Raw genomic sequence first — 72,089 nt, forward strand, 5'->3', positions numbered from 1 at the left:
TTTGATTTCTTATTATGAATAATGAATTTTCGCGATGTCATAAAGAAATCATTCACAATGTTACTACTTAGGTTTGTGGTTGTTGAAATGGCCATTGTAATAAACTTGATGGAATAGCTAGTGTCAGTTACTGCAATAGTAGAGTTGACCGAAGAAGCGAGTGTTTCTGATGCGAATGGTAAAGCGGTGTAGAAGATTAGACTTATCTCCCGTTGAGCAGACCCAGAGGGCGCTTTAGCATTAAAACGACTTCTTGTTTTGATTAGGAGGTCGTTTCACGTTTTCCATACATACGGACCCATTATTGAGGTATCGCAGGCGACAAAATGGAAAAACACGCAGAAGGTATATCATTTTATCAAATTACAGTATTCTGTTTACGCGTCAACCTAAAATCGGGTAAATAATTGTCACTGTTGCCAAAGCAGATTGATCAACAACGAAGCATATGACATCAAAATATTTTTTCACAACAGAGATGCGTTGATTTTGTAGTCTATGGCAAATGAAAAGGGTTAGGCCAAATTTTCTTACGACAAATTAAACAAAGCACTACACGTGTCGACGACTACATTCATCTAGAGAACATTTGATTCGAAGGAGGTCGAAGTAAATTATATATTTATTTGCCAACACTGAGAGTGTTTTTCCCCCAATCAAACAGAATTGTGTTACGGGGTTTTGTCCACGATTCCAAACTTAGAACCCTTGACAAGACAACTGGGGGGAAAGTGTTACTTTATTCATCGTTGGTTTTTTTTTTCAAGTTGCCAGCAATAGAAACTAACATTTTGGGTCCACTAGTCCTTATAATGATAATATATATAGCAAAACCCTTAAAAATATCTACGAGTCGTTTATGATACCTTAACTATTGGGCAGCGTGGCAAGGACTGTCGGGGGAGTGCCAATTTCTAACCCTGGTTGCCATTTTCTTCAATTCAGAGGTCTTTTAACATTGTGTTTTTAAATCTATTAACATTACATTAAATAATGTAAAACCACCCCTCAAAAACTATTCCACTTTACTGGTCTTGATGTCACTAAAATACCAATTGACGCGAATAAGCCATCACAATATTTACTGACGTTTCCTGGCTTGGGACCAAATACTAACCTCTGAGAAGGTCCAGATTAATCCCTGTGTTATGAATGTATTAATTAGCTTTTTATGTATGAACCAGGTATATTAGCAAATAAAATCTTAGTTTCAATTCAGGCTGGGACAAGTACAAATTTGCTACCCAGGTACCCACACACCTATTTTCCGACCTTAGCCGGTACCCGCAGTAGGTCTCAATTAAGAGATAGGTACAAAATGTCTGATTGGAATAGTTTGACTGAATGTATTTAGATGCACATGTCTTAATTAAACGATCTTGTCATGCATACACTGAGGTTGACAGAAGTTTTATCTTTATTCCACTTTACTGTCAAATTAAATTAAGACTAAGAGTGTTGTCTGGGCCTGTGAAGATCCGGCGTAGAATAGATCTTCAGCAACCCATGCTTGCCGTAAGAGGCGACTTACGGGATCGGGTGGTGGTCAGGCTCGGTGACCTAGTTGATGCATGTCATCGTATCCCAATTGTGTGGATCGATGCTCATGTTGTCAATCACTGGATTGTCTGGTCTAGACTGGATTATTTACAGACCACCGTCATATAGCTGGAATATTGCTGAGTGGAGTGTTAAACAACAAACAAACAAACTTGGAAGAAATCTGTGTGTATAATATGTTCTTATGGATATTTTTAGGGACAGGGTATGTAAATACACATGACTGCATATTTATCAATATTCGACTCTAGTGGCAACAAATTCAATTCATGAATGGATACAGTTCGATTCATCGGAACCATGAGTGAATCGTAACAGTCATGTATATAAGGAGCTCCCTAACCTACAATAGTCAGTCTGATGAGAGCGATCAGGCTCCAAACCAGTAGCTGATTTACAAAAGATAACTCTTGGGTGTTAGTCTAATACCATATCATACACAGAACATTACACTGAGCTCTTTGGCATGCATTTATCATATACGCGGTGGAACAAGCTGATTAAGCTCTGAATGTTTTACAAGTTGCAATCTTCGTTGACAATATTGTCCTTTAGCAGTGCAGTGTTCTTTTTGTGCACTGACTTTTTTTAGTACACTTTGTTCCTTCTTTACGGGGGGCATGGGTGGCCCAGTCATCTAAGGCGCCGCAATTCGCTGTGCAGAGTTGCGTCCCTTGGGCACGACAGAAACCTATGATTGTGGGTTCGAATCCTGGTTAACCCCGATTATGTTTCTAGGTTTGTCAGCACCATACCCGTGCTCGTGGGTTTCACCGAAGTGGTAAACGTCTAAGACGTGCATCACAGCGTTAAACAAAACTCCCTCACTCCTTCTTTACGTGTGACGTCTTTTGTTTGCGAGTTGTTTCATTGGTATTGTTTGTATTTTGAATTCATAATTTGCATGTAAATAATTACCTTTATTTGTAACATTCATTCTTTATTCATAATTTTTTACTATTATTGCATACTTTTGTCCTTTGTTTCAACTTTTTATTTTTTTACTGAATGACTGCCCATACTATTCACTCTCTGTTGCTCTTCTCATCCTCAACATGCTGAATGTGATTTTCTTTACAGCTCAGAACCACCCTCCCACCTACACCGAGGCGATGGTAGATGTGCCACCCCAGTACCCCATGAACCCCGGCTACCCACCCCAGGGGCAGCCTGTCCAAGGCTACGCTCAGTACCCTGTTTACCAGCAAGGATATGGGAACCCCCCTGTCATGCAGTATGGCAACAGTGTCACAGCAGTTGTAAGTTGTTTATTGGTCTAGATCCTCACAATCTCATTTAAGTCAGATCTTTTACTTCTACACAATACCTCTCTGTGAAAATAGGGGCGGTCGGGTAGCCTAGTGGTCACTCGTCACGCCGAAGACCTGGGTTTGATTCCCGACATTGGTACAATGTGTGAAGTCATTTCTGGTGTCCCCCGCCGTGATATTGCTGGAATATTGCTAAACTCAGCGTAAAACAATACTCGCTCACTCACTCTGTGGGAATATCGTATGCCAACGATAGAAACTAACATATTTAGTCCACTAGTCCTCATAATGATAACATATAGCAAAACCCTTAAAAATGGCAAATTTCTACTGGTCCTTATGATACCTTAACTTTTTGGCAGTTTGGCAAGGACTCAGGCTAGTGCCAATTCCTATCACTGTCATATGCCACTTTATAGAGGGTCCCATAACAGGAATCTGTGTGACCTGTGAGTGCCCAGTCAGAATGGAGAATGCATGGATTCTTTAGCCAATCAGATGTGAGCTTTTGAAAACCAATTGAAGAGTGAAAGGTCTGATTTTATTATCCCCCAACCAACAAAGTTGGCGGGGGATATAGAAACGGGCTCCGTCTGTCACGTTTCGTTTCCGGAGCATAACTCAGAAACCGTTCAATATTTTTTCATGAACTTTGCAGGTCTGTACATGCTGAACTGGTGCCTTTTGCTATTTAGACACTTTAGAAATTTAATTTTTTTACGTTTCCATGGCAACAAGATGGACTTAGGTTCCAAACAATTTCCATGACAAGTTCCACCTCGGTTAAAAAAGGTTAGGGTTTGTTTAGATATAATTATGTCATAAATTCTGCAACAGGGGCGGGGGATATAGCCACGTTAGTGGCAAACTCTTGTTGAGATTAATTTCGGATATCATTTCAGACACTGGTGCCCAGTAACCTATGCTTGTTGTATGGTGCGCAGTGAGTGTCCATCATGACATGTGCTGACTGCCACCCTTATGCTTCAGATCCAGACCCAGCCCATGATCCAGGGTGGCCAGAATGCCACCCCGCCCCCCGACCACATGTGTGGGGCCATCTTCGTCACCCTGTGCTGTTTCTGGCCCACTGGAATCATCGCCATCATGAAAGCTAACGATGTGAGTATTATAATGGACACTTGAGTTGCAGTGCCAATGTCCGACTTATGCTGGCCCAAGAGTAATGATTTATTCCAGATAGACCAACTGGCTTGTGGAAGAAACACTAAGTGTGTCTATGCCTCCTAAGAGGCCAATATTCAACGCCAAGTCTGCAGCCAAAAAAAATTGCTATTGTCTCACTTGTTATGGGGCGGTCGGGTAGCCTAGTGGTTAAAGCATTCGCTCGTTACGCCGAAGACCCGGGTTTGATTCCCGACATGGGTACAATGTGTGAAGCCCATTTCTGGTGTCCCCCGCCGTGATATTGCTGGAATATTGCTAAAAGCGGCGTAAAACCATACTCACTCACTCACTTGTTATCATTCTCTTTGGGTATTTAATGTATTTTTTCTCCTTTGGGTCCTGACTATTGGGTGTTTTCACACCAATGAGTAGACATTTTTTTTAAATAATTCTGCTTGAAATGCTGATTGAAATATTATTATTCAAAGAAAGCAACTGTGAATATTTGCTACCTGAAAGAGTGAACTGTTTTATTTTGCAGTCATATTTTCTGTGGAACCGTAGATTTTTGGTGGCTATTATCCTTGGTCCCATGCTTCAGAATAATCTTAGCCCTATGTCTGTCTTAAGTCAGTGTTATCTTGTGTTACCTGAAAACATACATTGTCCAACCCTTGATATCGATGGTGACACAGGTGGCCCAGTCGTCTAAGATGCCGCTGTTGCAGAGTTACATCCCTTTGTCGCCAGACATCCGTGATCCTGGTTTCACCAGAGTGGTAAATGTCTTAGGCCTGCATCACTTCGGGCTTTTCTTCAACAACAAGGTGACAAGCAGTTATACAACTGGAAAACTGTGCAACTGAGAACTAAACCTCGCATCTCTTGTTTACAGGCTCGATGTTCGATGGCTCGCGGTGACGTGGTGTCTGCAAACCTTGCTGCAAGGTCATCCAAACAGATGATCAACATCAGCATCATCGTGGGGATCATTGTCCTCATCGTGTGTGGCCTCATCTTAGGCCTCTACATCGGACTGGTCCTCACCCATCTGTACTAGAGGGACATCAACACTTGTCCCTAAACAATATTTTGTGGTTATGATTACCTGAGCGACTTATCATTCAGTGCCATCAACTTTCAAGGATGCTCAAACATGATTATTTTTTTTGCCTCTACCCAAACTCTAGCTGGATTTAAGTTTCAAGATTTAGTTAAATCACTCATGCTCTTATTTTAAAAGTCATGTAATTAGAACCACAAAATCTTGATTTGTTACCTTTATTGTTACCTTGGAAACTGATATATTTTGTTAGGATCATTGTATGGTTACAAGATACAAGCAAGACCTCATGGGAGCTGTATCTCATCGAACAAGGGAAATTCATGCCATAACTGCAAGTCTCGGCAGGTTCTTTTAAACTTCTTTTAAATTTTCTCTGGTTGGGGGTCCCTTTTCTCTAAATTTTATGGACTTTCTGTGTTTTTTTCTAGTCTGCAAGATCTGAATAGTCCCCCATATCTCAGAATTGGAACTAAGTACACGTCCATTATCAAGGTTACTCCAAGATGATTTTTCTAATGATAATGGTGTCCCAGAGGCTATCGGAAACTTTCTGAGTATGTTCTTACGTGTGATAATTATTTGGGGCTAGAAGACTTCCAGGTTAATCTCTATCATTGCCTAGCAGTTGGACATAGATTGTCCTAGCTGCTGCATTTTGCTATGCAGAGTTGCATCCCTTGGCCATCCAATGATCCACTGCTATGTTCAAATCCAGCAATCAGATCATGTTTGTGCTTGGTTTACCAAGCTCATGGATTTGAACAAAAGTACAATCTGCATCATGATGGGTTTGTGTGTAGTTGAAATAAAGTTAAAAGCTGTGTCAGAACCAACTATGGGACTGGTGGGACTGGTTACTGTTTGGGCGGGGGGGGGGGCGGCATGAAAAAATGACACGGCAAAAGATGAAAAGAGGAAGGTTACCAAAATTTATCACAACTATATGGAGGGCCATGAAAGAATTATGAAATATGAAATGGACCATTTTATAGGGACTTGTCATTTATTATTGGAAGGGGGAGGTGGGGGGGGGTGTCCATGAAAACATGTTACATGTATTTAGGAAACCTTAAAAAATGGGGGGAAGGGGAATATGATAAAACTCATTTTGTGTTCATCTACTGTCAAGATCTGATTTATACACTTCTGTTGTACATTTTGATAAGTATACTTTAAATGTGTAATGAGAGTAACATAATGATTTTGTGCATCTGTTAAATGCCTGTAAGTCATATATGATATTGAACTGTGATGGAAATCTTACAACTGTGAATTATTTGGTTCTGGTGATGCTGTGATACATATTATTTGGGCACCTTGTAGTACCAGTGCATAATAGTTCTTGTATTGTATGGTGTATAATATCCATAACGTGACATGTTGTATCCCAGTAAATGTCATGTATCTGTCAGTCTGACGAAGATATTGTATTGTTGAAGGTTTTTGTATATAGTTATGTACTTATCTATACTCCAGACATGTAATCTTGAAACTGCATTTAAATATTGTTGCTGTGAAACGTGCTACAAAAGCAGTCGGTCAATTTTAATTGCAATTTTCATGAACTTTATTTCTGTGGTTGAGTCCACTGTTACTACCCTGTCAAACCCCTTAAGTCTTAATGGACTAGTCTTTTGATACACTTTTTAAAGTTGACTGTTAAATGTATTTTTATATTGTCAGTATTTACAGTATATGCATTTTCTGTAAAGTTTAGTCAGCGGCCTAAAAAGAATAAATCTATCTGGATAACCTAATTTAAACGGCTTTAAAATATCAGGTGTACAATTCTGTTAAAAAATAGTTATGTCCTTCTGATGTGCCATGAACCTATTAAAACATTAAAAACTAAAGTGAAAGTGTATTCAAGTTTCTCCCGTATGACAAATATGTTGTTTTGCTTTACATATAAGTTTACATTTGTATATATAGTACCATTCCTGTTACATCGTCATGGAGTTACATCAGAGATAGCAGAGCTCCATATAACTTTTTGAGCAATTGAGTTTTTACTCTAGGGTTTCCAATATTTTTTCACTCATCTATTCATCACTCTATTGGGTTTTTCTCAAAATTAGCGAAATTTTAAGATTTGAAAAAAATGAAATAATTGTTTTAGATGTATATAACTGTTCTAAATATATAGGCTCTACTTCTAAAGTAAATTAGCTCGTAATTTAGTTTAGGAAATTAGCTCCTTTGTATGCATGCTGAAAAAGCTTCATTGGGTATTTACGTGTGCTGTTTTTATACATTTGAGTTTTTCATATAATGCATGCGTTTTTGTAGGCAAGTTAATTTTAAGTAATTGGGTTTTGAATAAAAAATTATTATTTTTGGGAGGGGGGGTTATGCAAATACTCTGCTTATCTTTAGCTCTGTGGATATGTAACTTTGTTTTTCCTGCATTTAAGAAAATCTCCTATGACAAGACATGATATCAAACTATTGGTTTTTGTGCAATAACTTTAAAACAATTCATCAAGGCATAAATGTTTAGGTTGTCGGGGACAAAGCAGAAGATGAATAGTGTCATATTTTTCATTTAGAACTTTTGCTGACTCATCAATTCCAGGGAACCAAGACTTATGTCCACTTCTTTCTGCTATTATAGGCACTAGTATATCACAGGTCATGACACAATACATGAAGACATGACAATTGTCATGAAAATAACCAATATTCCATCTCCCAAAAGATTACTGGAAACATACTGTATTCCACTTAATAAGCGCCCAGCTCTAATAAGCCTATAGTGATATTTGCTAATATATTGGCTATTGAACAATCCCAATTAGCACCCCTTCCGATTGATCAATGTACACAAGACTTATTTATTCGTGTATAATACGCACTCGTGTGTTATATGCACCCTTAATAATGGGCAATTAAATTCTGGAAAAAAATATCTGTCGTATATAAACATTTCAGGGTGTCAGCGTAAACCACGAAATTTGCAATCTTTCAACTGTTATTTTCACCAAAATAAAATTCTAACAAGAGCCACCTATTTCTAATTTTGAGAGCGCCCTGTGCTCTTATTACGTCGAATGCGGTATCGTAAACCTACTTACATCAACTGATTTTTAAGAATTTGTCCGAAAATAATTTTTACAATTCATTTTCTTAATATATAAAATTTGTATATTTGTATCTATACGATATTCATGTGTGACTTCAGTAAACCCGTTACTGCACAGATAGTGATAACAACCAGTACTTGTTTTGTCTAAAATAAAATAGTAATTTGTCTTGTTTGTGCACATCGCTAACCAACAGTGAATTAACTTTCAATATTCAGTCTATGTTCAATACATTTTAACCAGATATTCTATTCGAAAGTGTTTCAAGAACACCGATTTGTTTTCATAAGATTATAGGCCCGTAAAGATCCAGGGTAGAATAGGTCTTCAGCAACCCATCCTTGCCGTAAAAGGCGACTATGCTTGTCTTAAAAGGCGACTAACGGGATCGGGTGGTCAGGCTCGGTGACTTGGTTGATGCATGTCATCGGTCCCAATTGCGTGGATCAATGCTCATGTCAATCACTGGATTGTCTGGTCCAGATTCAATTATTTACAAACCGCCGTCATATAGCTGGAATATTGCTGAGTGCGGCGTTAAACAATAAACCAAACCAAAACCAAAAAAAATCATAAGATTATAGTTGATCTGGCAATGACAGATTACTATAGTCACATAACAAAATAGAGTGTTCATATGACTATAGAGAATCTGTCATGGATGGAGGGTATGCCATCACACAGCCTTACAACCGTGGATGTTTGACTTGTTTTGAGTAGTATATATATATAATAATTTGTTAATCTGGAAGTTAATTATTACAATCAAACTGTATTGTTTCATGGTTTCACTGTACACTAACACAGGGTTTGGAAATGATGATGTTGGTAACAGTTAAAAATATTGTAAAATTCTGGTTATAAATTACTGAAGTATGTGCCTTGACATGGTATAAATCACTGCAGGTGTTCATTGTATACTTTCGCCACACCCCATCCACTGATGGAGAGCTTTGTAAATTGTAATCTTCATCACTTTCAGTCTTGATTATCAAGTGTGTTATGTTTCCTTGTATAAGGGGGTGGTCGGGTAGCCTAGTGGTTAAAGCGTTTGCTCGTCACACCGAATACCCGAGTTCCATTCGTGACATGGGTACAATGTGTGAAGCCCATGTCTTGTGCCCCCCGCCGTGATATTGCTGGAATATTGCTAAAAGCGGCGTAAAAACTCACTCACTTATTATTTGTATAACTGGAATACTGTATAAAGGGGGCCACAGGTGGCCCAGTCGTCTAAGGCGCCGCGATTTGCTGTGCAGATTTGCGTCCCTTGGGCATGCCAGAAACCTATGATTGTGGGTTCGAATCCCGGTTCGCCCCAATTATGTTTCTAGGTTTGTCAGCACCATACCCATGCTCGTGGGTTTCACCGAAGTGGTAAACATCTGAGACCTGCATCACTTCGGACTTTCCTCCCACATCAAGCTGACACGATATAACTGGAATACTATTAAAAGCGGCGTTAAACCCAACTCACTCTCACTGTATAAAGACGAGTTGAACCCAACTTACTCACTCACTCACTCTGCTTACCAATCACATCTTCGTTTCGGAAGTGAGGCCACTATCTCACCTATCAGCAGTTTAGCACAGAACATCTCTCGCTTGTGGGAACTATTTGATTGGATGGTTATTTTCAGCGTTGTGCCATTCGTATTGTGCTCAGTACAAGGCCGTTGTAGCGAATGGGTTAGGGTATTTATCAACAAACATTGGGCCACAGTGGATAAACTTGTAATATTAACGACTTTTGTCAAATTCTAGTCACTCACTCATATATTCACTCAGATCTGTCTCCAAATAAACTGTAGACCTGAACTTTTTTTTAAAGTAAATTCGTACTCGTATCACTAAGATTCCATTGTGCAACTTTGATATATCTAGACATGGTATTTTGACTTGCCTTTGCATGTTTTTGTGACAACTGCCACCGGTGGGCAGGATACGCTCACCTTTTCGCGAACACCTGGTATCATTACTATTTGATAGTGATTCATAAACACATGCTCATGATATAGTCGGAATCGTACTACCAACTCTATTTTATTGAATAGGGAAAGGGTTTTGTGGCTTTATCCCCATTGATAGGTTGTCGAGTATGTGGATGGTCTGTGTATGGCTGCAAGGCCTGAAAATGATCCCGAGGTTTGGTTAAAACGTTAATTCGTGCTTTAACCACACAATTTGGAGCAAAGAGATCTGTCCATAGAATTAAAGGGGCGGTCGGGTAGCCTAGTGGTTAAAGCGTTCGCTCGTCACGCCGAAGACCCGGGTTCGATTCCCGTCATGGATCCAATGTGTGAAGCCCATTTCTGGGGTCCCCCGCCATGATATTGCTGGAATATTGCTAAAAGCGGCGTAAAACCATACTCACTCACTCACTCACCATAGAATTAAAAAGGTTGGTTTTGCTTGATTGATATTGTTTTATGATTGTGTATAGAAACCAATTCCATCCATATCTGTTGTGAATGTGTATTATGTGGAACACATTTTTGTTTTACTCATTGTAGTGACAGCTGATGTAATAAAGTAATTGTTCACAGTGCTGTTACTTCTGGTATTTTAATAAAAGTAGTTATATTCTATAGAGCGATCTTCACGCTTAGACGAACGTGACGCCAATCCTGTAACTAACCTGACGATAGTCTTAGCACTAACATCGCTTTGTGAAACGCAAAGTTATTAGCCGGGTGCTATTGTAGCCTAGTTGTCAACCTGTTCGCTCATCACGCTGAAAGTCCAGGTTCGAATTTTCCACGTGGGTACAATGTGTGAAGACCATTTCTGGAAATATTGCTGGAATATTGTTTAAAGCAGCGTAAACCAATACATACTCACTCACTCGTACTAACTCTCTTATTTGATCAGAATGTCAGGTGGGTTTTCAAATTTAGACCAACTTTATGTCAGATTCAGTTCACCATGTCGGCGTCATATACCCGTGTTTTTTCAGGTGAACACTTGACTGTGTGTGTTAGTGACCGGCGAGGCAGCATGTGATAAAAACCCGTATCATCACTAATTCACATATTTCCCCTATTCAAAACAGAGCGTACTTTCGAGACAACCTTTAAGCAGACAGACACACTTTGATTTGGTTTGTTTATCGTTTTATTACACAATGCCATTGACAGGACAGCTTCACACTCGAAAGTTATTAAGCACCCGTGAATATACTTATAGCTGAACAATAACCGGCAATAAATCACCATCTCAAAGAGTAATTGTATTCACAAAAGTTCAAATCACACATTTCCAACAACGACCGGTGGGGTTGTGCTACATCTTGACAATGGATTACATATATATTATGTCTTGAACATTTTTACATTTGAACGACTGATTATTCACAAAAGCGTAGAACCTTTATATACGATCGATGTATATGAAAGTTAACAGACACAAGTGATATTCCCCACAAACAATATCTACACACATTAACTGTAACATCGAATTCTATATAAATATTATCCGTAACTGTACATAATAACTTAATGTCAGTTACCCAAGATCAAGGCAAATAGACGATTTGTACTGGCAAAAATAGTAAAGTAAAAAACAACAAAGCATCAAAAACTCAGTCACGTGGCATCCCCGAATTCCCCGAATTAAAGTGCACCCCCTGTGTCCCCGAAACACGCATGTCAAGCAGCACGTCAGTGTCTTGGCCAGGGCTTGACCCAAGGGTGTCATTTTTATATTTATATCCTGTGTCTGGACCTTTGTCTTCTTATATCCAGAATCTAGACCTTTCTCTTTGTATAACCTGTATCTGTATCGTTGTCTTCCTATATCCTGTGTCTGGACCTTTGTCTTCCTATATTCTGTGTCTGGACCTTTGTCTTCCTATATCCTGTGTTTGGACCTTTGTCTTCCTATAACCCGTGTCTGTATCGTTGTCTTCCTATATCCTGTGTCTGGACCTTTGTCTTCCGATGTTCTGTGTCCGGACCTTTGTCTCCCTATAACCGGGTCGGTCGGGTAGCCTAGTGGTTAAAGCGTTCGCTCGTCATGCCGAAGACCCGGGAAGCTTCCCGACATGGGTACATTGTGTGAAGCCCATTTCTGGTGTCCCCCGCCGTGATATTGCATGAATATTGCTAAAAGCGGCGTAAAACCATACTCACTCACTCACTCACTCACTCACTCACTCACTCACTCACTCACACACTCTTCCTATAACCTGTGTCTGGATCTTGTCTTCACATATTCTGTGTCTGGACCTTTGTCTTCCTATATTATGTGTCTGGACCTTTGTCTTCCTATATTCTGTGTCTGGACCTTTGTCTTCCTATATCCTGTGTCCGGACCTTTGTCTTCCTATATCCTGTGTCTGGACCTTTGTCTTCCAATATTATGTGTCTGGGCCTTTGTCTTCCTATATCCTGTGTCTGGACCTTTGTCTTCCTATATTATGTGTCTGGACCTTTGTCTACCTATATCCTGTGTCTGGACCTTTGTCTACCTATATCCTGTGTCTGGACCTTTGTCTTCCTATATTATGTGTCTGGGCCTTTGTCTTCGTATATCCTGTGTCTGGACCTTTGTCTTCGTATAACCTGTATCTGGACCTTTGTCTTCCTATATCCTGTGTCTGGACCTTTGTCTTCCTATATCCTGTGTCTGGACCTTTGTCTTCCTATATTATGTGTCTGGACCTTTGTCTACCTATATCCTGTGTCTGGACCTTTGTCTACCTATATCCTGTGTCTGGACCTTTGTCTGCATATATTTTGTGTCTGGGCCTTTGTCTTCCTATATCCTGGGTCTGGACCTTTGTCTTCCTATATTATGTGTCTGGACCTTTGTCTTCCTATATCCTGTGTCTGGACCTTTGTGTTCCTATGTTCTATGTCCGGACCTTTGTCTTCCTATATCCTGTGTCTGGACCTTTGTCTTCCTATGTCCTGTGTCTGGACCTTTGTCTTCCTATATTCTGTGTCTGAACCTTTGTCTTCCTATATTATGTGTCTGGACCTTTGTCTACCTATATCCTGTGTCTGGACCTTTGTCTACCTATATCCTGTGTCTGGACCTTTGTCTTCCTATATTATGTGTCTGGGCCTTTGTCTTCGTATAACCTTTGTCTGGACCTTTGTCCACCTATAACCTGTGTCAGGACCTTTGTCTTCCTTCACCCTGTCTCCGGACCTTTATCTTCATATAACCTTTGTCATGACCTTTGTCCACCTATAACCTGTATCTGGACCTTTGTCTTATTATATCCTATGTCTGGACCTTTATCTTCCTATAACCTGTGTCTGGACCTTTGTCTTCCTTCACCCTGTGTCTGGACCGTTGTCCAATATCCTGTGTCTGGACCTTTGTCTTCCTTTAACCTGTGTCTGGACCATTGTCTTCCTAACAACTGATTGCCCGTCCTCGGCGTTCTTCCACAGGGGGCAAACGTTCGGTACCACGATGGTGGCCGCGATGGGGAGAAGGTCTTGACACTGAATGGCAAATAATCTGGAGACCGTATCTGATGTAGAGGTCATAGGGTGGTGAATGAAACTGAGGAAGAGCTGTGAGAGCTCTTCAAGAAAGACAGGATGCACTCTGTTCACGAGGAGGAACAATGACGTCCTGCAGGAAACTTGGGATGCAATTCTTTGTTTAATTGAACAGGATGGTATGTTGAAAGTCTTTCGTTCTCCATTCGTGTCCACAACTTCAAAGGTTGGTTAAACGATAGTAGGGTGCTGGAATGTGTGCATTCCTACAGCTGTTAAATAACAAGTATGGATATCAAATGGATATTCGGAGTACATTGATCTGATATTGTTCTCTTCCGCTGATTTACCCACCTGAAGTAGAAATAAAGGAGAGAAGTGAGACCGCCTCTACTGTTTCATATTTCCCCACGGGACTGTATGACAAGAGGGATGACTTCAACTTTCCAATAGTCATCTTACTCTTGATGTGGAGCAATAAATATTCCAGGAGCTCCAGCTTTTGGTGTTCACATTTCACAGCTTTTGAGATACAGTCGAGCATGCTCTTTCTACCAAGATTTCCAAGAGCGTTATACGACTCTTGACATGTTGAGAACAATTCCAAATTTGACGCATCAGTGACAAAAATTATGTCCGATTGAATTCCCTGTTTTGACTTGTACCATGTGTTCCCGTGTTTTTTTCAGGTGAGTAATTGACTTTCCTTTGCATGTGTTTGTGACGGGTGCCATCGGTTGGGCAAGGTACGCTCACCTTTTCGCGAACACCTGGTATCATTACTATTTAACAGTGATTCATAAACACATGCTCGTGATGTAGTCGGAATCGTACAATCGACTCTGCTTTATGCAGAGATTTCTATTGAATTAGGAAAGGGTTTTGTCGCTTTATTTTCATGTAATAATGTGCATAATTATAATGCGCTAACACTACACCCCAAAGCATGCTCAAAGTGCTACATTATTACCTTCAATGTCATTCTCAGCTCCCTGGGGGGTATACAAACCATGCCTGTGAGGCCTTACAAGCATAATAGTCATAATCATCGCATCCTTTCGGATACCCATTCACTGCTGGGTGAACAGAGGCATATTTCGAACAAAGCCACTCAACTTCACCTGATTTGTGAAGTGCACGGGTTCACCACATGTCAATGAAAACGTCATTGTGTTCTGCCAAGTCAGAGAGTACATGTTCATCCCTGTAGTTAATGGACGCCAATTTCTCTGTTGCGTCTGTGTTGGAGAAGTTCGATGCATTCCGGGCGAGATGTATCTTTCTATGTCATCATGACAGAGGTCCTGCCTGTGAGGATTTGGGTAGCATCATCAAGATGCTATGTTCAATCGATTAGTGTATAGTTACCAACATACCACGTCAATTCCAGAGAATAACCAGTCTGGATTATCCGACAAAACAGATTCCATTGAGCTAAAAAGGGAAATTGAGCTTAAAAGGCAAAATGGCAAAACTATCTTCATCCCTAACACTCATGTCACACTGAACAATCTGGCATTTTTCTAAAAGCAAAATTTCTGACTAAACCATCTACAGGCACAGGGGCGGTCGGGGAGCCTAGTGGTTAAAGCGTTCGATCGTCACGCCGAAGACCCGGACTCGATTCCCGACATGGGTACACTGTGTGAAGCCCATTTCTGGTGTCCCCTGCCGTGATATTGCTGGAATATTGCTAAAAGCGGCGTAAAACCATACTCACTCACTCACAGGCAAATAAAGTATCTGATGCGGTTATTAGGTACCTATTGACAAATGGGACATTTTTCTTGATATAAGAACTTAACACCCTGCAGCCACAAAGTACTACATACAAACCATTACAGGTTGCAAATGGAATATAAACACAAATGCCGATAGGTGAAAGGTGTGGCTGTGTGTGATTTCGGTCGACATGGTAGTGCTTTGAGAAAGTGATATTGACATTTCATGAACAAAATCTAAAAGCTCAGTTTGGCCAGCCGATGAATCTGGAAACAAATATAGTCAGACCTTTGCCACTGTTGATTATCTATTGTACAATTAAACGACTACAAAGTGGAAACTGTTGTGTGAAAGCAAGTACGTTGATGGATTGGTTGTGTGTTGTGTGACGAAACCAAAGAAATGACAACTGCAAATATCAGAAACTACAATCAGAGTTTCAGAGACCGCCTCCGTGGTCTAGTGGTAGAGCGTCCGCCCGGAGAGCGGAAGGTCCGGGGTTCGATCCCCAGCCGCGTCATACCAAAAGACGTTAAAAGAAGGTACTTGTTGTTCCCATGTCTGGCGCTCGGCATTAAGGGGCTAAAACAAGGACTGGTCAGCTCAGATAAAGTATACTGTGTCTGAGTGGGGTATTCATGTTAAACTGCGGCATGGTATCTCAGTGTGCTAGCACTATAAATCGGCATTAGTCCGGACTAGTACAAGCAGCCACACACACACGTGCATGCACGTCGCTATATAAGTGCAATAATCTTGGATGCGACGTTAAACCCCATTTCACCTCACCTCACCTCAGAGATCAAATTTAGAATCTAGGGCCAGTGAACACTATACATTTGTAAAGCCCGGCAACGTTAATTCTTTGCTGTATTATCTGGAACAAGGTATCTGTTTATGACGACAGTGACTACGTTGTCAACATTATACACACTACAGCAATACCCCGGGGGACAAATATGTTTGTACCTACTTGTTCTATAGAAACCAGATCACCAGCAAATGAAAGTTGTGCTCTCGGCTAGCCAAACAGTAGACGCCCAAAATAACAATACAAAGAGATTGACATGATATCGAGTGCAATATAACATTTGAGATTGTTTGATTCTTACGACCGCCTCCGTGGTCTAATGGTAGAGCGTCCGCCCGGAGAGCGGAAGGTCCGGGGTTCGATCCAAAAAAAACGTTAAAAGATAGTACTTGTTGTTACCCTGTCTGGCGCTCGGCATTAAGGGGCTAAAACAAGGACTGGTCGGCTCGGAGTCAGTATATACTCTGTGTGAGTCGGGTATTCATGTTAAACTGCGGCAAGGTATCTCAGTGTGCTAGCACTATAAATCGGCATCAGTCCGGACTAGTACAAGCAGCCACACACAAACACGTACATGCACGTCGCTATATAAGTGCAATAATCCTGGACGCGACGTTAAACCCCATTTCACCTTCACCTTGATTATTGACAAACAGCCATCATGGATCTGGTTCATTGCTAAGTGCGGCGTTAAACAACAAACAAACAAACACATATTACATTGTGCGTGACTGATATATGTCGACCAATATCTAGCATCTTCTTTTTAATGATTTAATGGTTTCACATTTACTGGAGTACAATATAGGACTAGTTCACTACATATGCCTAATGTTTATATATAGGAATCGTATTTATGTTGTCTGGTTTTACACGGGTCTCTCTTACATAACGGGCAGCGATATATCACCGTGGCTTACTTGCATGTGTCACCCCTACCAGACCAATGTCTCATGACGTTATATTTCAAAACGAAACTCATAATTGTTAGGGAATCTTTAAGTTTTCATACGAGGAAAAGTGTGCAATCATCTAAAGTACCAATAATTCCCAATTTTAAATTCTTGATTTAAAATTGACAATATAAACACAATCGACAACCCGCTCTCAAGAAGTAAACGGATTTTCAACATAGAAAAACCTCGAAATGGTCCGTTTTCCAGGTACGTTCCTTCTTCATGGCGTGCATTTATAGAATATTAGCATCTACGTGCAACAGACAGTTGTACCTAACAGTGATATCTAATTATGGCTTTACCTCATTATCTACCCTTAAAACAGTAAGCCTACAATGGCGAAAACACAAACATACAACTGGCAAAGAATACACAATATAGAATTGGCAATCGTCCAGACTTGTTGGTCAGCGGATGTCCTCCTCAGATGACGCCATGTCTGACCACGAAAATCCACATTACTGTTAAGCCTATCTGTACTAGATATTGTCAGGACTGTCACGAGGCACGAGATTTGTCTTCTTTAGACATCAATGACCAATATATCTGTCTCTCTGTCTGTCAGTCTGTCTATCCAAGAATGAGAAACAGTATTCCTGCAATGGTGAAAGTAGAGAAACATACAAAGAAAACACCATCCAGATATCTGTCCAGTGGAGCTGTTCTGTTTTTAAAGCAATGGATTTTCTTCCAGAGTTTGCGATCCGTTTGCACGGCAGGGGTTTCGGATGCGGTAGGCCTGGTAATGGTATTCTGAAGACAATCCTGTGGAACAACCTGTGTCATCTTGGCACCGCTCTCCTTCCTGCTCATCTGGCGGTAGTACATGTTCTGTACCACGATGGTGGCTGCAATGGCGAGAAAGCCCTGGATTTGGATAGCGACGAGGTAGACAGAGAGATAAGAAATAGTATCGGACGTTGAAGGCATGGAATCGTGGATCAGATTCAGGAACAGTGCGTTGGACACAAACACGGCCATGAGGAAGCCCATCTTCTCCCCCGAGCTAGCCGGTACCAGGAACACAAGGCAGTTGAGGAAAGACAGTAGACACATTGGGAAAACCAGGTTCAAGACGTGGAACAAGTACTTTCTGGACAGATGAACGTGGAATACTGCACCTTGGGATGAAGACTCATTAATAATAATTAATGAGGACGTGACGTTGACGGTCTGCCACTCTCCATTAGCGTCCAGCTGCATACCATAGGTGGAAAAATCGACGGCTGGATGAAGAAGGATGTCATATTCATTCAGTGGCATCAAATTCATGGGACAAACCTGGCTATCAAATGGATAACGTGAGAGGAAGGTCTTGCATATCACTGAAATTGTCATAGTGTTCTTCCAATTCAGATAGCCGTCACTTTTTAAATGAATTGGCGTCATTGTCGCCAAAGCGCCATCTCCAAAAGCCTTGTTTGACAGATGCACATTAGGCTGCCATACACTGTTTAAAGGTATCTCTACTTGACTGATGTTAGAAAAGTCAGATGTATTCCAAGCTAGAGATTTATCCCTCCACCTCATATTCACCAAGGATCCCAATGTGAGAACCTGGGTGGAATCCACAAGGTCGTGCACCTGCAGAGGCCCAAGTCTGACAGACACATGGATACTGTTTGTCTGTGGATCCAGTGGTGGTATTTCAGGATTAAGACGTGTCTCAAGATACGATTTCAATCTCTTCATACTCTGAATCGGAGCAGGTGGAACGTCGGAGGCAGTAAGTGACGGTAAAGATGTACCCACGATTAGGAGCGCGAGACTAAGACAGCCCATCTTGAACACCAACAACAATGGGGTGACCTCACCGTGTGCTGTGAGTTTGTTAACACGTTTAAGCTATCTGTATGCAGTGACGTTCGTCGATTGGTCTTGATGCCATCAGTTGCTATGTACAAAGTACTTGAATTTACCTCATCCAAATGCATCACTTACGGTAAAATCCATATTACTCGTGCAAATCACTTACCGAACATGTAGGGAAAGTCTATTACCGTTTTCATAATGCATGCATTGGAGAATATACAGTGTCATTGCAAGGGTCCTTTTAAGGTATTGTCCTACATTGTGTCGTTGAAGAAATAAAATAAAACACAGTATAATTCCAACCGTAACAATATTTCAGCTTTTATGACGGCGGTCTGTAAATAATCAAGTGAGTGAGTGAGTGAGTATGGTTTTACGCCGCTTTTAGCAATATTCCAGCAATATCACGGCGGGGGACACCAGAAATGGGCTTCACACATTGTACCAATGTCGGGAATCGAACCCGGATCTTCGGCGTGACGATCGAACGCTTTAACCACTAGGCTACCCTACAACCCGAAGACGCATATGAAGTCTGGGATGGGTGCAAATAAATAAGTTTGGACAGATTCAACTAGAAGCAGCAAGGCTAGTTCTGGGTTTACCGCAATATCTTTACTATGGGTGGGTGAGTGAGAGTTGGGTTTAACGCCGCTTAACACTATTCCAGTTATATCGCGGCGTGTCAGCTTAATGTGGGAGAAAAGCCCGAAGTGATGCATGTCTCAGACGTTTACCACTTCGGTGAAACCCTCGAGCATGGGTATGGTGCTGACAAACCCAGAAACATAATCGGGGCAAACCGGATTTCGAACCCACAATCATAGGTTTCTGGCGTGCACAAGGGACGCAACTCTGCACAACGAATCGCGGCGCCTTAGACGACTGGGCCACCCGTGCCCCCACCAAGAAGTGTTGTTAATCCTTTTCCATTTGTGAATAAAATATGTTAAAATTGACGCACGCGTGTTTTGAGAAGCGGTCGGATTTAAAACTTCGCAAGATACATTTAACCTAGCAAAATACTTTCATTATACACTTCAAAGTCAATACGAAGTTTTGACCTGTTTGGACTGCCATCACGCCAGGGAGCGTTTCAAAGGTCGTGGGTCAGATTTTGTCACTCAAATGTTGCGTGTTGAGTGCAGGTGTTTACAGAAGAGTACCGCCCCGAGTGCTGTAATGGCAGGTGTAGGATCGAGATCAAAGGGCCAGCACCGCTACCATCAGACAGACGTGCTATGGCCTTTGAACTTTAATACTGCTACATGTGCATATCAAGGTCACGTGTATATTTAACTGTCTTGCTTTTAAAGTTGGCTGCTATTCCGCATGAACCTCGTGGGAATTCCGGGTTAGAGTTGGGCCCACTTGCACAAAGCGATCTTAGCGCTAAGATGATCGTAACTTCCATATTTTCACATCGACTTACAATATTCGTAGCGCTAAGATCGCTTTGTGCAATTGGGCCACGGAACCTATGCTTGTAGTAAGGGTCGAATGAATGGATGAGTTGGTCAGGCTTGGTGACTTGGTCGATTGAGTGGATCGTTGCTCCTAATATCAGTCTCTGGTTTGTCTGGTCCACATATATTCCCTGCTTTAATAAGTGCACAAAATATGATATCAGGCAACGCCCATGTTGATATAAACTGGGTTTTTTCAGTGTTCGAAATACCTGCCTGTCCGACCGTCCGAGACGGGTTGATTTCAACTCGGGCTGCCAGATTTTCAAATCCCCCTGCCCGACGGTCGGGTTATATTTCATATGTGAAAATATTCAAAATATTTCCCGATGATAAGCATTAATTCACATGTAAAGATGAATGATAAAATGTAACCAAAAAGAAACCCCGTTAGCTTATCCTGAGAAACATATGATTATAGTGGGCAGGCAGGTTTTGGTCAGGGCTGGCAAGTATTTCAGCTAGCCAGTCCTGTGGTCTGGCTGAATTTTTTGGGAGTTTCATACCCTGTTTTTTTTTAAATTTAAATAATAGTGTTCGATCATTGATCGTGTAAGAAGCTTTCGTCCCCTATGAAAGCAACCAAGTCTCCGTCCGTGGTGATCAGGGTTAGTTATAACTGATCTTCAGCAACCAAGGCTTGTCTCCGTCCGTGGTGATCAGGGCTAGTTATAACTGATCTTCAGCAACCAAGGCTTGTCTCCGTCCGTGGTGATCAGGGTTAGTTATAACTGATCTTCAGCAACCAAGGCTTGTCTACGTCCGTGGTGATCAGGGTTAGTTATAACTGATCTTCAGCAACCAAGGCTTGTCTCCGTCCGTGGTGATCAGGGTTCGTTATAACTGATCTTCAGCAACCAAGGCTTGTCTACGTCCGTGGTGATCAGGGTTAGTTATAACTGATCTTCAGCAACCAAGGCTTGTCTACGTCCGTGGTGATCAGGGTTAGTTATAACTGATCTTCAGCAACCAAGGCTTGTCTACGTCCGTGGTGATCAGGGTTAGTTATAACTGATCTTCAGCAACCAAGGCTTGTCTACGTCCGTGGTGATCAGGGTTAGTTATAACTGATCTTCAGCAACCAAGGCTTGTCTACGTCCGTGGTGATCAGGGTTCGTTATAACTGATCTTCAGCAACCAAGGCTTGTCTACGTCCGTGGTGATCAGGGTTAGTTATAACTGATCTTCAGCAACCAAGGCTTGTCTACGTCCGTGGTGATCAGGGTTCGTTATAACTGATCTTCAGCAACCAAGGCTTGTCTACGTCCGTGGTGATCAGGGTTAGTTATAACTGATCTTCAGCAACCAAGGCTTGTCTCCGTCCGTGGTGATCAGGGTTAGTTATAACTGATCTTCAGCAACCAAGGCTTGTCTACGTCCGTGGTGATCAGGGTTAGTTATAACTGATCTTCAGCAACCAAGGCTTGTCTACGTCCGTGGTGATCAGGGTTAGTTATAACTGATCTTCAGCAACCAAGGCTTGTCTCCGCCCGTGGTGATCAGGGTTAGTTATAACTGATCTTCAGCAACCAAGGCTTGTCTCCGTCCGTGGTGATCAGGGTTAGGAATTGATCTTCAGCAACCAAGGCTTGTCTCCGCCCGTGGTGATCAGGGTTAGGAATTGGTCTTCAGCAACCAAGACTTGCCTCCCCCTTAGAAGATCCGGGTAGGAATTGGTCTTCAGCAACCAAGACTTGCCTCCCCCTTAGAAGATCCGGGTAGGAATTGGTCTTCAGCAACCACGGCTTGCCTCCCCTCGCGAAGATCCGGGTAGGAATTGGTCTTCAGCAACCAAGGCTTGCCTCCCCCTTAGAAGATCCGGGTAGGAATTGGTCTTCAGCAACCAAGACTTGCCTCCCCCTTAGAAGATCCGGGTAGGAATTGGTCTTCAGCAACCAAGGCTTGCCTCCCCTCGCGAAGATCCGGGTAGGAATTGGTCTTCAGCAACCAAGGCTTGCCTCCCCCTTAGAAGATTCGGGTAGGAATTGGTCTTCAGCAACCAAGGCTTGCCTCCCCCTTAGAAGATCCGGGTAGGAATTGGTCTTCAGCAACCCATTGGTCGCAATTATTTACAGGCCGCTGTATATAGCTGGAATTATTGCAGAAAACATACAAAAATATTTACAATATATTATAAAAACCGAAGAAGCGTTCGTAGAATCATCGATAGACGAGTAATGTGTGTTCTGAAAAGACTGATTGTTTGATTTGTGTTTCTCGCCGCACTGACCAATATTCCGACCACAGAGGGCGATCTATAAATAGTCTAGTCTGGCCCAGACAATCCAGTGATTGATATCATGAGGATCGATCTACGCAATTGGGATACGATGACAGGGAAACAACCAAGTCAGCGAGCCTGACCACCCGATCCCGTTAGTCGCTTCTTAGGACAAACATGGGTTCCTGAAGGCCAATTCTATACATGGTCCTAACGAGGGGAGACAAGCATGGGTTGTTGAAGACCAATTCTACACGTTTCTAACGAGGGGAGACAAGCATGGGTTGTTGAAGACCAATTCTACACGTTTCTAACGGGGGGAGACAAGCATGGGTTCCTGAAGATCAATTCTAAACATGGTCTTAACGGGGGGAGACAAGCATGGGTTGCTGAAGGCCATTTCTATACATGGTCCTAACGGGGGGAGACAAGCATGGGTTCCTGAAGATCAATTCTAAACATGGTCTTAACGGGGGGAGACAAGCATGGGTTGCTGATGGCCGATTCTATACATTATCCAAATTATTTACTTCGGTGTCAATCGCTGGATTGTCTGGTCCAGACTTGATTATTTACACACCGCCGTCGTTTTGCTGGAATGTTGCTGAGTGCGGCGTTAAACAAAAATTTAAAACTAAAACATGCTTAAAACATAAACATACAATACACATCGCCATCAACCAGCGCTGTTGGTGTTTTTTATTAATTTTTTTTTTTTTGGTTTAACGCCTCACTCAGCAGTATTCCAGCTATATGACGGCGGTCTGTAAAAAATTGGGATATGATGACATGTATCAACCAAGTCACCGAGCCTGACCACCCGATCCCGTTAGTCGCCTCTTACGACAAGCATAGTCGCCTTTTACGGTAAGCATGGGTTGCTGAGGACCCATTCTACCCCGGATCTTCACGGGTCGCTCTGTTGGTACCAAAGGTGTCTGCTGACTTTGACAGAAATATTACGTCAGATACAATCCGTAAATACTGGCAAAACAAGCACCTGTCTCTATAAACGCACATATTTATTTCAGTTTGGCAAGAATAACTAAACATGTTGCATAACTAGTTACATTAACGAGGGAATGCATGGATGGATGAATGATGATTTGCGCCATGGCATAATGCAACTGCAAACCGCATATGATTTGTTTGAAACACACAATCATTAAAGTGAGCTGAATGGGTTTAACGTCGCGTTCAAGATTATTACAACAATGTGTTTGTGACGTCTATTCACGCGCGTACGTGAGCGTGTCAGTGTGTGTATTTCGTACAAGTCTCGGCTCATGTCGGTTTAATAGTGCTAACCACCTGAGATACCATGCCGCAGTTTAACATGGATATCCCGCTCAGACACAGTACACTGACTCCGAGCCGACCAGTCCTTGTTTTTCCAACGTATGCCGGGTGCCAGGCAGGGTAACAACAAGTATACAATCTGGTAACGTCTTCCGGTATGACGTGGCCCTGAATACCGTCTAATTTTTCACTTTAAGTCTCATTTGTTCACCTCTGAACCCCGAAAACAAATAACACATGTATAAAACACATGTCAGAATACATCCTCCAAAGGCAAAACGTCAATCACAGATGTGATTGGGTCATAAAAGGGTGCGATTATAAGTTAAATTACTGCCCAAAAACATTAAAATATACAAAGGATTGTTTTACGCACACCAATATCTTTGTTCAAAATGTTGATTCTGCGTACCAAATACCCTCTAAACAGACCCCCGAATCCTACGTACCTGAAGGGTGGGGTGGGGGTGGGGAGGGGGGTCTATAGCCTCATTGTTTGTCACCGTACCCTCACAGCGTGGATTGTTTCTCAATTTGGGTGGCCTAGTGGTTAAAGTGTTCGCTCGTCACGACGAAGAACCGGGTTCGATTCCCCTAATGGGTACAATGTGTGAAGCTCATATTTGTTGACCCTCGCCGTGATAATGCTGGAATATTGCTAAAGCCGTCGTGAAACCATAGTCACCAACTCATATTATCAGATACTGTTATCTTGCCCAGACTCAATAAGACACACGGATATCTTGTCCATAACATAGCTGTTATATTGGTGTGAAAGGACATATATTCATTCACCCCTCAAATGCATCATGTAATGTATCAAGTTTCAGTTACGTTTCTACGAAAGCCTATTAGGGCCAAATTCATTGATAACATTTTTTATTTAAAAGTTGTAATTACAAGTTGTAAAGTTGTAATTACAAGTTGTAAAGTTGTAATTACAAGTTGTAAAGGTGTAATTACGACTTATTAAAAGTTGTAGTTACCTGTTTTTAAGGTGTAATTTCAAGTTTAAAAGATGAAAATACAAGTTTTTAAAGGTGTAATAACTAGATTTAAAGGCGTGATTACAAGTTTAGGAATGGAAATAACAAGTTTTGAAAGGTGTAATTACAGGTTTGAAAAGGTGTAATTATGAGATAGAAATGTGGAATTTCACTGAATGATCGAAACATTTGAAGTTCCAATACAAGTTGTAATTACACCTTTAGAAACTTGTAATAACACCTTTACAAGATTTTATTACACCTTGAGAAACTTGTAATTACACCTTTACAACTTGTAATGACAACTTTACAACTTGTAATTACAACTTTTAAATAAAAAAAATGGCCCTAATAGGCTTTCATACGTTTCAACGGCATTCTTTTTATTTGACATCATTGTGATATTATTCAGTCGATGTTTTTAAAGACAATAGAAAATCGTTTTCCTTGTTTCCCCATTTACGTCATGCATAGGGAACTATAAAGACCTGCACCATGAGCGTGGAATATATTTATTTTATGAAAAAAAATATATCTAGAAACGCATACAAAAGCAAGTCTAACCAGCTCTTGCTAGCTCTATTCCACATCAGCAAAGGGAAATATTTATTTTTTATTTTTAGAGTCAAGAAGGATATTGTGTAATATAAGATTTCAGAGGCTAAATGTTAGGCTAGAAACTATGCACCATTCCATTTTTGGCTCACTGCTTCAAAACATGTAAAGGAAGATCCGAAATATTTTATGTTTTTTTCCAGACAACATGCCCAGCAAAAATCTGCTGTGGTGGTGTAAAGACTGAGGACAAATTGGGTCTTGTTCCACGTTTTTCTGCGTCAAATTATTATTATTTTTTATCCCCAGTCCATTAAATGGTCGGTCTCCATAAATTAGCATGGTGTTCAAAGTCGACTTGCACCTATGGCGTACGTGACCCACGCCTCGCCCGGCACGTTCACCTGTCAATCATCGGTAGTGTCGGCACAGCTATCGAGGCCCATCCCAGGATCAAAGCCCGGCCGCAGCTCCCCCTAGCCTTCATCCCCACCCCTTTTTAACTGTTATCTGCTTTGTAGACACCGACATAATTGTTTTTGAAGTTCGGTATTCCCACGCAAAAAACATGATTGTTGAGCCTCAGGAGCATCTGATGCTACACAAAATCCTATGTTTTTCAAAAATCAAAATGCTACAACCAAAATGCATTGTTTGTTAGTCTCCTATGGAATTGTTTTGTTAAGATAACATGTAGACAGAAATAATATAATAATAAGTCATCTAAGAGTCTTTAAATTGTGAGTGGGTAAAATGACAGTAAATCAATAATACGAATTTCAGGTTGCATATCTTGTGTAGCCAGCTCACCCTCACCCTCAACACCATCCATCCTCATCCACAGGCGCCTCAAAGATCATCCATCCTCACCCACAGGCGCCACCTCAAAGATAATCCTTCCTCACCCACAGGCGCCACCTCTGCCTCAACACATCCATCCTCACCCACAGGCGCCACCTCAAACATCATCCATCCCACCCACAGGCGCCACCTCAAAGATCATCCATCCTCACCCACAGGCGCCACCTCACCCTCAACACATCCATCCTCACCCACAGGCGCCACCTCAAACATCATCCATCCCACCCACAGGCGCCACCTCAAACATCATCCATCCCACCCACAGGCGCCACCTCAAACATCATCCCATCCCACCTCACCCTCAACACCAACCATCCTCACCCACAGGCGCCACCTCAAACATCATCCATCCCACCCACAGGCGCCACCTCAAAGATCATCCATCCTCACCCACAGGCGCCACCTCAAAGATCATCCATCCTCACCCACAGGCGCCACCTCAAAGATCATCCATCCTCACCCACAGGCGCCACCTCAAAGATCATCCATCCCACCCACAGGCGCCACCTCAAAGATCATCCATCCTCACCCACAGGCGCCACCTCAAACATCATCCATCCTCACCCAGAGGCGCCACCTCGACCTCAACACATCCATCCTCACCCACAGGCGCCACCTCAAACACCATCCATCCTCACCCACAGGCGCCACCTCAAAGATCATCCATCCTCACCCACAGGCGCCACCTCAAACATCATCCATCCTCACCCACAGGCGCCACCTCAAAGATCATCCATCCTCACCCACTGTCGCCACCTCAAAGATCATCCATCCTCACCCACAGGCGCCACCTCAAAGATCATCCATCCCACCCACAGGCGCCACCTCAAACATCATCCCATCCCACCTCACCCTCAACACCAACCATCCTCACCCACAGGCGCCACCTCACCCTCAACACCAACCATCCTCACCCACAGGCGCCACCTCACCCTCAACACCAACCATCCTCACCCACAGGCGCCACCTCACCCTCAACACCATCCATCCTCACCCACAGGCGCCACCTCACCCTCAACACCATCCATCCTCACCCACAGGCGCCACCTCACCCTCAACACCATCCATCCTCACCCACAGGCGCCAACTCAAAGATCATCCATCCTCACCCACAGGCGCCACCTCACCCTCAACACCAACCATCCTCACCCACAGGCGCCACCTCACCCTCAACACCATCCATCCTCACCCACAGGCGCCACCTCAAGGATCATCCCATCCCACCTCACCCTCAACACCATCCATCCTCACCCACAGGCGCGACCTCAAACATTATCCCATCCCACCTCACCTTCAACACCAACCATCCTCACCCAGGATGTCAAAGAGTCACACACACACACACACACACACACACACACACACACACACTTAATCTTCCGTTATTACTACGTAAAACACAAACTGGGGGTCAGTAATACAAGGCAATGTCGACATGGTTCTACTTTTCGTCAAAAAAATTTATTTCCACAAGATTACATGATCAATACCTACAAGTATGTGGAGAAATAAAATAGAAGATATTGCAAAATGCGCTTAATTTCAAATCATCGACTTTCAATTGAAAAGGGAAGATGGAACAAAACACCGTCAGCAAATAGATCACGTCCATTCTATGATACGAGACACATCGGTGTTGAGTATCAGTTTGTAATATTGTGTCCATTTTTTAAAGAAAAGAGATATATTTGTCTCCCATTATATTATCGTAAATATCCAAACATTGCGAATTTTGACCTCCAATTGTCCGCTACAAAATAGGATTGTTAAAGCAATTAAGTAACTTTTGTAAAGTTATTATGCAAAAAATTAGATAACATGTTGCATGGCTTACAATTTGTACCAACTATTATGTGTTATGTTGCAACACTGACTGTCCTCTTGATACCATCGCAATTTGTACTTGCACAGACCACGGGCTGAAAGTATCAAGTTCAGTTCAATATGTCCCTGGTATATTACTTGTGTTTGTTGGTTGTTTTTTTTAACGCCGCAATCAGCAATATTTCAGCTATATGACGCCGGTCTGTAAATAATTTGAGTTTGGACCAGATAATCCAGTGATTGACATCATGAGCATCGATCCACGCAATTGGGATACGATGACATGCATCAACCAAGTCAGCGAGCCTGACCATCCGATCCCGTTAGTCGCCTCGTACGACAAGAATAGTCGCCTTTTACGGCAAGCATTATTTGTAAGAATCTCTGAGATGACTGACTGCTTCCCTACATACATATCAGTTAATCAAAGCAGATATTGAGGCCGTAGTGCCCGAAAACAATTGATATAGGTTTTGTGTGCATTTAGAACTGATAAAAAATAGCAGTACTCATTAAAGGACAACAAACATCCTTCCGTCGACATTGTGTCGAAATTGATAAAGAGTCCAAAGGTCTTAGAGTACAGACACAAACATGCTACACGTCCTTCCCGTGACAATACTCTTAAATATCACCGGACAATGATTTACAACCGACCAATGGTCAAGTCGTCAAACAAACGTATCAAAGGGGACACAGTCAGTCTGTGTACGTACCAGATATACAAACACAACGGTGATCTAACGTCCGTTTAATTACCCCTTTTACACAGCGTATTGCTTGGCATGTGCAGGTGTGATGGGGAAATCCCCCGGCAATTAACAATGATTGCGGTGATATGAACAACGTCTTGTGACGTAATGAACAAGGTCCGCCGCTAATTATATATGTATATCTCTTACGAGTACTCCGCATATTCAACGAGTCTATGAGATATACATGCACTCAACGGGTATATTCCTGATTGCAAACTGACAAAATCCGGTGAAAAATGTATGAGAGTACAGGAATTTCCAAAGGAAATATTCTACTTAAAGGCTTACATGAATGCATGTTGGTGGCGGTGGGGAGGGGATGTGTATTTTATTTCACTATTTAACTACAGTGCAGCCTTGCTTGACAACGGTATAATGATCTATACAAAAACGTCACCTTTACAGTAAATAAAGAAGTTATCCATAAATTGTGTCTACTTTGCCATCCGTCAACTTCTAAGTAATGCAGGGTTGTCAGGTAGCCTAGTGGTTAAAACGTTCGCTCGTCACGCTGAAGACCCAGATTCGATTCCAGTCATGGGTACAATGTGTGAAGCCCATATCTGGTGTCCCCCGCCTTGACGTTGCTGGAATATTGCTCAAAGCGGCGTAAAACCATACTCACTCACTCTCTAAGTAATGTCTATCACACAATTATAGTGCAAGGTGCATGGTGTTTATATGTTTATTTTATAATTAGCTATGATGTGTATTTCATTTCGTTATTTAACAATAGTGCTTATGGTGTATTAGATCATTTATGTGAAATGTGTTTTTTAAGATTTTGATGTCTCGTAGGCCAATGGTGGCCGACCGCTGTGCATTTAACACTCTCATTTTATGTATTTGCAGTCTATACAGCGGGTGAAATTCTGATAAAACATTCTTCTTCGTTAGAATGCGTTTATATTCACCAGGAATAAATGAATCAATCAACATCCGGACTTAATATACAGTAAACCAAATATATACAATCCAGTATACAACACAAACAATATAACTAATACTATACCACTACAAGACTAGAACCCTTGACATATAGCGGGACAGGCGACCACTCTATCACCAGTGGACTACCTACCCACTGTAGACTCTTATTCAAAAACATTATTTATAAAGCACTTACTACTTATAGTTTGGGTTACAGAACATCTGACATCTTCATCAAGTGTTACCATGGTGACATAATACCTTGACATCAATGACGAAGCATTATTAGGTCGTGACTAAAGGTTGAGTAGGCCGCTCGCGCATGAATGTCAAGGACAAACGGCTTGACCCAATACTTGCCTAAGTTCGATCCTTCCGACCACGATCCACCCTCCTCCTCCTATTCCCCTCCCCTCCCGGCATACGCATACGACATCTCGGTAACCTACCACTGCATATTGAGACCGGCCGATACACCGAGCCTCGCCCACCTTTGTCTGAAAGAATATGTAAATATTGTTTATACTCTAACGAACAAAATGCTCCCCCCACTTATGTTCTAGATGAATGTCATTTCTTAATCGATTGTAACTTTTATGATGATTTACGCTTTGATCTTTTACAAGAACTTTTTGCTATTATTAGAGATTTTTTAAATTTCGGTAGCTTAGATAAATTGATTTTTATCATGCAAGAGGAATCACCGCGTCACATTTTAGCTAAATGTCTGTATCATATGTTTAAAAGAAGGCAAAACTATAAAAGTTTAATATAATTGTTGTTGTTATAATTGTTATCATTATCATATTTAAAAATTAAAGCATCCATTTAACTTTTATTATTATTTGTACATCTATTTTCTGTTTCTTTTCACAAATGATACGTGTGTATTTTAATGTCTCATAAGCCTCCCCCCCCCCCCCCCCCCCCCTCTCTCTCTCTCTCTCTCTCTCTCTCTCTTTCTCTCTTGTTAACACGTGTTCACTAGACGCACCTCTCGGTTTCAAACAGGTACATGATACTATTTCGTCATTCAAATCACCCCTACCCTGCCTTCCAATATACAACCCCCAGCTCTCCACTCCGCCCCAGACCTTAAGATACCCCCACCAGACATCATTCATCCCCCGTCACCCTCAAATGTGCCACACAGTCCCCCTCCCCCACCCCCAAAGCACTTTAACCCCTCCCAACCATGTCAACGCATAACACATACTATCCTTTGTCTTTAACCAACCCCCCATGTACTTGTCGCGTCACGAAATCGTCGTCTTGAGATAAGACTGTGGACCAGGAAGGCGCGGCTGGCCACCTACATACCTGTGTTTGTACCTGAGCCAGCGTTTTGTCATTGCCGTGCCGGCAGTATATAAACCCAGCGAGTCAAGGGCGTGAGTCGGCACATATGTGTCTGTTCCGCGTGACGGGGACAGTGACACGTGCTACGCTACGGTGGAATTGGTCTGCGGCCACCAATATCAATGTGGAAATGCCCGTCCTTCTCTACATCACGTATATAATATTTGGTTTAATTTATCAAGGTCGTAAAGACCCCCTTGTAGGATATAACAGTGCCAAAACGTGGGAAGCCGTCTTATAAAAAAAGATCTTCGCATCTATTTAAACTTTTGTATGTTAGTCAATATATATATATATCCTTTAAACACATGCACTATATATTACGTTACGTATATATATATATATTTATTTATATTAAAACGAACAAAATCGTGTTTCTTTGCACCGATTTCAACCTTTCAGGTGTGTTTGTCGGATTCAAAATTTTAGAAATTGAGGTTTCTGGAAACATATTTCTTCGTAATGTATGGCTACAGGGAGAGGTATGTCATGTCACGATGACCCATGATTTAAGATACATCATATACATATATACCGCTAGCCCTGGTAACAATAAACTGTGTTTGGATACCTGCATGTACTGTATCGTATACTAATACCGTCATATCATCCGTGAAGATCCGGGTTAGAATTGGTCTTCAGCAACACTGCTCGTCGAAGGAGGCTGTACTAACGGGATCGGGTGGTTAGGCTCGCTGACTTTGTTGATGCATGTCATCGTATCGCGATGCTCATTATGTCAATCACTGGATTGTCGGTTCAAACTTGATTATTTACAGACCGCCGTCATATAGCTGGAATATTGCTGAGTGTGGCGTTAAACAACAAACAAACAAACAAACAAACAAAACATAACCAAACCATCAAATCTTCAGGTCAGCAACAGACCTTCATGGGTCCATCCATTCCAAGTGCATGTGTCCCCAGATCCCAAGACCATCCATTCCAAGTGCATGTGTCCCCAGATCCCAAGACCATCCATTCTAAGTGCATGTGTCCCCAGGTCCCCAGACCATCCATTCCAAGTGCATGTGTCCCCAGGTCCCCAGACCATCCATTCCAAGTGCATGTGTCCCCAGGTCCCCAGACCATCCATTCCAAGTGCATGTGTCCCCAGATCCCCAGGCCATCCATTCCAAGTGCATGTGTCCCCAGATCCCCAGACCATCCATTCCAAGTGCATGTGTCCCCAGGTCCCCAGACCTTCCATTCCAAGTGCATGTGTCCCCAGGTCCCCAGACCATCCATTCCAAGTGCATGTGTTTAAAGGAAAATCCCCAGACCGCCGTTAAATTAACTTTGCTTGCGAGGTCCGGAAGCTCTTAAACATTGGGGATGCGTATATAGAATAGAGTAAGACCATCCATGCCCTAACACTATCCACACAAAGATAATGCAAGGTGTTTAAAGTATACCTTAACATGCATGTGCAGTTGTTTCTTCATATTTATACCAGAATACCAGCAAGAGACTTCCATTTTGTTAAAATCCACATACACCTAAAACACACACACACACACACACACACACACACACACACACACACATATACATGTATGTACGTACTCTTCCGAACTCGATTATTTAAAGACCGTCGTCATATAACTGGAATATTGCTGAGTGCGGTGTTAAACAAACAAACAAACGTTATATGAATATATAAATACAAGGCGACCTGGACCACACAAACCAGTGACTGAAAGCATGAGCACGTGACCACCTAATCCCCATGCTCGACTCTGGTCAACGTGAGACACCAGCACCTGTATTCTGACGCGGATTCCCTGAATGACGTGCACCTTGAAGACGCTTTGACCTGTTCACGCAAATATTCACGGTACTTGTTAAACGTGTGAAGATTATATCTGTCTATATTTTCGGCTATCAAAAATGTAGTAGCAGAAAGTGCAGGTAGAATGTGCCGTGCATTAGCCATTGTTTTTATTGATGTCTCGTTACGTGCGTCTTATCACGTATCACGAGTGCTTGGCGCAAGTTGCATATACAAGTCTATACGACAAGGAGATTTGTTTGCATACAGTTTCATACTGTGACTATAGTCAGTCGAGCGTTAGGTTTGCACTCATAGAAAGAGATATACAAAGCTTACACACAAAAAAACAATTAAATAACTTGTCAATTTCTTATACTTTCAAAACACATATAATATACGGCTATAGCCACGTGGCCTAGAAAGTCTCATATACTCATGCATGATATTTACGCAACTCGGCAAATTCCTGGTGGGTTAGACAGGCAAGCACTTTGACCGATAACTATGAATTGTGATAAATCTGATTACCCGTCTAACGCTAAATATCACGTGACATTATGACTGCCCCTTGATCCCTATCCAGTGTCACGTGACACTGCACTTTTTGAAAGTGTTAAAAATCTAAAAAAAATTAAGGATATATATTTCAGTGCTCCAAATACATACCCACCCTCTGCGCGAGGGAAAGGTGAAGTGATCTAGTATTTGACGTGTTGAATTAAACACGATCAGCACTGGTTTCTCGTGTTTTAGAGAATATTGAGGTTTTAACCCAAAGTGTCAATGAAGAATTTACTGTAAGCTGAAAGCAGGAATATGTCAAGTCTTTCTTGTACAAATGTGTTTAAACTTTTCCACTGAATCAATACTAGATCACTTAAAACCTTCTTGATATTACACACAAAGCTCCATTGGAAATGCTTGCGTATTTACATTATAAATTTAAAAAGGGTTTCACGTTGTAAGAAAATATTTTTAAAGTAGTTAAGACGGTTTACGTTAAGCGTAGACGAAGTCAATCACACCTAATTGCCACCTACTTTTATGTTGGGGCACGCCTCCATGAATGAATAGCGATAGATTTGAGATGGTTTCGGGGTTGAACAATCTGATCCCCCCCACTTGCCAGTGAAAGTCACAACATACATGTCAATGACCCGCCGGAGCCGGTCAATGCAAATATGCTCGAACGAAAAGGAGAGAATACATTCAGTTTATCAACACAGTCTGATATACATTACTGAATAAACAAACAGGGACAAGCTGACGACAAACACGGACCTGAACACAGTGACTTGGGTACCCTGACTGGCGGGGCTCGGGGATGGTGTTGGGCGGAGAACAGGCGTGATATGAAAGTGGGGGTGGGGGTGGGGGGTGATCAGGGGGTAGTGTGGTCACATTATACTGTAGAAGTTGTCGCTTGATAAGTATTATCACAACGTGTGAATATTTGGCGGCTCTGGTATATAATACACATTTCTCGACTATATAACGTCTGACAGATTTCTTGACAGGGTTGTGCGTTAGATTATTTTGCTTGCCTTATCTTCCATGTTTTTAACAAAAATGGGTTCTGAATGTCTTATATAATTAGAACTGAAACGTTGTAATATTCGTCCCAGTTTTGTCTTGAAAAGTAACCTTGAAGCCGATTATCACCACGTGTTTATCGTAAACGGTGTTGTAAATTTCAATACCCGTTATCTCTTTGCCACGCCCCCTAGCTTCAGAACAAAGGGGCGTGTCCACTGATGATTTGCATATCTATCAGACACGTCACAAAACGCATGCGCGAAGAAGAACTAGTAGCAGAAGATATCTTTACGTTGAGTTCAGAGCTGCAATGACTCGGGGGTGTCAGCCTTTCAACATGGATCTCAGAGACGACAAGGAACTGCCACAGGGAGTTGCTGGCGCCCCTAATGAAGAAGCGCTTCTTGCTTTGATGGAGAAATCAGGATATACAATGTTGCAAGAGAACGGGCAGAGAAAGTACGGTGGGCCTCCCCCTGAATGGGACGGGCCGTCTCCACCAAGGGGTTGTGAAATTTTCATAGGCAAGATACCTAGGGATTGCTATGAGGATGAACTTGTGCCGGTTTTTGAAAAGATTGGTAAACTGTATGAGTTTAGACTAATGATGGACTTTTCTGGATCGAATAGGGGCTACGCTTTTGCCATGTATACCAGAAAGCAAGATGCCCAACGCGCTGTCAAGGAACTGAACAACTTCGAAATCAGGAAAGGTCGTCTGCTTGGAGTATGTTCGAGTGTAGACAATTGCAGACTGTTTGTAGGAGGAATACCAAAAACAAAACAGAGGGAAGAAATTCTCCAGGAAATGAGGAAAGTGACTGAAGGTGTTGTGGATGTGATAGTGTACCCCAGTGCTATGGATAAAACGAAGAACAGGGGCTTTGCCTTCGTAGAATACGAGAGCCACAGAGCTGCTGCTATGGCTCGACGAAAGTTGATTCCTGGAAGGATACAATTATGGGGACACCAAATAGCTGTTGATTGGGCCGAACCAGAACAAGAAGTCGACGAGGATATTATGTCCACAGTAAGTTTAAGTTAACATTGTATTTGGAGCATGGTATCTTGAGAATGGCGGAGTGTTCGTCCAGAATCTGTTACACCTTTGGTTCGTAGGTCATTGTGACCCTGATATTTCTTGCAAGTCTGCAGTACTAGACTGCTGCTGGTGTCTTAAACGCTGTCTTTTACATGTTACATCTAAGCTAAAATAAGAAAAATCAGCTAACGAATGGTCAATCCCGATACGTTCTATATTTTTCAAGTGTTTGACATTTTCGTTTTCATTTAAGATTAATTAAGATAAATTTACAAAAAGACCTAGGCCTGTTGGTGAATGAAAGATGCCGAAAAATTAAAAAATCAATTAGAGTCTACCAACTAACAGTAGACCTATACATAATATTTTGTTAGGCCAATGTGGTTTATTTTAATCTTAATGACAGTCTCAGTTAGCTTAGCCATTTTAAAATGTGAAAAGCTGTAAAAAATTAAGAGTTACTATTGGTCTGAAACACTTCTAAATTCAAGCAATAGTGGCTCAGTATGCCTTGGTCTGTCATAATCGTCTTCAATACAATCACTTTCAGTTTCAAGGTAGGCAGATACCTAGGTCATTTCAGTGATGTTTGAGACAAGTGTTGTAATATACATATTACATAATGATCTGTGACAACAGATTGCAACACTGCAATACTTAAATCACTGGAAATAATTCCAAATTATTTCAGATATGAATGATTCTGTTTGAAGTTCCCCTTATGAAATGGAATGCATTATTTAGGTAGTGGTAGTCTAGGCAGAGTTTAAAATAAAGCACTAAAGTAAGGACTATTACCATAAGGTTAATAGTGAAAACTTCAGGGTGTCCCTAGATTCAAGTACAGTGAATTTGCTAGTGACACATTCAATGACATCCAGTGACTATGTCCTAAAAAATAAACCGATCTGACAGGGACAGAAATTAACCAAGAAAGTCTACAAGCCCAAATAGTGATAACATTTAGCAATACCCCCAAAATGTTAGAAATTCTATAAGCCCTTTGGATACATGTACATTCCTTTAAACCTAACATTAACAAAGCTGTTCCAGGCTATCACTAGTATCAGGCTTCCGTCTAATTTCTATCTGCCTGAAACCCTGAAGTATCTCTGACACTTAGAGACAGAATACTTTTCCTTGACTGCATCAAAACACACATTTTATTTCTCTGTGAAAGTAGGAGCAAATTAATTTTGTTTTGTAACACAAAATTATTTTATTATTTTCTTCCAGTACTTTCTGGAAAAAGTAATGTTTCACACACATACCAGGCCACCACAGAGTATTAAATGATCGATAAAAGAAAAAATACCATATTTGAGGTCACAAGACATTCATATTTTTTTTGTTGAAATATTCAGTTGATGACATGGCGATGACAATGTTTCATGTAGGGCTTTGTTACACGAGTCATAATATTGGACCTTGTAGAAATCATAAGGCACTGGGACAGTCGCAGCAACTAGTCTAATAAGACTATTGGTCTGAGACTAGTGAAAATCTAGAGGAACTAGTTATTACCTTCCTAAAGCTAGTTAAACCACTTGTCCGAAATGAGCTGTGGACAGGTTGAATATTACAGTAGGTGTCTACCCCCGTACAAGTTTCCTACATTTGCCATTTTAAGGGGTTTTTGCTATATGTTATCATTATAAGGACTAAAGGACTAAAACAGTTAGTTTCAATCGCTGTAACTTAATACCATCATGTCAATATGTGACAAGCAACATGGTATCAAGCCTCTTGTATATCTGATCAGATATCATGTTTGTACTTTGGCCTCTATTTGTTGTCACTTTGGTTTTCTCTCTCTCTCTCTCTCTCTCTCTCTCTCTCTCTCTCTCTCTCTCTCTCTCTCTCTCTCTCTCTCTCCATCATTTTTGTGAAATTAGAAAGGGAATTATTCTGTATCATTACCAAAATTGAAAATGTAATAGTAAATTAATACAACCATATTAGACGTAATAAGCGCCCAGGGCACCCTCAAAATTAGAAATAGTGGGCCTTTATTAGACATGTTAGAATATAATTTGGGTGATAAGAAAACAGAGTTGAAAGATTGTAAATTTTGTGGTTTATGCTAACAGCCTGAAATGATACAAAAGAAAAGCCTGTGAATATTATACACGACAGATATTTTTTCCAGAACTTAATTGCCCATGGTCAAGGGTGCATATAACACATGAGTGCGTATAATACACGAATAAATAAGTCTTGTGTACATTGATCAATCGGAAGGGGTGCCAATTGGGATTGTTCACTAGCTATTCAATGTATTAGCAAATATTGCCATGGGCGCTTATTAGAGCGGGGCGCCTATAATGTCGAAAACGGTAATAACTTCAGGGGTAGAAACTAACATATTTAGTCCACTAGTCCTTATAATGATAACATATAGCAAAACCCTTAAAATGGCAAATTTCTACTAGTCCTTATGATACCTTAACTATTGGGCAGATTGGCAAGGACTACAGGACTAGTGCCAATTTCTAACGCTGAACTTACAATGCATTCATTGAATTCAATATTGTCTCCTGAGAAATGTATCAGATGGGGACAAATATTCTATATGGAGAAGAAACATGTTTTAAGCCCTTTGGTAATCTTGAAATTTGTATTACAGGGTTTCAGATCTGTTCATTGCGTCATTGACCTAATTGTCCTAAATATTATTTCAAATTTTGTTATAATATGGATGAATGACCTACAAAACTTTAATAAAAGTATGAAATGCCCTTATGCTATTTGTCCCAACAGAATCGCCAAATGTCAATCTCTCTACTATTCTAGGAGGGACAACTTGAAATCAACATTTGATCTTCAATAATATCAATATCTGCATGCCATTCATGATTGAGAAAGAAAAGCTGTCTAAATGAATATTTCAAACAATACTGCTGTTGTTTCAGTCAAAAGCATGTTTAGGTGATTTGAAACCTCTGAATGATCATTAAAATCAGAGCTTTAAGGATATATTATCCTATGAAAACTTGAGAATTGAAGTAAGTATGATCACCCAGGGACCTCAGCTGTATATTTCAGTGTTATTTTTAACCACCATTGATTATTTACAGTGTTTGAAATTTAAGTGATTCCTGGGTTTGCTTTTACCCTAAATGCATGCACCGTTTTTACTCACATATGTAAATTTAATTACACAAGTAATATACACTTATGAATAGTAATTTCGACCTATTTTGCACTATGTAAATTGGTCATATGTACTTTATTTGACCATCCAGTAGATAGCAATAGCCATTCATTTTCGTACTTCCAGTGGCACACATGCCGAATCTTCACTTGGCTTTAAATGCATTTCTGTTCATTCGGAAATTGTTATGCCAGTCACTTTTATGATCATGTCCACTTTTAAAATCATCCCACAACACTATTTCTAATTTTGAGAGCGCCCTGGGCGCTTATTACGTGAAATATGGTAGTTGTAATATTGCGGAGTGGGGAGTTAGACAACAAACAAACAAACAAACAAAGGTATGCCACATAACTTCCAACATTGCTTGTAAAATCACAATCTTTCCATCCTGAGATCTAGATTGAAACTAGAAGATTTACAAACACAGTTGCCTATGTATACCATATAACAATTCTACTTTTACTTACATAAATTTACTCATGAGCAAATTTACTCATCAGAGCAATTTTAGTGCATGCATGAATATTGATGTTTGCACTAACTTACAGTCCAGGGACTCCCCTCAGTCTCTAATATTCACAATTAGGGTTACGACAAGGACGCCTTGTTTTTCATGCTTAATTCAAACGCTAATTTACAAAATGTATTTATGTCTGCATTTGGTGCAAAAAAAACACTTTCTGTAATTCACCTGACAAACACATGTCAAAGGCCAAGCAGTTCGCTCATCAAAGGTTGACAAATTGATTCTTGGAGTTTGGGCAATAGACACATGTTGAGAAAATTCATACATGATCCAGTGTGCAACATTTACGGTAGACTGACAGCAGGATTCTATAGCAGTCTGTGCAAAACACTAGTATCGCAGGAATATTTATCTAGGATTCCAAACGTAAGTTCCCTGGGCAGGAAAATTGGAAAATTTACCGAACATCCAAAATGTCCAAGGTATTTTTTGCAGCGGTAGAAACTAACATTTTTAGTCCACTAGTCCTTATAATGATAACATATAGCAAAACCCTTAAAAATGGCAAATTTCTACTAGTCCTCATGATGCCTTACTATTGGGCAGTTTGGCAAGGACTTAACGACTAGTGCCAATTTCTAACTCTGTATTGTAGCCTATAGTGAACTTAAAATCAAGGCCTCTTCCACTATATTGGTCCTGTTTTCAGTAAATACATGTCACCTCTACAAGTACAACATGTACAAAGCCATAACATTAGTTATAATTATGACAACATGGTTTGGGAAAAAAATTCAGCAGTACAAACTAACATTAGTCCACTCGTCCTTATGATGATAACATATAGCAAAAACCTTACAAGTGGTAAATTTCTACTAGTCCTTGTGATACCTCCTTAACTGTTGGGCAGTTTGGCAATGACTACCATGACTACAGGACCAGTGCAAATTTCTAACGCTGGAACTCCAATTTGGTAGTTATTATATATAGCCTATATCATCCTCTAAGCAGCAGGTGTAGATAATAGATCCCTGTATCAGCTGGATTTACTAGACACATACAAATTTAACTGTAGTTTCCCAGACTGCTACAATAAATGGGAGTTTCAACTGACAGATTATTATAGATTGAAGTGTGTAAGACCAATTTCATTGCCAGTTTTCCTTGTTATAAATTTTTTTTTGTAGCCAGCAGGGCTTGCTCCTTTTAAATTAAAAAGTAACTGGCCCTTCTCTAAACTAGCTGGTGGAGGCCGCGAATTGGCCGAGGTGGGCTTTGAAAATTTTAGAACTCCTCAAGCAGTATTGACTAGCGTGGGGTGGCATTGTACCTCAAACGTCTGTACTACTCCCCACCCCTCAACATTTTTGCCTGCACTCTGAGATTGAATCTTGGCTTCATTTGACTAATTTCATGGCAATTTATGAGCAAATAAAGAAGTTGCACACAACATTAAGAAATGGCGGTCGGTTGTCTTTCTACTGAGATGATTCAATTGAAAGAATTAAACGTACATTCAGAAGGGGTGAAATTTTGACTGTTCAGATGGGCTAAATACTTCACATTTCAGCAAGCCCTTTGTAAATTTAACTGGCCATGGGCCAACAGGCCAGCAGTTAAACTGTTATAACTTCCATAATGTCACAAATAATAACAGTTTATGCATTTTGTCTGAACGTGTTTCGACATTACCAAAGCCAGTCAGTTCAGTTATCATTTGAGTGGATCTGTCACGCCTGAAATGGCCAAATAAAGTACTAAAATGTCACACACTGATCAATTATCTCTGTTTGTTTATGAAGATGGTTGACAATGATCTGTTCCACTGTATAAGTAAGAGTACATGTATGATCAGATGTACAGATGTGCAGGCTAAAACTCACTTTTATTTACTTTTCAGTAGGTTTTGGTCTATGGATTGATTAGTACATATTTACTAATTCAGACAGAAAAAAATTACATTACACTAAGACTTTTGACGAGGGCTAAAGTCACAAACTCAGTCTCACTGCATGTATGATTTAACATTGTGATTACATGATGTGAAATATGTTTTCTTGATCATTCCAGGTAAGAATCCTGTATGTAAGAAATCTGATGCTGAACACTTCTGAAGAATCCATAAAGGAGTCCTTTGAGAAGGTGCTGGGAAAGGAAAACATCATTGAGAGAGTAAAGAAGCTCAGGGATTATGCATTTGTGCACTTCAAGATGAGGGAAGATGCCTTACAGGCAATGAATATTCTCAATGGTTTGTGAAATGTTTATGGTATCATGCAACTACTTTCCTGAAACATTGGTTATGTTCTCAATCTGTGGCAAACATATTTGAGTTGACTACCCCAAATGTGTCACTGGATGTCATGTCCAGTAGACTTTAGTGTTGAAATATGAACTTTTATTAGCTGTGCTAGGACCCAGGCTTCATGCTAGTGGCAGAATGTTCTCCTCTCTCATCAATTCATTAATTAGAAATGATTCACCAAATATAGAACAAGATTCCATATTTTGAAATGCAGAGCTGTAATCCAGATTGGTACATTTTCTAATGCCTATAGATGTTATACGAAAGTTTAGGTACCAACACAATCAAGACAGTTCTTGCCTTGACCATGGCAATTGCGACCTACATTAACCCCATTAATCAAGGAACACCACCTTCTACAGCTAGAGACATTGCCACTGGTCCATTTGTCTGATGCTAAACCATTGTAAACTTGGGTTATTTTACATGGCCACTAGGCTGAAATGATCTGCAGACTGATATGATTGGATATAACCGATTGCATCTACCCCAGTTCCAGATGGTTACTGAAGCAGATACTTTTTGAGTTGCAGTTATAGAAATTAATAAATCTAGGCCATTGCTGTGGGAATATTACCATCAGCATACAGGAGCTTTCAATGTGTGTAGTTTTGTGATAACTGTTGATGTTTTATGTATTGCAGGGAGCACTTTGGAAGGATCTAAGATTGAGGTGGTACTAGCCAAACCTGTAGACAAAAATGATTACTCAAGGATGATCAGATCTGGCAAACCTGGATATCAACAGGTAATACACTCAAGACACTGATACAATAAGGCTATGTGTATGGGTAGACTTAGCATAGCAACCTGTCATGAGAATGGCTCATTAATGAAAGGTACCACTTACCTGGCAGATTTCATAATCTTCACTTTAATGCCAAAGATGTTCTGCCTTTTGTTGTTTATGCATTAGTATTGTAAAAATGGTCAAAGAAACATACCGTATTCGACGTAATAAGCGCCAACGGTGATATTTGCTAATATATTGGCCAGTGAACAACCTCAATTAGCACCCCTTCCGATAGATCAGTGTACACAACACTTATTTATTCGCGTATAATACGAACTCGTTTGTTATATGCACCCTTTATTATGGGCAATTAAATTCGAAAATATGTATCTCTTGTATATTAACATTTCAGGCTGTCAGTATAAACCACGAAAATTCGACTCTGTTTTTTTCACCAAAATAATATTCTAATAAGAGCCCCTATTTCTAATTTTGAGAGCGCCCTGGGCGCTTATTACGTCGAATACGGTACCTCATTTTTAACTTCTGAGAGTTTGGGTTAGTAACGTGAGAGTTATTAATATTAGGAGCTGCAGTTAAAATTATGTTTTATTTCCACTAGTCGGGGAAAAATTATTTGCTACAGAGTTACCATTTACCTTTGATAAAGTGGAAGACTACAAGCCTTGAAGGAAATGTCACTGGTCTTTCCAGAATTTTACTCGTCGGCAGTAGAAACTAACATTTTTGGCCCAGTAGTCCTTATAATGATAATATATAGCAAAAGCCTTTAAAATGGCAAATATCTACTAGTCCTCATGATACCATAACTATTTGGCAGTTTGGCAAGGACTCAGGACTAGTGCCAATTTCTAAACCTGCTCGTGTTGAACCCAATATCATGGCACATAAATAGATTTCATTATGTTGTTAGTCAGTCTCAGAAAGGTTCAACAAGTCAATGGTCAAAATGTAAACTGTAAATTGAAAGTACATGATCAGTTTGTAACAGCCTCCATCAGTGAAAAGATCAACAATCAGTGTAGTTGTAAAAGTGTCATGAGTAATGTTGGATAGTGTACCAGCTAGAATAAGATCCACTATCCAAAGGAGCCAACATGAGTGCCAGGGCCAGATACACTAGTGATCGATGGTATGAGCATTGATTCATGAAGCTTGATTTTAGGTTCACAAAAACAGCAAGGTGTAACAAGTACTAACAACCCAACTGCCTGCTTTAGTTGATCCTCAATGGGTGGATGTACATCTCAAAAGTTAAGGAATTGAACAGTAACCTTTACACAGATGGTGCCAAAACCTTTGCGTCTACTATCCCAAACATGGCTCCTAGCATTAGTAGAATTTTATTTTATAGTTGTAAAAAAAGCTATTATTAGGTGAGCATACTAGACCAAACAGAATTTTACTAGACATGGGCTTCAGACTTCAGGCACAGACTGTTTACACATGTGAAACTACATTGGGCAGCTTTTGAACCCAGAAAGCCTTGTTGGCCAAGTTATACAACACAAAAACATCAAATTTTCAAAGATTAAAGATAGTTAATGTCATTGACATGATGTCCATTGTTTTCTGACCATTTGTAAGAAGTTAGAAGTTTTGCATAAAAAAAAATATTGTGTTATTGATCCAATGTGGTCTGGAGAATATTTTCTATCATTATGCCCTTTCAGGACAGTGAAGTGACAGAGAGTTCAACTTCACAGGTAGTCTTATTATTGGTTACAAACTTTAGCTTGTGGCATTGTGTTCTATTCAGCATGCACTTTAGTTTGTTTTGTAATTGCATGCTTGTATTTCATTGGTAAAATAAATTGATACCAATCTCCCTACTGAGGAAGAATGAGTGAGTTAAGGTTGTTTTATTCCAATGTCAGCATTCAGCAATGTTCCAGCTACATGATGACGGACTGAGGAATGGGAAAACCTTTATTTTCATTTTGTTCTGTCAGTTCCATTTGGAAAATGTAAATGTTCTTATACACTTGTTTATAAAACTCAATAGATGTGGTGTTTTAATTTAAGAAACAAACATCCACAGTATAATTAAGTTCAGTTTTTCTCAATGTGCATTCTATTGCCACCAACACCTTTTCAGTTTTCAGTGCTTTTCAGAGCTAATACCTATAATGGTTTTGTTTCTTTGGTATATATGTTACCTTATTATCTCACCTTACATTCAAAAACTTGTTTCTGATTGGTTAAGGAGCAGGCAGTTATTTTCCATGTATCGTAACGCACCTTAGGTAACTTGCTGCTTATTTCACATAAGTATTGTTGAGCTGAAATGAACCAATGTTTATCTGAATGGATTGGGTAAAGAGAAGTAACTCAGTTCATTTGCATCATCAGCTAGGTGTCAAAATGGCTAAATCAAAGTGTTTGATTCCATGAAACTTTGGATAAATATTCCAGGTCTGTATAAATAAATGTCAGTGAGATAAATTTGTTGTCAACCGATCCCTCGGGGCATTTTGTGTGATGTACCCTGTGTGTGAGCCTATGTACGACTCATGGTACATAAGCTCACACACAGGGTACATCACAGCATATGCCCCTTGAGATCAGTTGACATTGTAACTGGAGTAAGTGCTGTATAATTTCTTGTCTTGTGATATTGTTCCAGGCGTATGGTTATTCAACATACGAGTCACCTTTGGTTGCTCCAGCCTTCTATGGCCAGTTTGTACAACAAGCAGGAGCAGGAAGGTAAGTATCCAACTTTTAAGAAAACTGTTGTCAAAAGAACCCTGTGTGGATTCTGGGTTAGAATTGGTCCACACCAACCTATACTTGTTGTAAGAGTTGACTTAATGGATCGGGTGATCATTCTGATGAGATACGCTGGTTGATTACATGTCATATATCCTGACTCCATGGATTGTTGCTCATGATATCAATCACTGGATTGTTTAACCCGTGAAGATCCGGGGTATAATAGGTCTTCAGCAACCCATGCTTGCCGTACAAGGCGACTATGCTTGTCATAAGAGGTGACTAACGGGATCAGGTGGTCCGGTTCGCTGACTTGGTTGATGCATGTCATCATATCCCAATTGCGTGGATCAAAGCTAATGATGTCAATCACTGGATTGTCTGGTCCAGTCTCGATTATATACAGAATGCTGTCATTATAGCTGGAAAATTGCTGAGTGCGGCGTTAAACAACAAGCAAACAAACACTGGATTGTTTTACTGTGTTAACATGTTTAAGTATGTCTTCAAAATGTTCTTTGAAATGTTGTTTCTTAATACAATAATAGATATTTTGATTTTAAGCATAAAACAAAACTTTTTTGTGATTTGGGGAGAACATTTACAAATCAAGTGTGAAAAATATTTCTGCTTAGATTATAGTAAAATTAGAATCAAGTGTTTTGACAATTGATATATTTTGAAAATACAGTAAACAATGTTTATACGGAAATGACGAACTATTTTGGGGTCCCATCCATTTGCTGTATATAGGCTGTATATGTGCCTATAGTGAACTACAGTTATAACGAAGTAAAATTAGTGGTCCCTATTAGTTAGTTATAACCGTAGTTTACTGACATATCTCCTGTTTTGACAGAGGTATGCAGAGAGCAGCTGTTGGTGTGAGGGGACAGGTTCGGGGGCGTGGTCGTGGTGCAGCAGGATCCCGGGGGGCAGGTGGATCCAGGGCCTATGTGCAAGGATATGTGCGTGGAGGAATGAGAAGGCACCCAGCAGAGGTATGACACACCTTCATCACTCTCCCAGTGTTTGCATGGTCGTTGTAATTGTGTTGGCATGTTACAGGTTTAAGTCATTTTTGTTGCGGATCTATCAAACAGACAATTGCAACTTTTATGTTTTAAGGGACAGTTTCTTGTAGTTTGGAACCAGGCAGTGTACTACTTTGTACATTAATTACCTCTTACATAGCAAAATTTATAAGACTTTGTCCTTTTCTTCTACTTTTCCAAGCTATGTTTGAAAAGGTCCCTTTTGATGATAGTAATTTGAACAAACAGACCCCCAATTCCTATATTTTAAACATTAGTATGAGAGGGCCCCATGTCTTTCATCCTTACTTTCTGACACTGGTTTCATCATTACTATTTTTACACCAGTTTTAATTACTAATTATTTTATATTCTGTTTATTCAGAGGCTGTGATTAGACTTTATATGAATGTGCTGTAGCTAGGGCTGTAGCAGTTCAAGTGTCAAGTTTAGATGTCAAGTGGGACAAATCATGATCTTGCATTCAAGATAATATTGTGTCATGACAAAGTGTTTCGTTACAGCCCAAGCTGGTTTTCAAATATGCATGAGAATGCATGCATGCATGTTCCCATTGCTCATTGCATGTTAATGTTGATAGCTACCAAGCCTAAATTTCTAAAGGATAGCTTACAATAGTGTATTCTAAAGTTTTTTTTGCATCATGATCTAATCAAGTATCAGCTGACTGAAGTTGAATGAAATCTGCTCTTCATTCACTTCAGGAAAATATACGGCCTGCTACAAAACATTCAGCCATTTCTTAAATATTTGTTTCTTACTCAGTTGCATTCATAATCTGTCAATCGTGATTGAATGACCAAATTATCAAGGTACTCGCTCATACAAAGTACACACAGATGTCCGAGTCTCAGGGACAACATTTGTGGTCAGTGCCATTGTTAAAACCTGTTTTTGCTGTAGGGTCGCCTTTTTGACATCTTGCCTGGCATGGAATTGACTCCCACTAACCCTGTTACACTCAAACCACAATCAGTGAAAACTACAGTTCAGGTATAGTGTTTTCTGATGCTAATGGTTTGAGCCTAGCCTGCAAGCTTTAACTGAAACTCCTGTCTCTGGCCTGCCTATGGATATAACGCTGCTTGCTTCTACAGTTCGGAAAGAATTTGATGGCACACTGTTAGGGAAGGGACTTCTCTCCTTACTCTGTTGTATGAAGTGTGGCATCACATTTTTGCCCTAACTGTATTCAGTTCTATCCTTTGCTTTGTAGTGCTTGTGTGAGGTGTATGGCAGAGTTTGACACTGAACACAATTTGTCGGTGGTCCAAAGGACCAGTGCATAGAAAATCTACTGGTCCTATTGGATCTCTATTTGACACAATGGTCCTGACCAAAAGATGGTTTTAAAGGGTATTACTTCATTGCGCAATTAGAATGAAAAAACTGCCAAAAAGGTAACCTATGTACCATGCAGGGTTGTTTAGGTTGCTGGTTTTGCTTAGAGTTTAGAGTCAATCTGTCACTGATTTCAAAAGCCGTACAACTGAAATAACTTTGTCCTGAAAATAACACTAGACGAGACAAGCATTTATTTAATTTTACTGGTACTTGAGAAAATATGCTGGACTCGAACCAGCAGACCAATGTGAGTGTCGAACACTGTATAGGATTGCGATGAAAATAGATTCAGTAGGATTAGAGTTTTACTACCATCTAACATGTGTGGTGTGGTTTTCAAAATGTGCTAACCATTTTACCTTCAATAATTTCAGTACATCTTCTAATGATTACTTAGAAGTAGTATTTGTCTAGATATGGCTTCAAATGTTGATTCAGAATCTGTTCCACTCAGCAATTTGGAATGTCAACATTTCAGAGAAAGTATCATTAAGTAATACTGCAATATCTATACATCTTGGTGTAACCTGGATAAAGAAAAGAAATACATGCAGTTTGAAGTAGAATTTGTTACATTCGGTGTTGGTGTGCATTAGTATTAACAAAGTTTGTTGTCACCTTGGACAAATGCAGAATCCTTGGAGCAACAGTCAGTGCTTCAAAATTGCAACAAAATTCTTCCTTTTCAAAAAGTGCTTAAAAACTCTTATAATAGACAGATTTTGGTCAAAATGTCAAGTAGACCTAAAAATTGTTAGAATTAAGATACTGTTGTAACTGTTGTCAATAATTGTGGGAGGGGGGTGGGTGGAGTTTATATTTAGAAAACAAATTATGTTAAGATCAGAAGTAGGCAGTCTCAATATAACAAACACTGGAATAAATGTGGGGAAGTTGATGGGAGTCTTATATCCTGTTTGGCAAGATGTTGAAAGCAGTTATGTATGATGTTATCTGACTATTTTGGTATGAAATGATTTCTAAGATGAAACATTGAGTTTTTTAGAAAGATAATACCGTATTTGTTATTTTCTAATGTATATATATTAATGATATTTATAATAAGCATCTTCTCTGGTCTTTTGTCTCAAATCCTGTTGCTTCAATTTCCATTTTCTTGGCACAGTAATACAGAAAGTAGACTTGGTCTTTTCTTGTAGGTGTTGGTACAACATTCATGTCGTCTTGGTAATGTTTTTGTAATAAGTATACATAACAGGTTATTTTCACATGTTAAGCATTAAGTATTTAGCCACACAACTTTCACAATAAGTAACCAGGAGATGTATGGAAGCCAACAACTGTCCAACAAGTTTTCTTTCTAATAATTTAACCTTATATTATTCAGTTTGCAGTATTCTGTGTTTTAAAGATATCACCATCATGATAAGTAATAAAAAACATGTTATGGCTAAAATACAAGGATGTTTCTTCTGTCAACATATTTATTCACCATTCAGTCCCTTCATCATATGGCATATTCACCTTTTGGGATAAGAAGCTTTGTTATTTTTTTAACACTGAACATCATACTGCAATACTGAAATTGTAAGAAACATCTTTTTGTGCTTGAGACAGTATTTAAATCATCGTCCTAAATGGTGCTTAAGGATCTAGTTACAGGTACATCTGTGTTATTCAAAGTTGTTAGCAACATCATTCACAGAGCTGATATAGTCGTATTGTAATTGTCATTGTAGGTACAACCATTTGAAATGTTTCAGGTTCTGGAAGAACTATGTCAGAAGAATGGCTGGGGAAGCCCTATCTATCAGCTTCACTCCACTGGAGGTGGTGGCGGTGACATGCAACTCTTCCTATTCAAGGTATTTACCAATAACTGACTTTATCAAGGGTAGACATAGCAGTGTTTGAAATTAGGGAAAAGGGTGGTGGTTCCTCAGGTCCTTGAAGTATTCTTCTCCAGTATTTGAATCTAGGGACCCCGAAACCTTTGACAAGGTTATGACAAGGAACACTTGACTCTCATGTTTAATTTCGAACACTGCATAGCCAGTATTATTTATTTATTATTTGCTTATTTGTTTGTTTCTTCAATGTTGTTTAACGCCACACTCAGCAATATTCCAGCTATAGGACAGTAGTCTGTAAATAGTCAAGTCTGTACCAGACAGTCCAGTGATAGACATCATGAGCATCGATTCACACAATAGGGATATGATGGCATGCATCAAGCAATTAGTGGAAGTGAGCTCAACTTCAGCAATGTTTCAGCCATATTGTGTCTCAGAAGTAGTTTGGTTGATAGAATTCTTGAGGAATCAACACCTTTCTTAAAATCTCCTTATATACCCTGGTAATGTATTAATTGAAACATAATATTTTATTCAACAGGTAACCATCCCCGCTCTAGCATCACAGAACCCTGCTCCCTTCCAGCCCAACAAACTGTGCAGAACAGTTGAAGAGGCCAAGTCATTTGCTGCAGAATTTGTGCTTCTACAACTGGGAGTCAGTGTGGAGAGTAAGTGGGACCACAGCAAAACACAACTGTAGTGATAGTTCATATGTATTCATAGCATTTGCTTGCCTTGTCTGCATGAAGTTCATCTTTACATCAGTACTGCCATGTTAACCATTATGAAAGGAATATGTCCAGAAGAGATGAATTGTTGTGTTGAAACTATTAACCAAATGCATCTTTTGAAACAAAGAAAGTTTTAGATACCACATGCCCCTGATGTATATCCTGACTCATAACCCATTGTTCAACACTCAATCCATGGTACTGAGACAGGCATGGGACACACTGTGTATGCTTATCAGCTATGCTTTACCCTGTAGCAGTTCAGCAGTGATAAATGTGTTCTCCACACACGAGTAATGCAGGCTTTGTAACGGTTTCTCCTCAGGTTGCATGAATTATTTGTATTAGCCACCACATCATTCTTTAAACGTAATGTTTTATCTTTGTGGTGAATTAATAAACAAATAATCTTCAGTGAATTCTGAATTATAGAAAAGTGTCAAGCTTCATATTCAGAACTGCTTTTTTTTAATTCTATTGTTGGGGATATTGTTATCTTTTTGGATGGGTTTTTTAAGTTTAAAAATTCTGATGACTGAGACCAAAGTAATAAAAATATTTTGCTTAGTTTCTGCGAACTTTTAGACCTAGATGTTTCATGTTCATCTTTCATCTCATAATCAAGTTTACTCCTTGTGGTTGTGGTTGCATTCATCATTATATATACACTATACACGGGTATGAAGTAGTAAGGCCTGAAAACATTGTAAGACGTTCTTCTATTTATCTATGTCATGTTATATACATGCACTAAATGCATATAACATCTCAATAATTGTCTTGATGCAATGTTCTTACATGTATTCATATATCTAATAACATTTTAATAAAGATGATGTTTTGTATAATCTGAAGATTTGCCAATAAGGGTTATTTTTGTATTCAAAAGTCTGAAGTGCTTGATTTTGACATGTTTCATTACCTTCATATTCATTTACCACCATCATATCTCTTTAGTTGTGCTTATGTTTACTAGCTGTAGTGCAAACTTTAAATTTTATGTAATCTTCCTCTTGATTTTGCTGAGCTGAAGTATGCTAGAGCTTTGTCTATCTGTCTGTCTAGGTGCTGAACTAACTACTGCTCCTGCAAGTCCCTATCAAGGCAGACCTATTTACCCAAACAGTGCCCGTGATATGCAATCTTATGCATCTGCAATGCCTATAGCTACAAGTGCCTCTTATGTTGTAGCACCAGGAAAGGTCATTCAAAGTAAGCCATGTCACTACCTCCTTTGCCTTTGGTCAAAGAAGATAACAGATTTCATTTAGTCCCACGTCCCTGCATGTCTCATTTGTTTTGTAGCTTTGGGTTTTGTTTATGCTTGATGTAACTTAGCTTTGAACTGGTTTCTTTTATGTAAACCCATGCAGATTCAGGTTAGAAGAGGTCTTCAGCAACCCATGATTGCCTTAAAAGGCATCAATGCCTGTCATAAGAGGCAACTAACGGGATCAGATGGTCAGGCTCGCTGAGTAGGTTGATACATGTCATCATATCCCAATTGCGTGGATCGATGCTCATGATTTCAACCACTGGATTGTTTGGCCCAGACTCAATTATTTACAGACCACTGTCATATAGCTGGACTATTGCTGAGTGTGGCGTTAAACAAAAAACAAACATATTTCATGTAAATGATTTTCAATATTGATCCCCGCCGTGATATTGCTGGAATATTGCTAAAAGCGGCGTAAAACCATACTCACTCACTCAATTCAATATTGATAGGCTTAATGTTAACAGTTACTCTGAAAGGATAGAATAATTGTTATACATGTGAACATGTATGTATTTCAAGCAGAACAGTTGTTCTCCATCACACCCTTACTAGTCTACCATGGAAAACTACTATTACTGCAGAGTGATATACTTTAAGGCTCTTTGACAGCCTATACATCTGATGATCACAATGTTTGTAATTAAGAGGTGTCCTGGGGTATCTAAGGGTTTTTTTCTGTGATATTTAAATCTAGTGTCCTTCTTGATCTGTAACGTTTAACATTAGGCTTATGACAGATCCCCTGTAGTGTTTGAAATAAAGCATGAAAGTCCAGGGGTCTAAACAGGGTCATCCTTTCCTGTGTTACAATGTCACATGAACAATAATAAAAAAGTATAGGGTTCTGGTCATAACTATAATGTTACCAACCCAGATTTAAGGGGTCCTTAGAATCAAATACAATAGGAGGAAACCTAAAGGACCCCAGGACCCTTTTTAATTTCAAACGCTGCCTCGACTTTCATGCTCAATTTTGAACACTGCATCATCATGTCACAACATATGACGCTGCTATTGTCTATTTCAGACCCTGACTACCCAGGGACGTACGAGTACCCCGCAGGCTATGCTGCCCCACCCCCATCTACTGCTGCAGTCTATGGTCATCAGTACTGAGGAATCAGGACAAGAGCTGCATGCAACCCTAGTTGTTAAACATTCCACTATTCAACTAGAGTAGCCTCATATTCCATAGTTGGAAACAGTTAGACTTATTTATTTGGAATATTCTGGCTCTACTCTTTGCTTTATCTATTTAATCTGTCTTTTTGAGTGTTAATGTTCTCTGCTTGAGTGGGTCTGTCTCGGTATACACAGAACATGTACTATTCTAGGTTTGAAGCACTAGTCTTGTGTTCTTTGGTACTGGACTAACCAGGAAGTGTATTTATCATGTTCATTTCATCGTACATCATTAAGTCATTTGAAGGTATAGTTCTGTAGCAAGCCCTACACAAGTTGTTAGATCATGACTTTATTGGTTTCAGAATATAGGCACATCATCGTCAGGTGTCAGAGTAATTTTTCTCACATTGATTTTAACTAACAAGTGATTTGCATGAGCCATAATAAATAGTTTTTAGAGGCATGTCTGAATATTCTAAACATATACTCCAAATATGTCAAAAAAGGACAATTCTTAACAATAAAAAGATCAAAAGATTTTCAAATCTATTTGGTCTCCAAGATGATTTCTACTGAAATTTTGGAACTGCCCAATAACATGCTTGTTTCTCAAATAGTAATATTAAAGCATTTTGTAACAAACACATTCTGAAATCGAATAAGAAAAATAATTCCTGAGAAAAAAAATGAAATATCGAGTGTGTTTCACATTCAGAGAAACTTCCGCAAATAGTATTACTGGCATATTGTGTAAGGGTTGCTACAAGCTCATACGAGATACATCAGGGATCGATCTGCAAAGATCTCAACATCTTGATAGATGTAGTCTTTCAAGATGACATCGGAAACATTCTAGGTTGAATGTTGCAGGTTATCTGACAAGGAAGCCGTGTTTGCAAGTATTTGTTGTTCTGTTAAATATCTTCAAACTGTTTGTTTACAAGTTATGGTCATGTTTTTTACAACGTACACTCAAAGTGTTCATAAAACAGATGTAATGTATCAATAACTTCAATCTCACAATATATGCCCTGGGATGGGTGGTGATTTTGAAGCCAAGCTTCACAGATAATCCTTCAAATTTGGAATTCCACTTAGTGCTAAATATATGTATGAAGCCAAGTTGGCTTCACTATGCATTCCCTGTTGTTAAATATGCATGTATTGTAGACAACAATTTGACCGATTGTAACAGAACTGAAGGTGTTGTTAAACATATCAACTCAACTGTTGGGCCATGGAGATGGGTGTTTATTACTGTTCATACACTGAATTACAGCTCTCTTACAATCTCTCATATTTTGTCTAACACCCATGACGAGAAGTTCTCAAACTCTTTTGTTTGAATTTTAGGCAGTATTTTTCAAGTTTTATTTATATATGGCAAAAAAGGCTTTGTTTTTATGGATAAATGAATACAATATTAAAGCTAAATGACCAACCACAATTGACTAGATTGGTGGTGATTTTCATGATTTTCTAGAGGTTTAGAGAAAAGTTTTTAGTTTAGTTCTTTTGAACATGTGTATCTGTTATTTGTTTCTCTACCATTTATTTGCAAACTATTTGCAAACTTGTTTTGACACCAAGTGTTATGTGTATTACAGTACAGGACGAACACTTCAGCCATTCCTGTTGAAGTAAAAATACCTTTTTGAAAGTGTTTTACTACTACATGGTGCTGTAACAGTTTGAAGTCTATTTCCAGTCCCCCAGAAGAGAAACTACTTGGATTGCACTACCAGATTCATATTCCAATCTAGCTTAATTTGTGAATGTTTTGTTATAACATCACCGATATTGCTCTGGAAACCTCTGTAGTAAGCCTTAAACAAACATGATTATTCTGAACCCTATATAACATCAAACAAAACAAATGATTGGCATCCTTGATTGTCCACTGTATAGTTAATCTATTCTGTTTGATACCCTAGGCCCTTTCAACACCATAGATCTTTGCTGAACTGTGCTGAGAAATTCTGTGTTAAGTTAGTATGACCGATGGAGATTGTGATGTCACTATTTGAACAAAGCTATGGTGCTACTACACCTGGATTACCATAAGCTATATCATGATAGAATGGATATGTAGTACCCTGTATAATGAAGGATGAACTATTGGTAACTCACAGCCCCATGCTGCACTTTAAGTGGTACAGTCCTGAGACTTGGTTGGGGATCTTAAGTTGTATTGTTCATGTTCTGGCAGTAGTTAAAGACTTTAGAAGTTTTCAGGAATTTGAGGTGAAGGCTATGTTTCTGTCTCTGAAATACTTGCACCACCTCGTTCCAAGTCTAAACAGTTAAACCAGAAGCTAAAAATATTTTATTTATTGACTGAAGACTGAAAGTAAGACCTGCATGTTAATTTTCCAGATCCAAAATCAGTGATGTTACTGAACATTTACTACTTGAGGTGATAATGTTTGTTGCTAGTGTTTACCAATTACCTAAATCACCTGGCTACAATACCATGCCAGTAATCAGTGTGTCCATCCAAAGTGAGTTTCTCTCTCCACACCCTGTGTCTGCTCAGAGTTCTGCCATGTGCCATAACAGCATTTAACAGGGATTCGTGGATGTTTAGTGCTAAAGTGTTAACCAATTTTGGGGTCTTCAAATTTCGAATTTGGTGTTTCAAGACAATCAAAGGAAAGGCTGATGACCATGTGGGGCCATAACTGAATTTTATTTATTTATTACAGCCTATACATTCCATTCTAATGTTTGTAAAAAGTTCAAAATGGTTAATCATGGTAAAGGCCAATCCTACCATCTTTCAAATTAAAATATTACCGGTAATAGCATTTTCCAGTTTAGCTCTTCATCAACAAATAGGGTTTAAACCGTACATTGAAATCCAAATTACAACAGTGCTGTATGAATTATTGACTGATATTAAAAAAGAAGTATTTAAATGCCAAATTTTCAGAAGTGATTAATAACCCATCGAAACTTTAAAGGTCAAGGTCAATAGTTCATGATAAAGGTCACATATTTTGAAATCTTATAAACAATTGTTTTCTCTTTTCGTCATGTTTTGACGGATGTGAAACCAAGTTGGAAGTAGATTCATATGCATATATACTAAAGCTCATCTTAAATTATAGGCACAAGAAATGATTTGCTAGTTGTCACTCACTGTATTAGAGCAGATTATAGGTGAGGTACAAAGTTATCTCAAACATAATTGCCAGCATTAGGTAACATCTAAATATTCACATGAGATATGGAACAAACAGGGAATAGCTTACATCCAGTAGTTCTACAAAACAAAGTCTAGTCAGTTGATGTCAGAAATGAGTCGTACAAAGACTATCATTCTCTTTGTGTTAGCTAATAGGAAGCACCCACTTAGCATGCTTAAGATATTGATGGCAAACTAAAATAGATAATTTACAGTTTATTTTCGTTGTGATTCCAATTATTTTACTTTTACTTACCTGTACCATATATTTTGAATACATGGTATTATGTTTTCGAGACAAATAATACAGGTTCCTGATCAGAACTGATTTCAACATTATCCCAAATATGAGGACATTTCTTATTTACATACATGATTATGTGAAAGTGCTTGGGCATAAGGAATTTTTTTCGATTACTTCCATGTTTCGATGGGGCAGTGGGGAAGCCTTGTGGTTAAAGCATTCACTCGTTACGACGAAGGTCCAGGTTCTATTCCCAACATGGGTACAATGTGTGGAGCCAATTTCTGGTGTCCCAAGCCATGATATTGCTGGAATAGTGCTTAAAGCGGCATAAAACCATACTCACTCAAATGTTTCGGTGGACATTGTTATTTTTCAAGAGTACTTTTTAAGCTAAATACTTTCTTCCACATGAATCTGAAATTACAGAATTTGTCACTCAAATTTACCCAAATGATGTAAATTTGCCATCATGTTCTTTCAAAGTTTCAAATTGAGTTGAAATCTGATCTTAAGAATGTATGTTTTAAGTGTGTTTCTATATTAGAGTTCAAAGAGAAAACCTTTGTTAATTTGAAGCTGCCTTTCGTTGGTACAGGCAAGGATCTCTCTGGTAGAGTTGTTTGCTCAAGTTCAATCTTGCCAAATATTTTATTATGTTTAGTTATATTTGTGAAGGGCACTGCAAACTTGGCACAGAATTAGGCAACATCAGAATGTCATAGAATCATTTTGTCAGAATCACACATTTAACCATATTGATATCTTAATTGGTGACGGTTTTTTGAGTTTCATAATTATATGCTTAATTGCTTCTAGATTTTTAGCTTCTGTTAGTTAGAATTATACTGATTCAGTATTTTATTGATATTTGCTTATTGTAAAAACATACTACTTTCTTTGGAATGATAACATGTGACTAATCATTGCTTTTGTTACACCTATGCACAGCGTTTTGAAGTAACTTTGAGAAAAATGTTAATATTTAAAAAACCGGGTCAGTCAAAGTAGACACAATTTATGGATAACAACTTCTGTTATTACTGTAAAGGCGACGGTTTGGTGAGGATCTATACCAAAACATCGCCTTTACAGTAATAAGAGAAGTTATTATCCATAAATTGTGTCCACTTTGTCATCTGTCAGCTTCTAAGTAATGCTTTTAAAACGGGTCAGTGTTTTCAGTTCCAATTTTGCAAAATATTCAGTGAGATCAAGACAAATTTCACATGTCATGGAAACTTGTGTGCAACATATTATCTTTCCTTAGAAAGTAGCCTGTTCTTTGTTCCTGGTGCTGTTGAAGGAATTTCAAAGAACATGTATTCAAGTGTTCAGCTAGTCTTGCATTGTGTCCTAATACTGTATTTATGCATATTACATAACTCTTATTTCTTCCTTTTACTGCAACTTTGGGTCTCAAGTTTCCTTATTACCAAAAGAGAATTTCTGTCCAAAGAAACTCAGGTTTTTGTACCTTTATATTTATATGTCTGAGGTTGGCATATTCTGTGATATTTTACAACATATCTCAGTGTCTGAGGTGTACATGTTTTCAGATTTGTCACTTGATTGCAATTCAAATTCCGATGTTAAACCGTGACCCATTGCAGTAAAAAATGTATCATTTGCTTTAATCTTGACTGATTGGTAATCACATAATGGAATAATCTCAATATTGATATCAGCAATGGCACCATGCATGAGATTAGTAGCATATCTATCTGTCCAGATATATTTTCAGGAATTACGACAGAATTACCGTGTTCAGATATGTGGTGTCTTTGTGTCGCTATGGTAAAACTGTGACAGAAAAAAAACAAAAGTATATCATCACAAAAAAGCCACACCATACCTAAATCAGGTATAGACAGCTGTACACATAACCCCAGTTGCCAAGTTGGCAAAAGAGGTCTACAAGGAAATGTCACTAGTTCTTCCTGAAATATACTAGTCCCAGACTAACAGATTTACATTAATTTTGAATCTTGCTTTACTAATACTGAAACATTTCAATGGCTAAATGATTTAGCTACTTAAAGATATGCTAATAGATATATTTTCATGTACAATTAAAAAAAGGTCAATGACATTGTACAAATGGCACCTTCACAAACATAAACAGAAATCTTTGCTCAAACACAGAATAATTTTACCATTGAGACTCAAACACTCCATATACAGCAAGTTTAGTAGAACAAAAAAAAGTTTGAAGACAATAGAGTTTACAGACAAATGAGAAGCAAGGAACTTAAACATTTTGAAATATGATGTGAAGAAAGAGACACAGTTGTGGCCTAAAGCCTCATGGCATTTTTTTCTTCTATATTTTCAATTTTAAGCAGTAAAAACTGATTCCACAATATTTCCTGTAAAATTATCTGTCCCATTGCTGATCTGAATTTTGAGATACGAAAATGTCTCTATTGAGACGTGAGAATGGATCTTCCCATGAGAGAATGGTGTGATGAGATCATGTAGGCTGGGCTGTGCCTGGACTTGTGCGTTGGTTCACTGGTTCAAATGACTAACTGGCATGATGTGTGATTAAGACCAGTCAACATTATGTATCTTGCTATATTTACATGCACTATTAACTAGAGTGTTAGATCCAAAGTTACAAGTTCAGATGTAACAATCAGAGCTTATCAATAAAATCTTATCTACAATGTGTGTGTGATTATTAGTCATTGTTGTAAGTAGCCCAGGTTTGTTGAAGTGGAACACATAACACTGACTTTGATGTATCGCCAGTTCAAATGTACTGAACCAAAAAAAGTTAGGGATCGTGAATATTTGGGGGATATTTATGATCACTAACTTTTTTTGTTTGGTATATAACACAAACATATTTCAGCTCTCAAATTTACCATATTTTCCGTATTAAGTGCCCTGCGCCAAGTAGAGCCCCAGGACCAATTTGTTAGTAATCTTTATAAGTACCACCTGCTAAGATACCGAAAAATTACATACCGGTCCTTATATTCTTTGTTTTGCAGAAAACCGCAGCTTAGGAGGGATATATAATTACCTGGTAACCATTATCGATTTTAGTTTGATCGACATTTGAACAAATTTAAGTTGAGTTGATTGTGGTTTTAATAAAAGCATCCTCCTTTGTGAAGGGCACTGGGTGCTTATTACGGCGAATACAGTTTTCTTTTGAGAAGAGTCATTCACGACAGATTCATTAGAGGGGGGAGTAGAAATCAACCATGAATGAGTCAATTTTGACATATGACAATCCATCTATTGTGTGTCATGGACATGATAGGTGACTCCGAAAATATCCCATACATATGTGTCATTGCCCTCCTTTACATGAAGTTGAGAAGAGTTGTTATCTTGTAAATCTCATGAATTGTAGCAATATTTTAACACTGACACAATCCCCCATTGTCTTAGTGACCTATTCCAAGGCTTTGCTACCCCATCATGCTACTGGTGACTGTCCTCTCAGTTGCTCATTTAGCCCAACCCAAATACATGACCACACCCATCCATTTCCCCTGACTCAGCTTAATTTGGAATTTTGAATTAAAATGTCAGTATTTTGAGAGATTGAGTAAAAAGACGATTCGCTGATAACCTGAAAGTGATTGGGATCAGATGAAGTTCTGGTTCAAATTCGTGTTTTAGAGTGTGTTGACTATATTATTACATCTAACCCTCTTATATTTTGCAAATTAAGATATATCTTATGTTCTGTAGTCTGTTCTGTGCTTGGCAAAACTGCTTTCTCGGCTATTTTTGAAGTCCCACATGCCAGCTGCATTGAGAAACACGTGGCAGATCATGACCAGGCAGGTTTCGCCACAATCCATCTGGCATGTTGAGAGTCAAATTTGCCTGAAATGTCTAGCTCTCCAGGACCGAGAAAGCTGTCACCAACAAAATTTATCAGTTGCGTGTCCTAGATACCAGTCCAGAAATTCTGAATTGATTATCGACAAAGTCATGTGGGAAGAGTCTCAGGTAGGCTAAGGGCTCTTATCTTGACCGTATTTTTAGCTTGCATGGAGAGTTAAATATTAGAACAGAGTCCAACCGTCTCTGTTCAGACTGGTCCATGTGACCGAACCAGGTAAACCTCTAGCATACATCAACTCCCTAATCTTGGCTAATTTTGACCTGGACATTCCATATGGAGTTTGTATTCACCAAGGTAGAGCTGTTATCTGTAAAATCCTTCAGTCTGTCCCACAGTTGGCCAGGTACATTACCGGTAGTCTCTCTACAGATCAACCAATCGCATTACCTTTACCATACCAGAGCCGTTGAGGTTCATACAGCAAGCCCTATAAACATATTACCCTTGTAAATTATATGGCCTGAAATAAACACTCCATTTTGCAATAGGTCTCTGTTAACTGACTAGCAAATATTTGCAGAAAGAGGTGTGACAATATAAATCCCAGATTGGGTGTCTCTGAAAAGCAAAGTCGACCACCAGGCTTAGATTAGGGGCAGGAGAGCTAGATTCTAACCTGCGACCTCTCATGCATTTGTCAGTCTTCTTTAAATCAATAGAAAGCAAGGAGTCATGTGTTTGTACTCGGCACTACCTTACAGATCAAATATAGATATGTTATCAACGAAGTATGTTTGAGAATCAGCAAATATGTGCATTACAGAAACAAATAATTGCTCTGAAGAATATTTTATATTTTGAAGTGTTTCAAGTTGGGCATGTGTGGGACAGTAACACTACCAGACTTTCAGTGCTCCTTTAGCAGATTAGTTATGGCCGTTCTAAGTTAAAATATGATGTAGACTAGTGGCATCTACAAGGTTATTTTATAAATATTTTATCACTTATTTAATATTACTCTTTGTGTGTAATATACAAACAAGAGTGCTATTTTACAGGTTCGACCTTTTCTGATCTTATCTGGCCAAAAATAACTTCAGGGTTCTTGGTGCAAGCTGCCAAGGCCACCCTTGTCTGAAGATAAGCGTAACAGACTGACAGTACGCATGTCTAGCAATATGGCTGCCCTTCCTGTCGATTGGGCAAAGTGACCAGTTTCACCCACACAAATGAGATAAGACTAAGAGAGATAGCTGGAGTAATACATCTTTTACCCAATGATAGAAATTTACAGTTTTAGCCCACTAGTCCTTATAATGATAACATATAGCAAAAGGACTATGCAAGGACAAGTGCCAATTTTTAACACTGTTTTATCCTTAAAGATATAATCTGAAAGAATCTGAAGCTCCATTTGTTTTGTAGAATCAATGTCAATTTAGATGAATTTTGAATCCTTTATCCCATGGTTATTTCAGGTCAGAATTGGTTGCCAATAACCAATGTTCGAAATACCTGCCTGCCCGACGGTCGGGTTATATTTCATATGTGAAAATATTCAAAATATTTCCCGATGATAAGCATTAATTCACATGTAAAGATGAATGATAAAATGTAACCAAAAAGAAACCCCGTTAGCTTATCCTGAGAAACATATGATTATAGTGGGCAGGCAGGTTTTGGTCAGGGCTGGCAAGTATTTCAGCTAGCCAGTCCTGTGGTCTGGCTGAAATTTTTGGGAGTTTCATACCCTGCAATAACCTATGCTTTTAAGAGGTGAATGAATGGATCGGGTGGTCAGGCTTAGTAACTTGGTTAACTGTGTGTCTTTGCTTCCCAGATCGTTGCTCATAACATCAATCACTGGATTGACATCCATATGTCTGATTGATGAGGTATCCATGTGCTGGCTCAACAATACTATCTATGTTTTCCTTGAGTACACATCCATGTGTTGGATTAATGAGACATCAGTGTGTCTGATTTTGGTTTAGTTTGTATCATGTTTAATGCCACACTCAGCAACATTACAGGTATATGACAGCAGTCTGTAAATAATCGAGTCTGGACCAGACAATCCAGTGATTGACATCATGAACATCGAGTCCCGCAATTGGGAGACGATGACATGCATCATCCGAGTCAGCAAGCCGAGTTACCCGATCGCCTCTTACGACAAGCATAGTCACCTCTTGTTAATCAGACACATGGATGTCTTGTTAATCAGACACATTGACCCGTCAAGACCTATTATACCCTGGATCTTCACGGGCCAGTGTGTCTGATTAACAACAAGTTTGTCAAGATACAGTGAGTGAGTGAGTGAGTATGGTTTTATTCCGCTTTTAGCAATATTCCAGCAATATCACGGCGGGGGACACCAGAAATGGGCTTCACACATTGTACCCATGTCGGGAATCGAACCCGAGTCTTAGGCGTGATGAGCGAACGCTTTAACCACTAGGCTACCCAACCGCCCTCGTCAAGATACAACCATAAAACACATTTCTACACAGATCAGTCACTTGAGACATGCTTGTGGCATCATTCAAGAGAAGAAACAATCCATATGTTAGATAACAATAATTATACCTTAATTAGGACAGTCACTTCCCATTACTCCTGAAAAACAATTTCCTTACCAATAAAACTGTCACCTACTTCTACTTCAGCATGTTGGCAGGAAATGTTACCTGTCAATGACTGGGCGACACCAATATATATTCTATCAAGCTATCAATATACACCAAAACGTGACGCCAGTGAAGATCCAGGGTAGAAAAGGTCTTCACCAACCCATGCTTGCCGTAAAAGGCGACTAACGGGATTGGTTGATCAGACTCACTGACTTGGTTGATGCATGTCATCGTTCGACCAATTGTGTGGATCGATGCTCATGATATCAATCACTGGATTGTCTGGTCCAGACTTGATTATTTACAGACCGCCGTCATATAGCTGGAATATTGATGTGTGCGGCATTAAACAGCCAACCAACCAACCAAAACTTGAATACTAGTATCCTCACAGATCACCTGGCTGTGGGGATTCCAGGTTAGAATTGCTGCCAAGCTGCCTATGCTGATTGTAAGAGGTGACTGTATAAATTATGGGTTTAGTCTCAGTTATTTACTGGCTATTGTGATATAGCTGGAATAAACTGTTAAACAACAAACAAACAAGTGTATGAACAGACTAAAATAAGGATTAGGTGGTCAGCTAGGTGACTGTCGCTCAGATCATGCTGAACATCAGGTGGTCAGCTGGGTGACTGTCGCTCAGATCATGCTGAGGATCGGCTGGTCAGCTGGGTGACTGTTGCTCAGATCATGCTGAACATCAGGTGGTCAGCTGGGTGACTGTTGCTCAGATCATGCTGAACATCAGGTGGTCAGCTGGGTGACTGTCACTCAGATCATGCTGAAGGTCAAGTGGTCAGCTAGGTGGATTTTGCTCAGATCATGCTGAGGAACGGGTGGTCAGCTTGGTGATTGTTGCTCAGATCATGCTGAGGATCGGTGGTCAGCTAGGTGGATTTTGCTCAGATCATGCTGAGGATCGGCTGGTCAGCTTGATGACTGTCGCTCAGATCATGCTGAGGATCGGCTGGTCACCTAGGCGATTGTCACTCAGATCATGCCGAGGATCGGGTGGTCGGCTAGGTGACTGTCACTCAGATCATGCTGAGGATCAACGGTCAGCTAGGTAACTGTTGCTCAGATCATGCTGAGGATCGATGGTCAGCCAGGTGAATGTCACTCAGATCATGCTGAGGATCGGGTGGTCAGCTAGGTGACTGTCGCTCAGATCATGCTGAGGATTTGGTGGTCAGCTAGGTGACTGTCACTCAGTTCATGCTGATGATCGGGTGGTCAGCTAGGTGACTGTTACTCAGATCATGCTGATGATCGGGTGGTCATCTAGGTGACTGTCACTCAGATCATGCTGAGGATCAACAGTCAGCTAGGTAACTGTTGCTCAGATCATGCTGAGGATCGATGGTCAGCCAGGTGAATGTCACTCAGATCATGCTGAGGATCGGGTGGTCAGCTAGGTGACTGTCGCTCAGATCATGCTGAGGATTGGGTGGTCAGCTAGGTGACTGTCACTCAGATCATGCTGATGATCGGGTGGTCAGCTAGGTGACTGTTACTCAGATCATGCTGATGATCGGGTGGTCATCTAGGTGACTGTTGCTCAGATCATGCTGAGGATTGGGTGGTCAGCTAGGTGACTGTTACTCAGATCATGCTGATGATTGGGTGGTCATCTAGGTGACTGTTGCTCAGATCATGATGAGGATTGGGTGGTCAGCTAGGTGACTGTCACTCAGATCATGCTGAGGATCAACGGTCAGCTAGGTAACTGTTGCTCAGATCATGCTGAGGATCGATGGTCAGCCAGGTGAATGTCACTCAGATCATGCTGAGGATCGGGTGGTCAGCTAGGTGACTGTCGCTCAGATCATGCCTGCCCCACAGTCCTGCCCCACAGTCCTGCCCCACACCGAAGCTGATGTATCACATGTGGTGCCCCTTTAGGCAAGGTGATCTGTTCAAATATGCCTATGTTTACCAAGCAGTCAATGGGTACCCAGAAGGATGCTAACCTTCAAACACCTCACTGGCAGTTTGGGTGCACACCGATCTATTGACAGGAGCAATAATGTAGTGCCATGAGAATTCACTTGAGTGGAATGGCGCAATAAAAATGTATGTAACTGAGGATTAAAATGTTAAAAAGTACAGTAGACTATGGTTGTAACGAAATAAACAGGGACCACTAATATTAGTTCGCAATAACCGTAGTTCGTTATAAGCATATACATGTATACAGCATATATACAACAAATGTCTGGGACTAAGAACTAAGTTCGTTATATCAGTCTGTTCATTATAAGCGTGTTCGTTATAAACGTAGTTTACTGTAAATGTTACAACACACAGAATTAAAGACGAGGCCTGTGTTGAAATGAGGGGCAGGTTCCAAATTTTGGCAGTGGTACCAACAGATGTATGTGTTGAATTGGCCACAGCGTCTCATGTGTGAGGTGATGTGAGGTGAAATGGGGTTTAACATCGTGTCCAAGATTATTGCACTTATAGAGCATGTGGGTGGGTGTGGCTGCTTGTTCTTGTCCAGGATGATGCCGATTTTATAGTTCTAGCTCACTGAGACACCATGCCACAGTTTAACATGAATACCCCACTCAGACACAGTATACTGACTCCGAGCCGACCAGTCCTTGTTTTAGCCCCTTAACGCTGAGCGCCAGAGAGGGTAACAACAAGTACCATCTTTTATCATCTTTTGGTATGATGTGGCTGGGGATCGAACCCTGGACCTTCCGCTCTCCGGGCGTATCCTCTTCCACTAGACCACGGAGGCGGTCGCTTTTCATGTGTGAACATAATCTGACTAGCCTGTACATGGCATGGGAGTGGCGCTGTCACCTGTAACATTATTGTGCAACGGGTGCCAGCTGTGCATATTGCATCCATGCAAAAGCAAACGCCCTGTCAAAAATGACTTAATCGGCCAAGCATGTGCCACGCCCACTTTTGACAAATGAGTCTCTGCACATCTTGAGCACCTCTGATTTTTCCAGTAATTATCATCTATTTCATGTTCACCTTGTGACCAGTAATGGAGGCCCCTGTAGCCATGTTTGTAACATGCTGCAACAATGATTTGTAGAAGGGTTGGTGAAACAATGTGTCCATGGCCATAAAAAGGTCCACACAGCATGTTCAGCTACTGATAACAAAGACTCATAAACAAGGTGTAGATTTATACCAGGTTATTTAAGCTTGGCTTATCAGAAACACTCCCACTGCGTGTCAGCATGTCGCAACATGGCGGGCATATTGCCCCATGACATAACGCAACCCATGACGGATGACGTGGATATGTGTTCAAATACAGCAGGTATAAAAGTCCTTAGAATATTCAAAATATATTAACACCCGTTTCTTGTCTTACAGGATCAAAATTAAAATATAAATGATTCTGTCGATTAATTTATTTGTTTCAAATTTAACCATATTTTATTTCAATTTGGGGGGAAATTGACCTAAATTCAACCCTGACAACGGTCAAATAAAATTTGGAAAATTGGAAAAAGGATTTTCTCAACTTCCTTTAAATATTATTACCTATTGAATTATAAATTCCATCGTCATAAACTGAATATCCAATTACAAAACCAACATTATTTATGAAATCAAATGCAATCTTCAAATCCATGCAAGCAAGATAAATAATCCGTATCAGGCCGAGATACACTTGACGTGGGTCGGCCAAGTGCTTGTACTTTGTCCACGGCCTCGTGTTTTATCCGGGAGTGAGAATCTAGACCAGGTTGTCAGTGAGGGTATCGGATACCCACCTACCTGTTCCTAGATACATAAGTATGAACTGATGTACATCGGGTCACTCCGTCACTCTCCAGATAACCAATAAACTCATGTGGACAGACTGCTGGATCAAACATACTCATGGTCACAAGTTACGCAACCTCACAAACACTAAAGTTCAGTATCAGTCTCCGTTAATTCCCGGCGATTCTGAGGCAGAGTAGATTCCGAGTTCCCCATGCCTGTCGAAACAGCTTATTAATGATGATGATGTGGATACCTTGTGTGATGGCGTCACCATCATTGGTAATGGTTACAACTACTGGTTTCCGGTCCAGATTTGATTATTTACAGGCCACCATCATATAGCAGCATTATTGCTGAGTGAGGTATTAAACAACAAACAGGTGTTACACAACAAACAGGTGTTACACAACAAACAGGTGTTAAACAACAAACAGGTGTTAAACAACAAACAGGTGTTACACAACAAACATGTTAAACAACAAACGGGTGTTAAACAACAAACAGGTGTTAAACAACAAACAGGTGTTAACTAAACAATTAACAGGTGTTACACAACACACATGCATTAAACAACTAACAGGTGTTACACAACAACGGGTGTAACACAACAATCAGGCATTAAACAATTAACAGGTGTAACACAAGTAACAGGTGTTACACAACAAACAAGTGTTACACAACAAACAGGTGTAAAAAAACAAACAGGTGTAACAGAACAAACAGTCATTAAACAATTAACAGGTCTTACACAACAAACAGGTGTTTAACAGGTCTTACACGACAAATAGGTGTAACAGAACAAACAGGTGTAACAGAACAAACAGGCATTAAACAATTAACAGGTGTAATACAACAAACAGGCATTAAACAATTAACAGGTGTAATACAACAAACAGGTATTAAACAATTAACAGGTGTTACATAACAAACAGGTTTTACACAACAAACAGGTGTTACGCAACAAACAACAAACAGGTGTACAGTACACAACAAACAGCTATAAGATGGTTTAACAAACAAACATATAGCTGGAATATTGCTGAGTGTGGAGTTAAAAAACAAACAAATAAACTTATTGCTGGAATATTCCTGTGTGCAGCATAAACAACAAACAAACAAACATATGGCTGGATTATTGCTGTGTGTGGTGACACACTAATGCTCAAAATCTTGGATTCAAACCAATGTCCCAGGGACACATCCCCACACTACAAATTGCGACGCTTTCTTCGTACCCTTATGAGACCTGGACTTTGGACTGATGGGAGAAACACCACATCTTCTTCTTCATCATAGTCTTTCTCTTCTGGCCATCCAAGAGGTTGTAGTGGGCATGGGTGGCCCAGTCTTTCTCTTCTGGCCGTCCCAGAGGTTACAGTGGGCACGGGTGGCCCAGTCTTTCTCTTCTGGCAATCCAAGAGGTTGTAGTGGGCACGGGTGGCCCAGTCTTTCTCTTCTGGCCAACCAAGAGGTTGGAGTGGGCATGGGTGGCCAAGTCTTATAATAATAGAACCAGTTTACTTTTTATTGCTTGATAAATGTAGCTATGAACTTGGATTTGGAACTAATGACATATGGATGATCAATTTCTTTATTACATTTGCACAAACATTTTGTTGTAGATTCTATACACACTAAAAATTTACTTGATAATGGTGTTAGAACCTGTTTGAAAATGTTGCATTGAAGTTGACATCCAAACCATCTTGTCATAACTTACAAAGTTAACAATCTGCAGAATTTCTGTGTTTCTGGAGCTTGCCATTCCTTGAAGTTTGTCAGCATCTGGGAGTATACCATTCCTTGAGGTTTGTCAGCATCATGGAGTATACCATTCCTTGATGTTTGTCAGCATCTGGGAGTATACCATTCCTTGAGGTTTGTCAGTATCAGGAAGTTTACCATTCCTTGAGGTTTGTCAGCATCAGGAAGTATACCATTCCTTGAGGTATGTCAGCATCAGGAAATATACCATTCCTTCAGGTGTGTCAGTATCACGAAGTATACCATTTCTTCAGGTTTGTCAGCATCAAGAAGTATACCATTCCTTGAGGTTTGTCAGCATCTGGGAGTATACCATTCCTTGAGGTTTGTCAGTATCAGGAAGTATACCATTCCTTCAGGTTTGTCGGCATCTGGGACTATACCATTCCTTCAGGTTTGTCAGTATCAGGAAGTATGCCATTCCTTGAGGTTTGCCGGCATCTGGCAGTATACCATTCCTTGAGGTTTGTCAGTATCAGGAAGTATACCATTCCTTCAGGTTTGTCGGCATCTGGGAGTATACCATTCCTTCAGGTTTTTCAGTATCAAGAAGTATACCATTCCTTCAGGTTTGTCAGCATCTGGGAGTATACCATTCCTTGAGGTTTGTCAGTATCGGGAAGTATACCATTTCTTGAGGTTTATCGGCATCTGTGAGTATACCATTCCTTCAGGTTTGTCAGTATCAGGAAGTATGCCATTCCTTGAGGTTTGTCGGCATCTGGCAGTATCCCATTCCTTGAGGTTTGTCAGTATCAGGAAGTATACCATTCCTTGAGGTTTGTCAGTATCAGGAAGTATACCATTCCTTGAGGTTTGTCAGCATCAAGAAGTATACCATTCCTTCAGGTTTGTCAGCATCTGGGAGTATACCATTCCTTGAGGTTTGTCAGTATCAGGAAGTATACCATTCCTTCAGGTTTGTCAGTATCAGGAAGTATTCCATTCCTTCAGGTTTGTCAGCATCTGGGAGTATACCATTTCTTGAGGTTTGTCAGTATCAGGAAGTATACCATTCCTTGAGGTTTGTCAGTATCAGGAAGTATACCATTCCTTGAGGTTTGTCAGCATCTGGGAGTATACCATCCCTTGAGGTTTGTCAGTATCAGGAAGTATTCCATTTCTTCAGGTTTGTCAGTATCAGGAAGTATACCATTCCTTGAGGTTTGTCAGTATCAGGAAGTATACCATTCCTTGCGGTTTGTCAGCATCTGGGAGTATTCCATTTCTTCAGGTTTGTCAGTATCAGGAAGCATACCATCCCTTGAGGTTTGTCAGCATCAGGAAGTATACCATTCCTTGAGGTTTGTCAGCATCTGGGAGTATACCATCCCTTGAGGTTTGTCAGTATCAGGAAGTATTCCATTTCTTCAGGTTTGTCAGTATCAGGAAGTATACCATTCCTTGAGGTTTGTCAGTATCAGGAAGTTTACCATTCCTTGAGGTTTGTCAGCATCTGGGAGTATTCCATTTCTTCAGGTTTGTCAGTATCAGGAAGCATACCATCCCTTGAGGTTTGTCAGCATCAAGAAGTATACCATTCCTTCAGGTTTGTCAGCATCAAGAAGTATAACATTTCTTCAGGTTTGTCAGTATCGGGAAGTATACCATTCCTTGAGGTTTGTCAGCATCAAGAAGTAAACCATTCCTTCAGGTTTGTCGGCATCTGGCAGTATAACATTTCTTCAGGTTTGTCAGCATCAAGAAGTATAACATTTCTTGAGGTTTGTCAGTATCGGGAAGTATACCATTCCTTGAGGTTTGTCGGCATCAAGAAGTATACCATTCCTTCAGGTTTGTCAGCATCTGGGAGTATACCGTTCCTTGAGGTTTGTCAGTATCAGGAAGTATACCATTCCTTCAGGTTTGTCAGTATCAGGAAGTATTCCATTCCTTCAGGTTTGTCAGCATCTGGGAGTATACCATTTCTTGAGGTTTGTCAGTATCAGGAAGTATACCATTCCTTGAGGTTTGTCAGTATCAGGAAGTATACCATTCCTTGAGGTTTGTCAGCATCTGGGAGTATACCATCCCTTGAGGTTTGTCAGTATCAGGAAGTATTCCATTTCTTCAGGTTTGTCAGTATCTGGGAGTATTCCATTTCTTCAGGTTTGTCAGTATCAGGAAGCATACCATCCCTTGAGGTTTGTCAGCATCAGGAAGTATACCATTCCTTGAGGTTTGTCAGCATCTGGGAGTATACCATCCCTTGAGGTTTGTCAGTATCAGGAAGTATTCCATTTCTTCAGGTTTGTCATTATCAGGAAGCATACCATCCCTTGAGGTTTGTCAGCATCAAGAAGTATACCATTCCTTCAGGTTTGTCAGCATCAAGAAGTATAACATTTCTTCAGGTTTGTCAGTATCGGGAAGTATACCATTCCTTGAGGTTTGGCAGCATCAAGAAGTATACCATTCCTTCAGGTTTGTCGGCATCTGGCAGTATAACATTCCTTCAGGTTTGTCAGCATCAAGAAGTATAACATTTCTTCAGGTTTGTCAGTATCGGGAAGTATACCATTCCTTGAGGTTAGTCGGCATCTGGCAGTATAACATTCCTTCAGGTTTGTCAGCATCAAGAAGTATAACATTTCTTCAGGTTTGTCAGTATCTGGAAGTATACCATTCCTTGAGGTTTGTCGGCATCTGGGAGTATACCATTCCTTGAGGTTTGTCAGTATCAAGAAGTATACCATTCCTTGAGGTTTGTCAGCATCAAGAAGTATACCATTCCTTCAGGTTTGTCAGCATCTGGGAGTATACCATTCCTTGAGGTTTGTCAGTATCAGGAAGTATACCATTCCTTCAGGTTTGTCAGTATCAGGAAGTATTCCATTCCTTCAGGTTTGTCAGCATCTGGGAGTATACCATTTCTTGAGGTTTGTCAGTATCAGGAAGTATACCATTCCTTGAGGTTTGTCAGTATCAGGAAGTATACCATTCCTTGAGGTTTGTCAGCATCTGGGAGTATACCATCCCTTGAGGTTTGTCAGTATCAGGAAGTATTCCATTTCTTCAGGTTTGTCAGTATCAGGAAGTATACCATTCCTTGAGGTTTGTCAGTATCAGGAAGTATACCATTCCTTGCGGTTTGTCAGCATCTGGGAGTATTCCATTTCTTCAGGTTTGTCAGTATCAGGAAGCATACCATCCCTTGAGGTTTGTCAGCATCAGGAAGTATACCATTCCTTGAGGTTTGTCAGCATCTGGGAGTATACCATCCCTTGAGGTTTGTCAGTATCAGGAAGTATTCCATTTCTTCAGGTTTGTCAGTATCAGGAAGTATACCATTCCTTGAGGTTTGTCAGTATCAGGAAGTTTACCATTCCTTGAGGTTTGTCAGCATCTGGGAGTATTCCATTTCTTCAGGTTTGTCAGTATCAGGAAGCATACCATCCCTTGAGGTTTGTCAGCATCAAGAAGTATACCATTCCTTCAGGTTTGTCAGCATCAAGAAGTATAACATTTCTTCAGGTTTGTCAGTATCGGGAAGTATACCATTCCTTGAGGTTTGTCAGCATCAAGAAGTATACCATTCCTTCAGGTTTGTCGGCATCTGGCAGTATAACATTTCTTCAGGTTTGTCAGCATCAAGAAGTATAACATTTCTTGAGGTTTGTCAGTATCGGGAAGTATACCATTCCTTGAGGTTTGTCGGCATCAAGAAGTATACCATTCCTTCAGGTTTGTCAGCATCTGGGAGTATACCGTTCCTTGAGGTTTGTCAGTATCAGGAAGTATACCATTCCTTCAGGTTTGTCAGTATCAGGAAGTATTCCATTCCTTCAGGTTTGTCAGCATCTGGGAGTATACCATTTCTTGAGGTTTGTCAGTATCAGGAAGTATACCATTCCTTGAGGTTTGTCAGTATCAGGAAGTATACCATTCCTTGAGGTTTGTCAGCATCTGGGAGTATACCATCCCTTGAGGTTTGTCAGTATCAGGAAGTATTCCATTTCTTCAGGTTTGTCAGTATCTGGGAGTATTCCATTTCTTCAGGTTTGTCAGTATCAGGAAGCATACCATCCCTTGAGGTTTGTCAGCATCAGGAAGTATACCATTCCTTGAGGTTTGTCAGCATCTGGGAGTATACCATCCCTTGAGGTTTGTCAGTATCAGGAAGTATTCCATTTCTTCAGGTTTGTCAGTATCAGGAAGCATACCATCCCTTGAGGTTTGTCAGCATCAAGAAGTATACCATTCCTTCAGGTTTGTCAGCATCAAGAAGTATAACATTTCTTCAGGTTTGTCAGTATCGGGAAGTATACCATTCCTTGAGGTTTGGCAGCATCAAGAAGTATACCATTCCTTCAGGTTTGTCGGCATCTGGCAGTATAACATTCCTTCAGGTTTGTCAGCATCAAGAAGTATAACATTTCTTCAGGTTTGTCAGTATCGGGAAGTATACCATTCCTTGAGGTTAGTCGGCATCTGGCAGTATAACATTCCTTCAGGTTTGTCAGCATCAAGAAGTAT

At 40.0% G+C, this 72,089-nt stretch overlaps 4 protein-coding genes across 7 annotated transcripts; 3 read left to right on the forward strand and 1 right to left on the reverse strand.

Moving 5' to 3' along the window:
• The first annotated feature begins 216 nt into the window (after window positions 1–216).
• On the forward strand, window positions 217–7,136 carry LOC124135492 (proline-rich transmembrane protein 1-like). Its single transcript, XM_046500887.2, has 4 exons — window positions 217–345; window positions 2,641–2,819; window positions 3,822–3,953; window positions 4,855–7,136. Exons 1-4 carry the CDS (start codon window positions 327–329, stop codon window positions 5,017–5,019), a joined length of 495 nt encoding a protein of 164 aa, XP_046356843.1. The 5' UTR covers window positions 217–326; the 3' UTR covers window positions 5,020–7,136.
• Window positions 7,137–17,623: 10,487 nt separating this feature from the next.
• Window positions 17,624–18,442, reverse strand: LOC124135514 (acetylcholine receptor subunit delta-like). The gene has a single exon (XM_046500913.2). It carries the CDS (start codon window positions 18,440–18,442, stop codon window positions 17,624–17,626), a length of 819 nt encoding a protein of 272 aa, XP_046356869.1.
• A 7,316-nt stretch (window positions 18,443–25,758) lies between these two features.
• Window positions 25,759–29,620, forward strand: LOC125374709 (extensin-like). Its single transcript, XM_048385976.1, has 3 exons — window positions 25,759–25,809; window positions 26,237–27,510; window positions 29,614–29,620. Exons 1-3 carry the CDS (start codon window positions 25,759–25,761, stop codon window positions 29,618–29,620), a joined length of 1,332 nt encoding a protein of 443 aa, XP_048241933.1.
• A 5,066-nt stretch (window positions 29,621–34,686) lies between these two features.
• LOC124135491 (APOBEC1 complementation factor-like) lies at window positions 34,687–58,324 on the forward strand. 4 transcript variants are annotated; one of them, XM_046500883.2, is made up of 11 exons: window positions 34,688–35,461; window positions 41,167–41,347; window positions 42,046–42,149; window positions 43,829–43,861; window positions 44,782–44,864; window positions 45,730–45,871; window positions 46,829–46,918; window positions 48,994–49,095; window positions 49,625–49,754; window positions 50,883–51,029; window positions 52,127–58,324. In XM_046500883.2, exons 1-11 carry the CDS (start codon window positions 34,742–34,744, stop codon window positions 52,213–52,215), a joined length of 1,821 nt encoding a protein of 606 aa, XP_046356839.1. In that variant the 5' UTR covers window positions 34,688–34,741; the 3' UTR covers window positions 52,216–58,324. The 4 variants fall into 4 exon arrangements, with proteins under 4 accessions (XP_046356841.1, XP_046356839.1, XP_046356842.1 ...); XM_046500885.2 differs by lacking the exon at window positions 46,829–46,918 and having other exon boundaries at window positions 34,687–35,461; XM_046500886.2 differs by lacking the exon at window positions 50,883–51,029.
• The last annotated feature ends 13,765 nt before the right edge of the window (window positions 58,325–72,089 follow it).

The sequence above is a fragment of the Haliotis rufescens genome, unplaced genomic scaffold, assembly GCF_023055435.1.
Source record: "Haliotis rufescens isolate VD_foot unplaced genomic scaffold, xgHalRufe1.0.p SCAF_6, whole genome shotgun sequence".
In the NCBI taxonomy this organism is placed as follows: domain Eukaryota; kingdom Metazoa; phylum Mollusca; class Gastropoda; order Lepetellida; family Haliotidae; genus Haliotis; species Haliotis rufescens.

Bases quoted from the DNA above. Each gene is read 5' to 3' on its own strand.
- LOC124135492 (XM_046500887.2), top strand. The intron at 2,820-3,821 runs GTAAGTTGTTTA...CTTATGCTTCAG, and splicing joins GCAACAGTGTCACAGCAGTT to ATCCAGACCCAGCCCATGAT. The intron at 3,954-4,854 runs GTGAGTATTATA...TCTTGTTTACAG, and splicing joins CCATCATGAAAGCTAACGAT to GCTCGATGTTCGATGGCTCG.
- LOC124135514 (XM_046500913.2), bottom strand. From the start codon at position 18,442: ATGACGCCAATTCATTTAAAAAGTGACGGCTATCTGAATTGGAAGAAC.
- LOC125374709 (XM_048385976.1), top strand. From the start codon at position 25,759: ATGGCGTACGTGACCCACGCCTCGCCCGGCACGTTCACCTGTCAATCA. The intron at 25,810-26,236 runs GTAGTGTCGGCA...CCTCATCCACAG, and splicing joins CGTTCACCTGTCAATCATCG to GCGCCTCAAAGATCATCCAT.
- LOC124135491 (XM_046500883.2), top strand. From the start codon at position 34,742: ATGACTCGGGGGTGTCAGCCTTTCAACATGGATCTCAGAGACGACAAG. The intron at 44,865-45,729 runs GTAAGTATCCAA...CTGTTTTGACAG, and splicing joins CAACAAGCAGGAGCAGGAAG to AGGTATGCAGAGAGCAGCTG. The intron at 45,872-46,828 runs GTATGACACACC...TTTTTGCTGTAG, and splicing joins TGAGAAGGCACCCAGCAGAG to GGTCGCCTTTTTGACATCTT.